The following is a 72,089-nucleotide window of genomic DNA, read 5'->3' on the forward strand; positions in this document are numbered from 1 at the left end:
TTTAAATAGCAAAGTCTCATAGCCAAGTGTGGAACTGATTTCAATTCCTTAGGACACAAGATGATCTATCATCAATATCTGTAGTTTATTTAAATAATGAAAACAAAGAAATGTTTAGGGTTTTGTTGACTTTATTTTATTGGCAGCTGTTAACATGCAAAGTAAAAACACCAGGTTAATTCCAACCAGCACAAGAGATAATGTGTAAGAAGTACTCATGTTTTTGCCTGTCCTAAATAAAGAAAAACATTATTTAATAATTAAAACAAAAAATAACTATTTTGAGCAGTTGCCCCTGAGGCCTGATGATAGAAAGAGTATACTGCATAATGCCCACATATAGTACATCGCCCAACTGTATTTTTAAGGACATTGCAGAGTGAATTTTTAATCCGCCAAGAATGGCTTTAGTATATTCAGTCTGCTTAGTACTCTTCTCTACCCATATGCTTCATGGTAGCTAGATTGCAGCCATGAAGTTTGACCTACAAACAGGGCCGGACTGGGAAAAAAATTAGGCCCAGGGAATTTTTCAATCACATCGGCCCTCTGAGAAGGGGACGGGGCCAGAGAGGGTGTGTTTTGTCATCACTAATGACAAGAACACCCCTTCTCAATGTGAGCATGTTGGTTCAATGTGCAGAGCCCTGCTGAAGAGCTCTAGCATAAGAAAAAGACCCTGTATTTGTTCTGCGCAGCGCAAGCAAATTTAATAACATGCTTACTCTGTGTTAGCTTTTAACTTGTCTCTGGTGTCTCCATAAGTTGGATACCAGAGGACAGGTGTGATCTCACCTGTCGGCCTTGGCCCATGGCCATCGCAGCCCACCAGGCATTTGCCCGGTATGCCCGATGGCCAGTCCCTGCCTACAAAGGTTGCAGTAAAGTTTGGAAGGAGTGGACCAGGGGCTGCAATTTTTTTTTTTTTTAAATTCTTTATTTTTGTTGTGCATGTTGTTTCATAGCATCGACATACGCCACAGCAGCGTGTTCATACATGTATTCAAGTTATACAGTGGCGTGATGGGTTGCACATTTTTATACAGTTATAACAATAACAAGCTTGGCTACGCAATGGAGTCGTTAGGACAAGGTGAGATACTATACGCTTAACAGTGCTAGGATAGGAACTTTAGTTATGCTGCCATAATAGTAATATGGTATTACGATTAACATTGACATAGATTCAGGTTGCAGTATGAATGTTTACAGGCTTCGAGCATAAACTCAGTAGTTGGTTTGGTTGTCTAAGCTTGAGAGAGGGACATGCATGATATACAGTGGCATCTGGTCTAAATGGTCATACAGTTGTCCTATATTAGATTACATGTCACTCTGAGTATGGGTACAGACACTAGTAAGGCCTATATAGATGCTAAACAGTAGATCACACTAGTGAGATTAAGATAGAAACACGTGAGCAATGACAGTCTCTGGTGGTCCTGCGCTGAAAGATTCATGTCATAATATGTCAACGGCTCACGTCCCGTTACCCATGTGTATCGTAGAAATCACACTGTCTCTCATGCTCCTCTTCATCGTGCTGCTGAGCAGGTTATAAAGCAGGGCTTGCTGAGTCCTTCGATCTTGCGGCTCACCCGCCTCCAGCCCGGTGTTGTTGTGAGTGGAGGATTGGTTGGAGGGCCGGTCCGGTGTATTCCACTGTGCCAGCCCCGGGCTCTGTTCGAGCGGCCGCCTGTGCCCTCGGTTCCGGTTCCACTTCTGGCCGGTAACGGGTTGCCTGGCTGATGGAGTGTGCGTGGGCTTAGGGCTGCGGTTAGAGGGACATCCTCAAGGGGCTCAAGGCGCAGGAAGGCTGCTGTGGAGACCGGATCCAGATCCAGGGTATGTGAGCCGGGTAAGCCAGGAGGTTGCTGCGGTGTGTAGCTGGGCTATGGTTTTATCTTGCTGCCCACCAGCGGTTTGTGTCCTCGCGCCTGGCTGAGGCCTTCAGGTCGCCATATTGGAGGCACAGAGTACCTGCGTACGTACTCTGCTTGCTGGTCGGGGAGCCTGTCGTGCCACCCTGGCTCTCCTCTGTGGGGGCCGGGATAACCCCCCCGGCCCAAGGGGGGGGGACCGGGGCCTGTGAGGTGTGTTACAGGACCGTGGTAGGGCGACCAGGTTACCGCCGGGCAGCGGCCGTCTGCCCCGCGTCTACCCCGAGTAGGCCGCAGGCCCCGAAGTCCCGTACCTCTGGGGCCCCGAAACTCCCGATCTCGGGGTCCACGGTGGTGCCCACCTCTATCCTGCACACTTCTGCGGGCTATTCCGCCTGATTTGCAGCGGTAAGCCCATGTTTTCCGTCGGTTGTAGGTGATAGTTGCTGGAGCCTCTGGGCCATGCGACCGGTCAGCATGGCGGTCAGGCCCCGCCCCCCAGGGGCTGCAATTTTTAGTCTCTCTGCAGAGATAGAAAGTGACAGAATAGATCTCTGACAGAGAACTATGTTTCTTGGCAGAATGAAAACCAACAACTTAGCAAAGGGAAACTGTGATGCTTTTTTGGCAATATTGCATATGAGTGCACATAATTAAGAGGGAGGGTGTTAATGCTGCCAAAATTACTAAATATAAATTAATTCAAATTGAGAAAAAAGAAGAAGAAGAAGCGACTTATCAAGAAATATTTTTTTCCGCAGGTGTTTTTGCTTCTGACCGTTGGTAAACTGTGAACTTATTTCCATATACCTATTTGTTTATCTTCCCACCATTAAAGATTCACAAACAGTGTGGTTTGTAGGGTTTCTAAGAAGAATACAGGCAGCCACAGCTGTGGAATACAGCTGTAGGGTATGGTTTGAATGGAAATGTTATAGGTTGTTTGTGCATATAATTTAAGGTATTTTCTTTTTGGCCATGCTAGATAGAATGGAATGGAAAGAGGTGCTAAACAGCGAACATATGGAGAGGTTTCAATAGCTTAGGATCTATGTTTACAGAAGTCTTCATTGCACAAATTTTGCATTAAAGATGAGCGATGTTGAGTGTAAAAGTTGTAATGGGACTTTCATTATCTTCTTCAAAGATGGTTGCAGAAAAAAAAAAAGAAAATGTATATACCTGGGATACCCGAACTGCTCATTACTAACCTATATCTGCTTCCTTCTCTTTTTGCCAATTGCTATTTCATCTGTGTTATATTTTTTGTATTATAATTCTATCTTGTATATTTAGCTCATAGATTGAATGATTTAGTCCTAGTATCTGTGTCACCGGGCCTACATCTCTTCTTCGTCCACTCTATGGGCCATTAATTCCTAGTACATGCCCCTTTCCAAACTGCACCTATATCACCCTGTAATCTCTTCTCTTTTATAGCTTCAGTCACGCGCACACACACACACACACACACCAACACCAAGTAACAAGCACCCTCTGGGAATGTACAAAGGGGTAGAGTATATAAGGGTTACATAATTTGTAACAGTAATTTGAGCCAGATACTGAAGGGTACAGTAAACTGATGTAAGGTTTAGCAACAGGGTGTGGTGTCAGAGAATCGGTGGGCAATGAAGATAAAACTTGTAGCGGTGAGTTTACGGATTGTAGTGAGGCAATATGCAGTTTAGAGATTGATATGGAGTGAGTTGCATAAATCAAGGTTGGGAATGATAACAGTACAAATATGTACCTTTGTCACGGCTTGTACTAGAAAGCAGGAAATACTAGAAAATATAAAAAAAATCTGAAAATTACAGTATTTGGAGAAAGACTGGATTTGGGAAGGGAAAAATTAATCAAACTTAAGATGTTTTGTTAATGGGTGTTTTATTGCCCTGCATTGAAAATAACAATGAGTGGTAGATTTTCAAATGTGGAAAAATAAGAAGGTCCATTTTGAAATTATCATGTTTTTAAAAAAATAGTCCATCATCTAGAAGAAATGCAAGTAGTGATATGTTGGATTGAATTAACAGGTTCCTTTACATTTAGCAGTCATTATTAACAAGGCTGTAGTTGAGTTTTTGCTAGTGAGATGGGGATAGAAACAACTGTTTTAGAAGGTTTGAAGCAAAGGGGTAGAGGATATGAGATGGCTGTTAGATGCTGGGTCATAATTAGTGATGTCGCGAACATAAAATTTTCGGTTCGCGAATGGCGAACGCGAACTTCCGCAAATGTTCGCGAACGGGCGAACCGGGCGAACCGGGCGAACCGCCATAGACTTCAATGGGCAGGCGAATTTTAAAACCCACAGGGACTCTCTCTGGCCACAATAATGATGGAAAAGTTGTTTCAAGGGGACTAACACCTGAACTGTGGCATGCCAGAGGGGGATCCATGGAAAAACACCCATGGAAAATTACATAGTTGATGCAGAGTCTGGTTTTAATCCATCAAGGGCATAAATCACCTAACATTCCTAAATTGTTTGGAATAACGTGCTTTAAAACATCAGGTATGATGTTGTATCGATCAGGTAGTGTAAGGGTTATGCCGCTTCACAGTGACAGACCAAACTCCCCGTTTAACGCACCGCAAACAACCGCAAACAGTCCATTTGCACAACCGCAAACTCCCCATTTGCACAAAGTTGAATACCAAGCTAGCCATGTCCCGTTCCTTGTCCTCACTGATGTCATTGAAGGTCTCTCTTCCTCCACCCAGGAAGCGGGAGATGGAAAAAGATGCTTGGTCGGTCCTCCTACTTCAAATTTGGGGCACTGCGCGTGCAATCTAATGTGCCACCAGATAGGAGTGGTGTGTTAAGTAGTACTATTCTTATCAGTATAATCCCTGTTACGTCCCCTATCAGGGGACGTGTATATAAGGCATTGATTTTAGGAAGCGGGAGATGGAAAAAGATGCTTGGTCGGTCCTCCTACTTCAAATTTGGGGCACTGCGCGTGCAATCTAATGTGCCACCAGATAGGAGTGGTGTGTTAAGTAGTCCCCCTCATCAGGCCTCTTTTAGTCGAATGTATCACGCACTGTCAGTCCCTTCGGGATCCATCCCTCATTCATCTTAATAAAGGTGAGGTAATCTAGACTTTTTTGACCTAGGCGACTTCTCTTCTCAGTGACAATACCTCCTGCTGCACTGAAGGTCCTTTCTGACAGGACACTTGAAGCGGGGCAGGCCAGAAGTTCTATCGCAAATTGGGATAGCTCAGGCCACAGGTCAAGCCTGCACACTCAGTAGTCGAGGTGTTCATCGCTCCTGTGTCAATATCTGAAGTTAAGGCGAGGTAGTCTGCTACCTGTCGGTCGAGTCGTTCTCTGAGGGTGGACCCCGAAGGGCTGTGGCGATGCGTAGGACTTATAAAGTTCCGCATGTCCTCCATCAACAACATGTCTGTAAAGCGTCCTGTCCTTGCCGGCGTGGTCATGGGAGGAGGAGGATTACTTTCACCTCTTCCCCTGTTACATTCCCGTTGTGCTGTGACATCACCCTTATACGCTGTGTAAAGCATACTTTTTAATTGATTTTGGAACTGCTGCATCCTTTCCACCTTACCGTAATTCGGTAACATTTCAGGCACTTTCTGCTTATACCGGGGGTCTAGTAGCGTGGACACCCAGTACAGGTCGTTTTCCTTCAGCCTTTTTATACGAGGGTCCCTCAACAGGCACGACAGCATGAAAGACCCCATTTGCACAAGGTTGGATGCCGAGCTACTCATGTCCTGTTCCTCGTCCTCAGTGATCTCTCTGAAGGTATGTTCTTCCCCCCAGCCACGTACAACACCACGGGTACCATATAGGTGACAACGAGCACCCTGGGATGCCTGTTGTGGTTGGTCTTCCTCCTCCTCCTCAAAGCCACATTCCTCCTCTGACTCCTCTTCCTCACAATCCTCTTCCAGCGTTGCCGCAGGTCCAGCAAGCGATGCTGATAAGGCTGTTTCTGGTGGTGATGGTGACCACAACTCTTCCTCTTCATGCTCATCTACGGCCTGGTCCAGCACTCTTCGCAGGGCACGCTCCAGGAAGAAAACAAATGGTATGATGTCGCTGATGGTGCCTTCGGTGCGACTGACTAGGTTTGTCACCTCCTCAAAAGGATGCATGAGCCTACAGGCATTGCGCATGAGCGTCCAGTAACGTGGCAAAAAAATTCCCAGCTCCGCAGAGGCTGTCCTAGCACCACGGTCATACAAATACTCGTTAACGGCTTTTTCTTGTTGGAGCAGGCGGTCGAACATTAGGAGTGTTAAATTCCAACGTGTCGGGCTGTCGCAAATCAAGCGCCTCACTGGCATGTTGTTTCGCCGCTGGATATCGGAAAAGTGCACCATGGCCGTGTAGGAACGCCTGAAATGGCCACACACCTTCCTGGCCTGCTTAAGGACATCCTGTAAGCCTGGGTACTTATGCACAAAGCGTTGTATGATCAGATTACACACATGTGCCATGCACGGCACATGTGTCAACTTGCCTAAATGCAATGCCGCCAACAAATTTCTTCCGTTGTCACAAACCACTTTGCCGATCTCCAGTTGGTGCGGAGTCAGCCACTGATCCACCTGTGCGTTCAGGGCGGACAGGAGTGCTGGTCCGGTGTGACTCTCTGCTTTCAGGCAAGTCAACCCCAAGACGGCGTGACACTGCCGTATCCGGGATGTGGAACAGTACCTGGGGTGCTCGGGGGGGTGCCATTGATGTGGAGCAAGACGCAGCAGCAGAAGAGGACACAGCCGAGGAGGTTATGGAAGAGGATGGAGTAGGAGGAGTAGAGGAGGTGGCAGCAGGCCTGCCTGCAAGTCGTGGCGGTGTCACCAACTCCTCTGCAGAGCCACGCATTCCATGCTTGGCAGCCGTCAGCAGGTTTACCCAATGCGCAGTGTAGGTGATATACCTGCCCTGACCATGCTTTTCAGACCAGGTATCAGTGGTCAGATGGACCCTTGCCCCAACACTGTGTGCCAGACATGCCATTACTTCCTTTTGCACAGTACAGGTTGGGGATTGCCTTTTGTGCAAAGAAATTTCGTCCGGGTACCTTCCACTGCGGTGTCCCAATAGCTAAAAAATTTTTGAACGCCTCAGACTCCACCAGCGTGTATGGTAAAAGATGGCGGGCTAAGAGTTCAGTCAAGCCAGCTGTGAGACGCCGCACAAGGGGGTGACTTTGTGACATTGGCTTCTTACGCTCAAACATGTCCTTGACAGACACCTGACTGTGGGCAGATGAGCAGGAACTGCTCAAGGCGAGAGACGGAGGGGCGGATGGTTGAGAGGGGGCAAGGAGGACCGCAGTGGTTAACATGGCTGAAGATTCTGGATCAGGAGGAGGATGACGACTTTGAGTTTGTGTGCTGCTTGTACTCATGTGTTGATCCCATAGGCGTTTGTGATGTGCGATCATGTGCCTTCGCAAAGCAGTTGTACCTAGGTGGGTGTTGGACTTCCCACGACTCAGTTTCTTTTGGCACAGGTTGCAAATGGCATCGCTGTTGTCAGAGGCAGACACACACAAAAAAGCCACACTGCTGAGCTCTGCAATGACGGCATTCTGGTGGTGGCAACAGCATGCGTTGATTGGCGTGCTGTCTGGCTGACCCCGGGTGCCGATGCATGCTGTCTGACTGTGCCACTAGCTCCTTGCGACGACCAACCCCTGCTTCCAACTCGTCTCCTCCTCCTCCTCTCTGTCTCCCCATCTGAACTTTCCCCCTGTTCTTCTTCTCTTCTAGCGGGCACCCACGTGACATCCACGGACGCATCGTCATCATCAACTGCTTCACTTGTATCTGACAACTCAGCAAAGGAAGCAGCAGTGGGTACAACATCATCATCATCACACCGTACGTGTGTAATGCTGCCTGACTGAGACATATCCCTGTTATCTACATCCTCTGGCAATAATGGTTGCGCATCACTCATTTCTTCCAACTGATGTGTAAATAACTCCTCTGACATACCAAGTGAAGCGGCTGTGGTGCTAGTGTTGGTGGTGGCGGCAGGCGGGCGAGTGGTAACTTGAGAGGTGCTCGAAGCTAAGCTGGAGGAGGATGGTGCGTCGAGGTTCCGAGCGGAAGCTGTAGAAGATTGGGTGTCCTGTGTTAGCCAGTCAACTATGTCCTCAGAACGTTTCAAGTTCAGGGTACGTGGCCTCTGAACACTGGGCATTATTCTAGGGCCAAAGGGAATCACAGAACCACGACCACGACGGCCCCTGCGGGGTGACCTGCCTCTGTCTGTCATTTTTTTTTCGATTAGTGGTACTATGCATGCAAGCTACTGTGACAACAGATATGAGTGGCACTGATGTGACACTGTGCCCTGGCAGGCCCTGAAACGCACACTCGTGAAGGAAACTGACTGCTATTATATTACAGTCCAAAAAGTTTTGTATTTTTTAAATGCAAGCTATTGTGACACCAGATATGAGTGAGTGGTGGCACTGGGCAGGCCCTGTAACGCACACTAGTGAAGGAAACTGACTGCTATTATATTACAGTCAAAAAAGTTTAGTTTTTTTTAAATGCAAGCTATTGGGACACCAGATATGAGTGGTGGCACTGGGCAAGTGGGCACAGTATACGCTGTGAGCCTGACACACACGCTGGCAGACAACTAACTGCTATTCAATCTATTACAGTTAAAAATAATATTTTTTTTTAAAATGTACATTACTGTTACACCAGATATGAGTTGCACTGGTGTGACACTGTGCCCTGGCAGGCCCTGAAATGCACACTCGTGAAGGAAACTGACTGCTATTATATTACAGTCCAAAAAGTTTTGTTTTTTTTAAATGCAAGCTATTGTGACACCAGTGAGTGAGTGGTGGCCCTGGGCAGGCCCTGAAACGCACACTAGTGAAGGAAACTGACTGCTATTATATTACAGTCAAAAAAGTTTAGTTTTTTTTTAAATGCAAGCTATTGGGACACCAGATATGAGTGGTGGCATTGGGCAAGTGGGCACAGTATACGCTGTGAGCCTGACACACACGCTGGCAGACAACTAACTGCTATTCAATCTTTTACAGTCAAAATTGTATCTTTTTAAAAAAATGTACACTACTGTTACACAAGATATGAGTTGCACTGGTGTGACACTGTGCCCTGGCAGGCCCTGAAACGCACACTAGTGAAGGAAACTGCCTGCTATTATATTACAGTCAAAAAAGTTTAGTTTTTTTTTAAATGCAAGCTATAGGGACACCAGATATGAGTGGTGGCACTGGGCAAGTGGACACAGTATACGCTGTGAGCCTGACACACACGCTGGCAGACAACTAACTGCTATTCAATCTACTACAGTCAATATTGTATTTTTTTTTAAATGTACACTACTGTTACACCAGATATGAGTTGCACTGGTGTGACACTATGCCCTGGCAGGCCCTGAAATGCACACTCGTGAAGGAAACTGACTGCTATTATATTACAGTCCAAAAAGTTTTGGGTTTTTTTAAATGCAAGCTATTGTGACACCAGTGAGTGAGTGGTGGCACTGGGCAGGCCCTGAAACGCACACTAGTGAAGGAAACTGACTGCTATTATATTACAGTCCAAAAAGTTTTTTTTTGTTAAATGCAAGCTATTGTGACACCAGATATGAAATGGTGGCACTGGGCAAGTGGGCACAGTATACGCTGTGAGCCTGACACACACGCTGGCAGACAACTAACTGCTATTCAATCTATTACAGTCAAAAAATATATATTTTTTTTTTAAATGTACACTACTGTAACACCAGATATGAGTTGCACTGGTGTGACACTGTGCCCTGGCAGGCCCTGAAATGCACACTCGTGCAAGCTATTGTGACACCAGTGAGTGAGTGGTGGCACTGGGCAAGTGGGCACAGTATATGCTGTGAGCCTGACACACAGGCTGGCAGGCAGGCAACTGCAATTACATTACACACAAAAAAAATGGAGTCATTGCCAAATTGCCTAATTGCCTAAAAGTAACTGACCTTAGTCGACCGCCCACAGACAAATGTTGATAGTGTTGCATGTTACATGTTATATAGAAATGTTATACAGAGTACGCTATGTAGGGTACATCGTATAACAGTACGCCATATAAGGTTTATTATATAAAATACTGTAAAGCTATTGTGATTCATTGCAGATGATGTATGACCCCACCCCCTCACCCTCCCCCTTTCTTTATTCTGTATCCCTACCCTTTTTATCTTCCTGAAAATAAAAATCTTAAATTTCAAAAAAAAAAAAAAAAAAAAGCAGACTGATGTTCTAGCCCTAAAAATGGCTTTTTGGGGTGCTGTCCTTACAGCAGAGATCAGATGAGTCCTTCAGGACTGTAGTGGACACTGAATACACTAGCCTAGCTATCAATTTCCCTATCAAATCAGCAGCAGCTACACTGTCCCTACTCTCACTAAGAATGCAGCTTCACAATGAATGTAAAATGGATGCTGTCCAGGAGGTGGGAGGGTCTGGGAGGGAGGGTCTGCTGCTGATTGGCTGGAATGTGTCTGCTGACTGTGAGGTACAGGGTCAAAGTTTACTCAATGATGACGAATAGGGGGCGGACCAAACAGCGCATGTGTTCGCCATCTGAGGCGAACGCGAACAAGCGATGTTCGCCAGGAACTATTCGCTGGCGAACAGTTCGGACATCACTAGTCATAGTGCAGAAATCTCCTGTCCACAGACTGGAGAGAGGGAAATTAGAATAGAAAAAGAAACCGAGGTAAATATAGAGTTGTTATAGGGAGGAAGAAAGCTAATAAATTGTTTAGTTTATCAATCTTGTCAGAAGCGTGGCTTGCTAATTCACCAAGTGTGAAGTTAGTGTTGGGGTTGCAACAGAAGTAAGGAAGGAAGGAAAATTAGAATATTATGTGGAATCTACAGGCGCTATTTTATCATATAGTGTATGTATAAATATGATAAATTGCTCACCTTCTTTAGGAACCCATAAAATACTGGCCCCAAGTTTTTACACATTTTGCCATTAGGGAATGGAAAAAATCCCCCTTCTGTTTCCAAAGTGCAGAATGCCAGGCCAAGAAGACTTGTATCAATAATGGTAAGTATATACTTTAATATAATCTAAAATAATTTAAAAACAAATTGCTAACAAAATAACATATGCCAGCATATTCTGCAGTGATTTACAATTAAAGAATGGCAAAGAGGTGAAAGAGACCCTGCACAAACAAGCTCACAATCTATTAGGATTTGAGGTAGGCAGATGTATATCAGGATTTGCCCAGGGACACTATTTGGTAAGGTGATCTGACAGAAAAATTCTAAAGAAGCATTGTTGCTTCTTTACTCCATTCATTGTCTAAAGCTATTCATTTTCCCAAATATTTTATAAAAGCTGAACAGATAAGTGAAAACTAAAAATTGTGTAAATTTACATAATTTTTATTTTTACATTTGTCTGCACAAAATTGCTGTGTTATGATATGTTTACATGCTAGCTACCCATGCTATGCTAATACTTTTAAAATCAACAAGTGATCTGTAGAGATAGAGGTTAGCATGGAAATGTAGGCGATGCTTTGTATTCCTTTTTTTATATATATATAATATATTGTTTTCTATTTAAAATATAAAGCATATTGAACATGTGAAAGTGGATTCAGCTCAATAGTGGGGCAGTGTAATTTCAGTGGGATACATATATTAATAATGCATGAGAGGGCAAGAAATGTTCAATTTAACGGTTTTGCAGAACATAGTGGTACTGTGAATTATTAATCAAACATCTACCTTTCCAGAGCATTATGGTAAATGTCTGTCTTATAGAAATATTTCAGTAATGTTAACTCTTTCATTGGATAAGGCAAACTAAATGTCCAACCATCTTAGTTATACCATATGCTGCACGGGGGACTGTGGCTAGTTATAGTTAATATAGAGGTTCTGTTATTTGTAATTTGAAGACCAGTGGAAATAGTCATATATATACAACATACACTCTCTGTGCACTCTCACTGCTTTCCAATATTAAACGTAACTGTCCAACCTTAAAGGGAAACTATAGCACTAGGAATACAAAGGGTTAAAACCCCTTTTGTCACTTACCTGACATGCGTGGCGAACGCTGTGAGCACATTCAGACCAACCCATAGGAAAGCATGGACTCAATACTTTCCTATGGAGCTTTAGCTGACGCTAAATGTTCTCATGCAAAGTGTGAGGACGTCCAGCAACAGTTAGGTGACCTAAAGTCGCCTAATGACCCGGAAGTGCCTCTAGTGGCTGTCTGGTAGATAGCTACTAGCGGTGGAGTTTACCTCACAAGGTAATTATCGCAGTTCATTAATAACTGCAATAATTACAGTCACAGGGTTAAACTGACAGGAGTACTGCACCCAGAACACTTCAATAAGCTGAAGTGGTCTGTGTGCCTGTAGTGTCCCTTCAAATATATATCTATATATCTGGTCATATTGGGAAAATTATTATTATTATTATTATTGATATTTTTATAGCAACAACTAATTGTGCAGCGCTTTACAATATTATGAAAGGGGGAAATTTTACAATAAATTATACAATTACACAGTGACACTGGAGCAATTGGTAGATGAGGACCCTGCTCAAACGAGCTAACAGTCTAGAGGAGGTGGGGAATAAAAACACAACAGGGCAGCAAGGGTGAGATCCTGCAAACATGGTGGAAAAGTATCAGAACTGGAGGTGAGAGTGGAGTGTGGCTCTTTAGGAGAGCAAGAGACAGATATGGATAGGTATAGATAACTTACCCTGGTAGTCCATAATCATTTTGCAACAGTTATAATTTGAGAAACTTCTTAAACAATTTAAGACATGGGGAGAGTCTGATGGGAATAGGCAGGCTGTTCCAAAGGAGTAAGATAACTGGGGATCTTGGCAATATCAGTCCAGTCAAGCCAGGACCTAATAGTTTTGCACGTTCAGAGTTTCCCCAAGTAAATGTGCTGATATTGTGAAGTTGGAATATCTAGAAGCAATAAAAGCTCAGCGACGATGTGATAGGCCACTAAAGCACACAGAATAGGCTTGGCAAGTTTACATCTACGCAAAAGTGAGAAGGCACACACCAATAATTAGGGCAATCCAATTGTCACTAGTCCTGAGAGGCTCCAAACCTCCCCAGCTACAATAAATAAATAAAAATACTGGGTTCATTGATATAGATCTACAGACAGATCTATTGAACCATATAACACAACATTTTGGTTCTAATCAGAGCCTTTCTAAGCCTGACTGTCTTGCAAAGTCCCTGATTAGAGTGGAAACATTCAGCTATATGGTTAATAAATATAAGTATATACATATATATATAGTTAAAAATAGATATGTCTTGATTTTGCACTGGTAAGTTTGGTAAATAAAAGGGAGACATAACCATGTTAATAAATTAGCAGTTATTGGCGCCATGTCTTCAGCCCTATCGAAAACATCTATATATATATTATCTCTTTACAGCTCTGTGACTTAACAGGAGGCTATGATAATGCGCACAAATCCTTTTTACCTGCGACAAATTAAGCAAATTCCTGTTATTTTACACTCAAACAAATAGATCCATCTCCAATTTACGTGCCAGCTCGATTCATTTGGACAAATGACTGATTTGTTCATTGCAGGTAAAAAGAATTAGTGCACAAGTCTAATGAAAATCATTTTTTTTTTAATTATTCTAATTAGAGTATATTAATTGATGAATAATTATTAGTGAATAAAGGGGTGTATAACTACAATCAATCATTTTAATTTTCATAGCCTCCTTCTAATTGGTACGCCTTCCAACCACATGCATACAATGGCTTACTTTCACTTTGCATTGCAAAGAAATGCTTAATTAATTTTAATTACAGGCCACTTCACTCAGGGACAGTTTTGAGCTCATTGTTCACATGCAGACATTTTTACATCACGGTGGAAAATTTACATTTTTTAAATATTACAAAATAAATGAAAATTAAATCTGCAAAATAGGTTATGCCACAAATATTTCTGTACATGATGAATAAATGTTAAATTACATTTGTGTAAATGTACATAAATAAATTTTGAGGTAAGCCTTAACAACAATCCATACATAAAATGTATGTTATATACTTTGTTCATGTACTGTTATAGATAGATAGATAGATAGATAGATAGATAGATAGATAGATAGATAGATAGATAGATAGATAGATAGATAGATAGATAATAACTGAGCAGATTTTTGTTTTCCAGCTTAACTGATTTTAATATAAATTGTCCATTCAACATAACACAGTGTTTAGAACTAATTTGTATTATTGACTTTTATCTTAAAATATATTTTAATACATATATATAAATAAGAGAAAACCATATTCATTAACTGGTAAGTTGTGCTGAGATAAAAATTGGCATGAAAATGTTATGCAAAATATGGATATTAGAAATGTATCCCCAATTCTACTAAATCTTTTTCTAAAGGAACTATTTTTGATCATCATTTTCAAGTCCCTTGTAAACTCCCTGTGATTGTTATTTAGTGAATCCACCCCATCTTTTTCAAATCATAAAATGCAGGCTGGATGTGTAGGGTACAATGTGTTTTGGTTATTGGGTTCAATGTGGTTGCAGTGACAACTAGTGGTTGGAATTGGTAAACCAGTACAATAGCATCTTCGTTCACATGACCATCCATCGCAAGTTAATATTAGGAACATTATAAGATATAAAAAAAATAACTTTTAACCTGCAATAAGTACTGTATTTAAACACTTATTGAACCAATCTGATGTTTTCAAAATGAATTGAAGATCAGTTTACTAAGCAGTGAGTTACAGTGATTCGGCAATCAATGTGTACAATCTGTTTGTTAAAATATTTCAAACTTGGCCAAGTTAGCTAGATATACAAACATTATAGGGTTTTGATCTTGATTTTGCAACACAGTTGTCATATAATAAATAATAAATGAACTGCATTGTGCATTACGAGCACATAATACAAATGCACATTTTAGTGTAAATGTGATAAAGACCCATAGTGTGTTGTGTTTATGCATAACATTCTTTTCAAGGATTTATACATATAAAAAATAATTTAAAAAAAATAAATAAAAACTCAAGTATTTATCGGTCCTTTTGCAGAAATATATGCATAAAAACTACACCTTATCTTATGTCTCGTAACTTTTGATGTATATTCTAGGCAATTAGAATAAAAATACAAGTGTCATTTTTGTAACATACATATTTATTTGTGACATGAAATAAATGTAATAAAGGTTAAATGCACTGTTTATTGGTACCTTTTTGGGAATATGGATTCCTAAAATGCCAGCAGAAAGTCAATGCCCACTGTAGTACATTAGAACAGACCAAGAGGAAGCAATACAGAGGAATATGTGTAGCTAAATGCACAGTTCTCCTGGGTGTCTGATGCTTTACCAGCAAAACCAAATTGAAGGTAAGTCGTTGCGTGACGGATGGGTAGGTAATTCAGCAACTGCAGGGGCCAAAAGAACTAACTGCACTAAATCTCTACCCCCTATCCGTATATGACTTGTGAAAGCACTAGTGTATATATTTATATAATGCACTTTATTAGTTATGCACATTTGCTCATTTTTTTCATATCTAAAAGTGTCTCATGCAATTATTTAGGATTAGTAAGATTTTTTAAATATTTGTTTTCCTCATGCAATTCTGATGGTAAAATACATATAATTCGAGAATTTTGCACTAGGAATGACAATCTCCACATGTGACATCAGTAACAATAACTATATGTAATTGTGCCATGGTGCCTGTACTGGATGTATGGTTCTACTGTGAGTTCTTACTAGCCACCACAATATGATGTTTTCAAAATATACCTTAAATGTAAAATGCTTAGGACAAGGTAATGTTTGAACAATAATTATTCTATTTTGGACACAGTAAAAGTATATAGAGATATAAAGTCTTAATGTGCATTACTGAATGTACTGTCATAAATACAATATATAGTGATATGTCCCCATCCCCTCTGTGGATGAAATTGAATTAATAGTGACATGAAAAATAACAGTTGATAGCAGAGAGTGTGAATCCTATCAATCCCAGACAGTCCAGGACATGTATGTATGTATGTCTCAGCCCTGCCTTGAGACCAATTAAACCTAGACCTAACCATTACCTTATTTCTTTTTTTTTTTTTAGCCCTTACCTCACCTTAATTCTAAACCTAAGCTCTAAACCCTAACCCAAAAATATTTAGAAATGTCAAATTTGCATAATAATTAAACATGTATTAAGGTAAAAAATGCCATCTGAAGGCTCTGGAGACATTAACCAATCTTAACAGTTCTAAGAGGTTTTAGAAATTCTTGCAGTTTTAATGACTTTCTTTTAGTGCTGTCACTCCCATTAGAAGTCACAGAAAAACGTGATTCATATAATGTAAATGATGGGAGCACACAAAGACAGCTTGGAGGTTTTAATATTGCTTTATAGGAGAAGAGGGGAATACAAGGCTTGGTAAAATTGAAATTTAGTATCCTATCACCATTGTTAAAAAATATTGCACTAAAATGGAAATATATTTTTTTCTCTAAATTACATCTGCTAACAAGATAGTTCTGCTTAAATCTTTATTCCAAGTGTTACATTCAGTGGTTCTAGATGTGAGATATGTGCATTATGTGGCTAACACTATTGAAGCCCTTTATTAGAAATGAAAATTCTATCTAAACGTTATCTTTCAGTTTATTATACCACGAGCGTTAAATACCAGGTATAATAATACGAATTTGATACATTCCATACCCTGTTTCACTGGGGAGCTAAATTGTGTATTGCAAATGTTTAGGACTACGATTCCCATAATGCTCAGCCAGCATGAAGGATGGATGCGCATGAAGACAACTGTAGTTCAGAAAATCAGTAGGGGGATCTGAAATAGCATGATTCAAATTAAGTTTAGGAATATTAAAATACATTTTGCTCAGATAAATATTCACTGAGTTGTATTTGCTTGTGCTGTTACCTAAATTATAAACTCGCCACTAATCCCTGTTTTGTAGCCAGACCCCACGAACTATTCATTTGAGCCAGTTTCTTTCATTTCATTGATGACCCTACTTTTATTATATAATGTAACTGAGCAATTTTCCCTTACATGCATACCAATTCTAATATGAATTATTAAGCATAAAAAATATAACATATCACTTCGTATTAATTATTAAACGAAGCAATCTGACAGATTGGATATGAATACTGAAATTATGCAATTAACTAGTTGATCAACAAATTATATTGAGAATTCGTTAGATCTATATGTTTCTAAAATGAACAGCTATGTTTAACAAAATGTTTAAAATCATTTTATTTTGAATCATTTGCATAAAAGAACGTGTTATTTTGCTTAAAATCATCTTTATTTGATGTCACTATTTTCAGCATACGTGCTCTGCACACTGCGTACATGAACAGATTTTATTTAATAATAGTACATTAATGTTTGACTTTATATATAAGAAACATTTTTCGATTGCCTCCCCCACTGTAATAATAATATGCTAAGAGAGAGAAAACAGGTTGTTTGCAAATCATATTTTAAATGTTCCCTCTATGGAGTGATAAGTTCTCTAATGCACATTCCATTGTATCCAGTAATTGGGATATTCACAAGATAAACGGTGTTTAAATATTGTTTGCCAAGTATTTTATAGTTGTGTTACTATCAGCTATAGGTATCATATTATAATATGGATAGATAGATAGATAGATAGATAGATAGATGGATGGATGGATAGATATGCGATGTAAAGATAGAGGAACGTGTTGTATAGGTAATGTTTCTGAATATATATTTGGCAATGCATGTCCTAACTGTACACTGGTAGTTATCTAACTAACTCTGTCTGTCTGCCTGTCTGCCTGTCTCTCTCTCTGTCTATCTATCAACAGCATATTTTACACGAGAAAACATGTATAGGATTTTGGACTTTAATATATAATTTAAATTACAAAGTATACATATAGACATAAATATATATATTTTTTATATTACAGTGTCTATTTTTATAATACATACATGTACAATGTATACACTACATTAAAAAACATACGAAATATAAGAAAGTGTTGTTGTTCCTTTGGTCATATTGATGAATAATAAATAATAATAATAATAATAATAATAATAATAATAATAATAATAATAATAATAATAATAATAATAATAATGTGTCTTTTTCCAGTACATTATGTGATACAGTCACAGTATACCAACCGGAGCTCCTCAGACAGTGTCTGTTCTCGTTAGTGTCTCTTCCTGTACATTAATAGTGTGTCCATACTGTGTCATTGTCTGTATAAAATAACATTGTGCTATTGGTGTGGGGATTATTATTACACTATGTCCCATGCAGGGAGGTGCTGGCAGGAGGATTGCTGGCTGTATTGGCGCAGTGGATATTTGATAGAGCAGTGGTTCTGATTAATGATATGTAGTCCATAACCTCAAGCACCTCACACAGAATCAATGCTAACCCTTCAAAATCAAGGAATCCAAGGCAGGGCAGCGTCATCATTTGGATTGATTCATTTCCTGGACATTCTGAAGTAGTTGGGTTTGATATTAAGTAGCACATATAATTACTGAAGGCTTCTTACAGCTCTGCAGATCTGCCCAGTAGCTGTGAGTGAGTGGGTGGCTGGGTGTGGTGGGAGGTGGTGGTGATAGTGGAAGTGGGGGGAACCTGTAAGACACACCACATCCCTCTAGCTCCTGCACTGTTTTTTTCTTCTCTTTTGATAGCAGATGTAGATTGGACATCCCAAGTGCCACTCACAGTCCCTCCCCCGCCCCCACTTCCCTATGACAGCTCTGGTGTAAATAGTGTGTGACACAGTCTGGCTCTTACACTTTTCATAAAACCAGACCTGCGGTCTAGAAGCTGTTGAAGTAGCTGCATCTCCCATTGCCAGCAGAAGGTCAGGGGACCAGTGGAGCTCTGTGACACCATCCCATGGCTTGTGACCTGGACTAGAAGCTCCCCAGTCTCCCTCGGTCCCAGTGAGAGCAGCGAAGGACAGAGCAATTGGCACGATCTCTTCTTCTGGATTGTCCACAACTTTTCAGATCTTGGTGCAGACAGCAGCCACAAAGGAGCCCCCTCGCCCACCAACAGCAGCAGCTCTCTCCCTCCCTATCAAACCATTTTAGCTGACAAAGCAGCCCCAGGAAGCACCAGGAAATTAAGGCAGATGTGTGAAAACTTCTGTATGCTTTACGTTTATTTTTCTCAGCTTCTATATATCTGAACCTGTTTCGGTATTTTGAGGGGTTTTTATGTGTATGAGAAAAATAACCTGCATACTCTCTCAAACCTGACGATGGCATACACCTATTAAAAAAAACCTGCCTGGTAACCTACCTCTGCACCTTCAGGAGAGGAGCTGCTGGCTGGGTCCTGCAGGAGCTTCTGCCCTACTTCCCCTCTGAAACGACTCTAGAAGGACCTTGTTTCTTGTCTGCACAGTAACTAGACTTGAAGCTCCTCAAACCGTGCAGCTTTCCATCTTTAGATATAAATATATTGTTTGCCTGTGTACATGGTAACATAGGGTGCTGAAACTTCACAGTGCATCATCACAAGGCTCTGTGTGTCTTCTCTCCCCCTCCTCCTCCACCACCACCACCACCCCTGCAATTCTCAGCAGACAGTGACTTCCTGAGAGGCTGATCTTCTCACACGACTTTTGTTTCTTTTTTCTTCTCTTCTGAGATCAGATTAGTGATAAGAAAACCAGTGCCCTGACATTACCCACTGCCCTAATACAGAGCCCCTCGGCCCTGCCTGCTCTTGGTTGTTGGGTAGAACTTGCTCTGACTCCTAGAAGAGTCTCTCCTTACAGTCTAGATTTCGGTGTCTTCCTCTCTCTAACCCCCTGCTGTTGTAATGCGTATTCCCGTAGACCCGAGCACCAGCAGGCGCTTCACCCCTCCATCCACCTCCTTTTCCTGCGGTAAAATGGGAGACAACAACGGGACCATCAGCTCTTCTGCCCCGGGGAGGACCAGGTCGGAGATCCGGACGGTGGTGGATGTTCTGGCTGACCATGCAGGGGAGCTTGTAAGGACCGACAGTCCAAACTTCTTGTGCTCAGTGCTACCTTCACACTGGAGATGTAACAAGACCCTGCCTGTTGCCTTCAAGGTAAATTGGGATGGGATGGAGTGGGGTGGGGTGGGATGGGAGAGACACTGCAGGTGGAAGAAGTTATCTTTTGTTCTCCAGAATTTGCAACATTCTAGAGCAGCAAAGAATGGAACAATGTATTATTCAGTAAAACATTGTTTCCATTCTTGACACATTTTTATCATAAGTACATCATATATATGTATATGATATATTTATGATAAACTTTTGTCAAATATTTTATTTTCTAATTTATATATATATATATATATATATATATATATATATATATATATATATATATATATATATATATATATAATCTGTATACTAAAGTGTATTTTATTTAGCTGTGAAAATAATACAGTTAGTATTTAACAATTTGCGTGTAATGATACTAAACAGACTAGATGGTGATTTTGGTACATTTAAAGTCTCATTGTGACATTGCTGTGTCATTGTATCATTGTAGATAGCCCATCGACATTTATAAAAGCGCTATTGTATGGCTTTATCAGATAATACCCATATTCTATCGAAATGAATCCAGTAAATGATTCAGTACTAATTGGTCGTAATAAGCTTGCTTTCTCGTATTATAAGAGTTCCTGTTCGTGAATAGAACATGTTAGTGTGATAATTCAAGTTCAGGAATCTTAATATGACTAATGTTATAACTACCAGATAATATCAATTAAAACCACAGAGTTTATATTTTTTTTAAAATGCTTATAGGCTGAAATAAAAGCACACAATCTAATTGAAAATTAAAAATGAAACATATATCTTAATACACATATATACACGTCTTATCCAGAGTAGTATGTTTGGCATGATTACATGGTTTTGGTATAATTGGTATACCACTTCAGAGATCAGTGACTTAACCTCAATGTCACTCCTCCTTCCCTTCTTCAAATTACCATGTGTCATAAACAGAAAAAAATATATTTTACCATAACATTTTTAACAGCAAAATTTTCATATTTAAAGAAATAGTATTTTGATCCAATCAGTTAATGCTATCCCAAATTATATTAATCCCATTGAGACCTAAAAGGTAACTGAATAAAAAAAAAACAGATATGGGCTAATTTAAAAAAAAAAAATTAAAAAACATAAACATCTAAATTTAAACAGGTTAACTTATAGCCATCTGTCAATCTTACTCACCATAGATATTTTTTTTTTCTTTGAAGTTAAAGGATGTTGTGTCACTAAATACACTCTGATGAGATTAAACAAAATCATATGCCAGAATAATATTTAGATAATTTTGATAATATACTGCTTAAATTAAATCCTAATTTTAAACCACTGTAACATATGTGTTGATTATTATGCTCACTGATGAACTAGGAAATGTAGAAAAAAAAATCAAAAACACAATACATAATCTTACATAACTATAAGATTTAGATTCAAAAATTTATGAACATGGGAAAATAATTTTGCAAGCTAAATGGATCTTGATTCCTATTAATGTAAGAAAAAAATATAGTATAGATAATAAAAAAAAACCTATTGAATGTACAGATGTCTGCTTTACATATTTTTAATAAAATAAAATTAAATTAGCATACACGCTATTTAATATATAGGTGTATACATAAATCATAGTTGGCTTGGCAGTTACAATTTTTTAAAATATGAACTCTGTGGTCAGAGTAGGCAGAACATAAGTACACACATCTGAGGAAAAAAAAATCAGGTTGGGGAAAATACACCACTTCCAGAGGAATCACAGACCAATACATTTGTATTAACATAGGTAGCTTGTTAAAGGAGCAGATTTGAGGTCAGAATAAGCAGGGTTCTAGAGAGAGTTTAAAAACACCCCATCCCACTTCAAAGTCACTCAACTGCAGGGTCAAGCTGCACATACAATGAGTCTATTTAGTTCTCAGTTTTTACCAATTTGAGATAATAATTTAACTGTAACCTAAATTTATATTCTGTACCAAACCAATAGTTCAAAAATAAAAATACAATCCTTATATTAGCATTCTAAAAAATAATTAAAAGTCCACTTCTTAATGCTGAAATTTATACAGATATTTTTATAGCAATTTAAAGGGACCACCTTTGAGTTGCATATTGAGGTCGTAATAGCCTGTAGCAACACAGACTAGGTTGCAGAACATATTTCATAACTAAATATATATGGGTTGGAAGAATTCAGCTTTGACCATCTTTGTCCAGAAAAGTGTAGGGTACATTAAAGCTATTAGACATATTAGCAATTTTCTTATATTTGAATTATTGTGAAATATTGAGAAATTTCTCTATGCAAGGTGACCTTGAATGCAGTGTTACGATTTGTACAAATGATTAGTGTTTTAGGACAGTTATATTTCAATTAAAGACACCCTTGCTTTTTCAGATTCTAATACAGAAAGTTAGTTTGTAGCAAGGTAAATGTTATCTGCACATCTTGCATGCAATGCTGTATTCAGTATAACAGCTATCTACTTCAATAAAGAATCTGAGATTGCACCATCCACATCCCGGTGTATGGTATTGGCTTTCTTAATGGGACTAGAATAATGTATCAACAAAATTTATCAACATGAGAAAAGACATTGCTATTACCGATTTTAATAGGACAGGATTTTTTATGTTTTTTATAGGACATTTGATACAACAATTTTATATTAAATCAAAAGCAGATAACTTGATTTCATTAAACACTTTGGAGAAAGGCCCTAAAATAACATTTGATATACATACTTTTTAGTATTGCATTAATTATGGTCATCTCCTTAGTATAAATATATATTAGGCCTTAGGACAATTTTGTTAAATATGGAAACATATAATTATGTAGGAAATGATAGTTGTATAATCAGTCATCGTATGATATATGTTGAGTATATTATATATATGAGTAAACGTAAATTTTAATAAATGAACATCTTAGCATTTGGAAAACCTCAAAAGCTTTTAACTCGTAGTCCTCTTAAATAGGTCCAAAAGGCAGAATGTCAGAGCAGAGTCTGCAATGTTTATGCGCTATTCGGGTACAAGAATAGATGGATTAATGGATGGAAAGATACTTTATCATCTCAGCAACAACATTTCTAATTCTATTTTGTAATACAAAAAGAAGCAATACTTTATCAGTTACTCTAGTAAATATAATTTCCAACTTTCATTAGAGAAAAGAGAAGACAAACAAGAGAATAGTAGATAAAAATACTGACCAAAAAAACACATAATAATTACAGTGTAAAAAAGTGTATAAAAAAAGTCTGTTTGAACAATACTAGAATAAAGTCAAGAGGCGTGAAAAAAATAAAAGAAACAAATATCAAATGTTGATAAACTGGATATGAAAATCAGATATTGTATTATATATTAGATATTAGATATGATGGTTTCAACAAATGTTATATACAGTAGAATAACCTGTTTCATACAGGAAGCCAAGGCCAATGGCTCCTGAAACATTTGTAATGTATACAATACAGTAAATCATTTTATATATTGAAATCTAGCTGGTGGAAAAGAAGTTGTTTATGTATTTATGTTTCCTCTGTATTTCAATATTGCAAGGAGCACATTCTAGAGCAACTGAGTGCAGATAACTTCTGACACCCATTATCATTTCCAATAAAAGAAGAATTGTAGGTTGGATTTCGGAAAATTAATTTTTGAGAAAATGGGTTACCAGATGGCCTACTGCCATATACTCTGAGGAGATGGGATAGCTATCTTCACTCTTAGATTTATGGATTAAACAATGGGTGTATTGAATTAAGGATCGAATCACATCTTGGTTTCTCCTGTGCCCAGGTTTTGGCTTTAGGAGATGTTCCTGACGGAACGGTGGTCACAGTTATGGCTGGAAATGATGAGAACTATTCAGCTGAATTGCGCAATGCCTCCGCTGTCATGAAGAACCAAGTGGCTCGGTTCAATGATCTTCGATTTGTTGGGAGAAGCGGAAGAGGTGGGTAAAATTAAAGATAGCACGTGGAACATTCTTAATTCAATTTTAATGATTACAGATGTATAGAGTCATTTAAAATAGTTCTAGTGTTTCGAAGATAACTCTTCTTCTGCCCATTACTGCCTATCAAAACAATCCATCGAAAGCTAAACTGGAATTGCATTAATCCGCTCTACACTGCAAAACATTTTTACATTTTTTTAATAGTTTATTTCACTTTTTTTATTGTCTGCATATTCATCTTGAAGTTAAATTTTTTAACTTTTTTTTTAATTGTAAGTACTGTTTAACATGTCATTGTGGTCAAATAACAAAATATGAAGATGAAGTTGTTCACCATAGCATAATCAGTCGTGTTGTAGATGCTCAAAAAATAGGAACTTCATATTGTATGTTGGACCCATTCAGTAAACCATTCATGTTGATAAGTCCTATAAACTTTCATCCATCTGTACCTGTGTGAATCTGAGGCAGAACATTTTAGCTCTATGAAACAGTTTAATCTTTATGACACAGATGTGGCTTCCTGTACCAAAGTAAAGTATTGTGAGATGGATTTTCTTTTTCTCTTTCTTTTGTTATTCTTTGCCCTTTTGAGAATTGTTTTAGTGTGCTGCATCCCCAAAGTATAAACATCTATATACATCTAGGGGAGGTGCATTGTCTAGGCCAGGGATAGACAACCTTCGGCTCTGCAGATGTTTTGGACTACACCTCCCATGATGCTTTGCCAGCATTATGTGTGTAAGAGCATTATGGGGATGTAGGCCACAACATCTGGAGAGCCGAAGGTTGTCTTTCCCTGGTCTAGGCCCTTAGTGTCACCCATCCCTCCCCCCAATTCACATATGCACACTAGGTCCTCAGGCCCTAATCCTGTGCCACCTCCATACATAGCTGATTTGCGCATTCCTCCTTACTTGTAATAAGGCAGTAACTGAAGTAATGGCCGTTGCTGAAAATGGCTGCCACACATGATTGTAATCCCCACTGATCTTACACTGCATCTAACCTTTAACCTCTACACTAGCACACCAATGCCAATTCAGTAACATTAGGATTAAACCCAGTCATTATGCCAACCCTAACCTCAGCCTTAACCCCAACGCCAAACCTAACATAGTAACCTAGGCCTATAAAGTATCTGTAATATAGAAGATAAAAATGGTAAAGTATATATCGAGGGAAAATATTCTTGAGGCTCTCGATGCATTTATAAATCACTCAGCCTTTAATCTTGTGGTTTGTTATGAAATCTACAGAATCCCTCAACGGCATTATTGTCCAATAATACGTTTCATCTCTATGTATCTTTCCATGACTTGTTCATACTTACTTTACCAGCAAAGCAATATCTAGGATCCTCAGACCTGCCTACTGAACTAGATTATAAACATCCCTCATACACAGTGGTTGAAGTCAGCCATCACTCAAGCCACGTAGATTGATGGTTGACAAGGCTGGGCTTCTATGACTTAAGCTTATAATTATTGTCTCTACGCACTGCTGAACCTTCTTCTTAGCTATACATCATAGTACCAATTTTACCCTAACTTGACCTTCAAGCACTACTGAATATGGTGGTGTTATATAAATGCCAATAATACATAAAGAAATGCAACATTAAATAAAAGAAAACCAACAATATGCAGATTTTAATAAGAAGAATTCACGAGTTAAGAAACTAACAAATGACAGGTCCTCTTCAACAACTGCTGTACTGATTAAAGAAGTTGCCAACAGAATAAACAAAAATTTTATCTGCTTTATTGATGAATGAATATAATTCAAATGTTTTAATTTAGCAATTTTTCAAAAAAATTGGGATTATATAACAATTTGAAGGAAATAACTTATTAATGGATGGATGATAGATGATAGATAGATAAATAGATTAGACAGACAAATAGATAGATCTCTATTTTATATTTATAATTTGTTTTATTTTTGTCTTTCAAGACCTGTAAGAATGACGCCTTTATTTTGACTATGTGTTTCATGTATTTACATACTTTGCACAGTTTATATTAACCTTTTCTTCTGCTGCTAATCTACAGTGCTTTCTACCCTGTCAGTTAAACCTGTAACACATTACGGTTATTGAGTATTTAACTCTGACTCGATCTTCTTTGGTATGATGAATACCATAAGCCTACAGCATTGATCATTTATTTCAGACAGTAACCAGCTAGATCTTTTGTATCACAAGCAAGCTTACATTTATTTGTACTCGTACCTTAAAAAAAATAAGAAATATTTTATTTGCATCTAATAACTGTTTACTTGTTATTTTTCAATAAAACGGATTTACATTTTTTTTTTTTACATTTCCGTCATCGTGTTTGGTTTTCAAATAGATGCATATTTTCATTCCCCCACCCTCTCTGCACTTAACTGACTGCACATTGGCAAATGGAAAATGTTTCCTTTTATGAATTAAGCTTTTATTTCTGCACTTAATTATCCTGTTAGAGGGTTTTTGTTTTTTTCATGCTTCCAAAACAAATTTCCAAACCGGAATGGCGTACAATTCCAAGTCTGGTCTTTGAACTCGGTTTTAATGATGAATGTATCTGTTATTGTACAACTAAAATAAAGGATTAATGCAACTTCTAGACAGCTTCACCTGGAGTTGGAATTTTATCAATATTCAATTATCTAATAGTAACTGATTTCACACACACACATTCATTTTTCCCTCTGATGAAATGCTAAATTCTGGCACTTAAGGACTCATTTCCTAAAACCTGCATTTTGCAGAGTGCTCAGACGTCTTGATTCGGAACTGTTTTAGAGAACATTAGAAAAAAATATATATTTTAGCAAAACTGATTTTAACCCCTTAAGGACACATGACATGTGTGATATGTCATGATTCCCTTTTATTCCAGAAGTTTGGTCCTTAAGGGGTTAATACAGTGACATGACACTTTCGAGCCATTGATGGTATGCAAGAAAAATTTTAGAATTTGTGATGAGGTGGATAACTTTATCTCCTATGTTTAATATCCTTTTCTATTTATTAGTTACACAACAGCTATGTCTAATTCAGACATTTGTATGCCCTCTTTGCTGCCAAGATCTTAAAATAATAATATAAGAAATAATTTCATTTATTTGAAATATGGGATGCAGACATAGGAGAAACAGGTGTTAGTTATATATGCTGCTTTTAAGGAATACATAAAAAAAGAAATTAACAATATATAAATTTACTACTTGTTAATTTTTAAAGATATTTGTTACATTACAGGAATATTGAAGGACTAAAGATTTATAGGCATTATATGGATAGATAAATAAAACTGTAAAAATCTGCTCGTGCTTATCCATTGAAATGCAGATTTCTAAAAACATCACCAGTGTATCGACTCTATCTGGGCATAAGGCCCACAAATAGTAAGTACTTCTATGTATGCCAAGCATCTGATTGACAGAGGGATAAAGGACAGGCTACTTTTGCAACTCATGATACAAAATGAGAGCCCAACAAAGTATCACTCTATCTCTAACCTGTACGTAGGGAACAATATTCTAGCAGAGACAGTTGCCCTTGGTGACTTTGCAGCTGACTCACCATTAGACGATCCAGAACTTGCAGACTGTTAAACTTAGACAACCATTTCCTCTGCCATTATGCACATTACGCAAGTCAGCAATTAGTGTTTCCCAACTAAGTTAAATCAACTTGGGCTCCGAATTTCATGGCAAACAATGTACAGAAAGAAATCATTTAGAAAATAAACACTAATGTATGTTATATCTTTCAATTTACAGGGAAAAGTTTCACCTTGACAATCACAGTTTTCACGAGCCCTACACAGGTTGCTACATACCACAGAGCCATCAAAGTGACAGTAGATGGACCACGAGAACCAAGAAGTAAGCTTTACAAATACTTTGGCAAGTGTTTCTTATTCCTGGCAAATTAGGTTTTACAATTTACTCATTCTGTATCTTATCTTCAAAACAGGCTGCCGTCAATATCATTTTTATGACTTTGAGATTAAGACGTTTTAAAAAAATATTGGAAATATATTTCTTACTTTGTATGATTTGAAGAGTGATTTCTATTTTGTAAATCTTTTTTACAATGAGTACATAATAGACTACATTGTTTGTAATTATATTATATCCCAAGCATTCTTGAACTTATCCTCTGTATTGGTATTAATCAATTCTGCTGGTAGTCTTTTCAAAGTACTTATAACTCTTGGCCTAAAAAACAATATGCTGACAGTAATATTCCGTCCCTCAAACTTCAAATAATGCTCGTGGTTCTAGCCAAGTTCTCTCAATACAGAATGGTACCCTCAAAATTATGCATTTTTTTAATTGGAGTATATCTAAAACATATTGCATAAGCTGCAGTTCTCTTGTCTGAAGCCTATGCAAGTCTTACCCTTCAACCCCCTCCCAAACATTCTATGGCTGTCCAATCACAGACTTCACAATGCAGCTCAATTAGAAGTCTTTACAAGGCAGATGCTCTGAATAATTTATGGCCTATTGAGTTTAGCTCCATGAAGCTAAACATCAGGAAGTAATAGGATCACTTGTCTGCTTGAAAGCCAGGGGGCGTAACAAGATTAATTTATAAATGTGTCAATTTCTATTGAAATCGGCACTTGTTGTATAATGAAAAAAGGACACACTCTTCACACATAAAAATACTCTAGTCACCGAAGTGGTCATGGTGCTTGGAGTAATCCTTTAAACATTGTCCTGATATTAATCCAATCACTTTTCTAAATGTTCTTGCATTGCTATTTGTGTGTTGGTAGGCAGGCTAAAAAAAAAAAAGTCTCGACAGCTGAGAAAAATTCATTTGTCATCTTCCCCAAATCAAACAGTGGGGAAGGCTTATCAGAGCGTCCTAAAATGGTTTATTTATAGTAAATGTGGACCAACCACCATGGAAACCATTGGGCACTGCAGGCACAGTCGATTAGTGACTCCTCCAGTTTTACAATGTTGCGCCACTTTTTACAACAGAACATTTTGATAAATCTTTGCCATGCAATGTCCTGCATTTATTATATACAAGATGAATGGCTCTTTAAAGTGCTAAAGTTGTATAGTTTGATTCAAATCAACATCCAAATTCTACTTTATGGGATTACAGACTATTTTAACAGTGTGATAAAATGACATTCTTAGAATAAATTTAAAAATATATGGTGTGTAAATAAATGCCAGTGCCCATTATGTAAAACAAATAAATGAAACAAATTTAGGTTAGTTGTACTATTTTATAAATAATCCGGTAAGAGTTCAGCAACCAATATTCTTTTTATTATTTATAATTTTCATTATAGGCTTAACATTTAAATATACAAAACTCTATACTGTTTTATACAGGAAATACACCTTAGAAAAAAATAATTTAACTTGTCAAGCCACACACAGTCTCCTCGATGGGAAAAAAAAAATGAAAATATGTTTTCACATTTTCGTGTAAAGTGTTGACATACTTGAGCAAACAGGAAGAGAGAAAAAAATGTGAATTTCCTGTGAAAACATTTGAATTGCTGGTCTTCATTTGGAATGACTAGCTCTAAGAAGCAACATTGCAGCTTAAAAAATTATCTTTCCCCCAACAGCTTGAGAAAGTAGAAACTGTCAAAGAAATTCATCAGCACATTTTGGAGTTTATTATTGTCTCCAAAGTCGGATGTGTGCCGATGTTGTAAAGTAACCAGTTTTATAACTAGTAAATATAAATGTGGATCTCAATAAATAATTTTTTCCTGACCTTATGTGTCTGGACCTTATGTTCCCTGTTTTCTTTATCGAGGCTGCCCCATCTTCTCTTATCACTTATACTTGTGTGTCTTCAAGGTGGAATTTCGAGAAGGGACAGCATGTAGAATTTGGGTGTGAATAAATGTTATATTCAATATCTTGTATTTTTGATAATTCTCTATACTTTTCTATCTCCTCCCTCTATGGCTTCAATTTAATAAGCTTTCCAAATGATTCAGTACTGCTAGCAAAACTTTCCAAATGATTTATCATCCTTACAAATGATTCAACACTATAAGAAACACTTTCCAAATGACTTATCTACAGAAGTCACCATTTAAATGTATAGCAAGCGCAGACGGATCATTCAGGCATGACTGAGGGCCCAGTCCAGGGAGGAGGCCCACAAGGACTCCATTATGCCACTAGGACCAGGACCCCTAAGACCCGGCAAGCCACTATCCTCTTTCTTTCTGTAAATGATGGCCATCTTTATACCTCAAAAGTGCATGGTGGCTTACCAAGTGTGCCACCGGGACCTTCGATACAGCTGCGATCAATGCACTTCACTTCTTCCCTGTACATTATCAAGTAGAAACTCACAGAGGAGAGGGAGAGAAGAGAAAGCAGGGTAAGATCCGTAAGGAGAGGAGTGTCACAGGCCCCGCTAGGCCACCAGGAAACAGCCACTGACGCAATGGGCCAGTACCCTGGCACCCTTCCATGATAAGTAGTTTAAAAACAGTTTGACAACTTACCTGGGTCCTGATAAACATACAAACCCTAAAGACTAGATTCTAAGACATTCTACATTCCCTAAATACATACACAATCGCTACAGTACTTAGACCTGCAGAATACGTCTAGAAATCGTATTAAACCGAGGCCTATGTTCTTTACCCAATGTACCCATTGTAATAGAATAAGGTGAAAACTTAAGTATTTCTGTTTCTAATGCATTTAATTATTCATCAAGTCATGAACACATCTCAAACTTTCCTTAATTTAGGGCACGTTATTATTTTTCCATTCACGTAATTCAAGATCACTACAAATCACTATGATGTATCGTATGAGTGATCAATTAGTTGGCAACATTCTACAACTGGAGTAATCCATTGAGACTGCATCATTTCCAGATTTCTGTCTGCACTTCAAAATTAGTTGTATTGTCGTTGTAGGTGCAGAAACCATACGTTTTGAAAATAGGTCCTCAATAGCAAGTGATTTTATTCTGCATCAAAGTGCATCCCCTGATTTATGTAATTGATGCAGACACAGGACTTAGTAGCACAAACAACTAAAGTAAAAATCTTAAAACAGTGAATAAACAGAAAGTTGACTTTGCCTTAACTTTTTTTTTTTTCTTAAGTTTTATAGGCTTTTTTACATGTCCAATATCCAGCAACAGCAACAATTTGAACACAAATAATGATATGGAATGTTAGGGTCCCTTAGCCTATTTAGTGCAACTTTGATGTTTTCCCCCAACCGCCAAAAGGAATTTACAAAAGGTGATAAAACGTATCTACCTTTCGTGAATTAAAATACATAGATAACCGCAAGCCATTGTGATTTAGGGAGTCTCCTGTGTGCTCAGTGGAGGTGTAGTTTAAAGGAACATGAACATCTGTTGCCTGATTTCATTGCAGCAGACTTATATTAAATTGTCACCTAGGCTGTTAGAAAACAAAGACATTAAGCTCTAGCTGCTCTATCACACTAGACCTTAGACTTTAAAAGAACACTGTAGGTAGTTTAACATCTTATTTGTTTATTTCTCATTTATTTTATTTTATTTTTTTATACAGACGGGGGGACCTAAATAACAAGAGGCATTAGGAATACCAATATGTATTCCTAACACCACAGTGTTCCTTTAATTGGTTGCACAGCAAACCATAAACATGCCAAGTTAGCAAATGGCAGTATCCATGTACCAACATTATGCTGGAGCAACGTCTAGCATTTGGGTGCCAGTCTATCAGCACTGGGCCAATTGAAACCAAAATTGCAGTTAGGTCATATTGTGCCTGGAATCTAGAGCACCATGACCCAATACAGGTATGGCAGGCAAATCTACTTTATTATTTCCAAGTTTATCTAACAAGGTAAATGAAATGCATCCATTGCAGTTGGTTTTCTTTTCCTTTTCCTTTTCCTTAAAGTTGGAAATAGTTACATTCACGTTGTTTGACTAACAACCTGTAAGCAAGCTGCTTAATCTAGTTAAAAATAAAAAGCCTATTTATTTAAAATGTGGTTTCTTAGAATGACTCAGTACGATTTCAGAAATCAACTACTACAAAGTGCAGAGAAGAGATTCAGGACTAAGCAGTATATATAGTATAACAAATATAATAGAGTGATCATATATACACTACGGCACTAAGCATGATGCCAACTACTGTACTGGTTTATTAGGGCAAAATCCATTAATGCACTTGGAAAACAGATGTGTAGAGATGAATCATATTCACTTGGAAATTTACATCAAAGCATGTCCTAGATTGTCTTCAAAATTCCCAGCTTCCTTCCTTCTGTCGAATTTGGCATAAAGTGCTAAGAAACAGAGATATTTCATATATCTTGTGTTCATTATTCTTGCTTGTGATTATTTTACAATCTATGAAAATATTTTCCAAAAATGTTTTTACATTTTAAAGTCATTTTAAAATAATCATAATATTCTTTAGACTAATCTTTGATATTATGTTGTAGCTCAGTGGATTACATTTATTTATTTTTTATTTTAATGGATGTTGATGACAACGAGTATGTTCCATAACTATGATGGGTGAATGTAAGTGATTTCCTTTTTACTCTGATATATTACATAAAACATATATTTCAGCAGTCCGTGGGAAGGTCTGATATTTATGTACCCCCCACCAAAAAAATAGTAAAGAAAGAGTGGGTAACAGACTTTATTTTATTTATTTTTTTACTTTTTTTTTGAGTGGGGGGGAGGGAGGGGAGAGGGAAGGGGGCATAGGGGTGGGCTCCAGCACTTTGCAGGATTGGCTATGGCCCTGTATATATAGGGAGGGCCTGACAAAGAGAATCCATCTTGAAATCCCCACACACATTTCTAAGCTGGCTTGTTTCATAAATTTGAACTAGGTAAATCGCTACATATGTAACAGGAAACATTCAATACATGTAACAGGAAACTGACTGTTTTTTCGGCTGTGCCATACAGTTGGTAGCCATTGCAGATTATACAACTAACCAACAATCTCCCTTTATTGCTGTTAAATAATTTGTAAGTTTCATGTTATCCCCTCCCCCCCCCCCCCCCCCCCCCCCATACTTTAAACCATATGGATTTGTACAATGATGGCAATGATGGCAATATTATTTTTGTGTTTATGTGCTCCAGGTATGAGTTTTTTTTGTTTGTTTTGTTTTTTTATTTTATAGAGAAGCATTTATGAATTTTAAAAAGAAATATCATGCTGTAGTTATTTTATAGTCTACTTAAGCAACCTAGCCATGCCTTTTTTTTTTTTTTACATCCAAACCAAGCATTTTCTCATAGAATTCACAATAGTTAATTTAACATGTATAGCTTGGAGGAAAGACAAGATAGGGGGATATGATAGAAACATTTAAATACATAAAGGGAATCAACACAGTAAAGGAGGAGACTATATTTAAAATAAGAAAAACTACCACAACAAGAGGACATAGTCTTAAATTAGAGGGACAAAGGTTTAAAAATAATATCCGGAAGTATTACTTTACTGAGAGGGTAGTGGATGCATGGAATAGCCTTCCAGCTGAAGTGGTAGAGGTTAACACAGTAAAGAAGTTTAAGCATGCGTGGGATAGGCATAAGGCTATCCTAACTATAAGATAATGCCAGGGACTAATGAAAGTATTTAGAAAACTGGGCAGACTAGATGGGCCGAATGGTTCTTGTCTACCGCCATATTCTATATTTCTATTTTCTGTGGTATCTCACACGTCCTCTATTACTGATGCTACTTTACCCCTTCTTAAATGTTTGTCTCCAGCAAGTTAGCCAGTCCCTCTGACTTGCAAACAATGGACTGCACCTGCTATATGGTCCACATTCGCTATAGTAATAACCATTGTTTTACTTTGTAGCTCAAATTTTTTCTCCCCATGTCCTGTTCTGTTTCATGTACACGTCACACATTTTGTATCAAGACGAGAACCATCATGTCAATCGACCCCAATTTGAAAATTGTTGGATATAAATAACATGTATGTTCTTTATGGGAATCAGGGTATATTGAGATGTCATCAGTATGATTTGAGCATATAAAATGTAACATTTTCCTTATCAGGGGAGCCCATCAGGTAGATACTCAGATGTGGTAGAACTACAACTCCCATGATGTTTTGCATGCCTTTAAAATGCCAAAGCATCATGGAAGCTGTTGTTTTAAAACATCTAGGGATCTACCTTTTGGCACCCCTATCCTACATCAAATAAGGATTTCTTTACAGAAATTCACTCACTGGACAAAATCCAATTTCACGAGAATAAACCATAATGACACATATAGTGCCATTTAGGTATTGTTTCTAAACTTTATGTTATTTTGATGTGTGGCATCAAGGTAGTCTTGAGATTAGCCAGATAACACTGTAATACAGGGAATCACTAATGTCTGCCACATGTACCTTGCTCCCACACGTTTGCCATGTGATGTGCCATTTTACACTGACTGTGGAGGAATTAGGCCAAGTACAGGCTTATAGCAGAAACATTTTTAAAATAGTGTGACAATGGGGAAATTAGGAAAATCTAAACTCTGAAGTTTCCATGTTCTGTGAATGTAAGATTTATATGGGTATTATTAACTATTTTCAGAAGGCCCATTCCTACTTAGTGTGAAAGGTCCATTTGCTGGAGGGACAATCTGTAAAAATATTCCCACCGCGGTGTCCTCATGAGCAAAGTAATTTGGTGTGACCATCTCATTTCATCCTTCTGTCATACGCTTTGCCACTTCAAAGGTGGGAATAATAGTCTGTCTGTAGGCAATAAGGCAATGAGGCTGACAAAGCATCTATAACATTATTCTCTACAGACCATAATTGCAGAAGGAAAAACGAAGACATTTTACAGAAGACTTTTCTTATTGCTCAGCTACAGGATCATGATTCTTCAAAAATATGTGAGTAGATAAATAGATAGGCAGTCAGATATTGGAACATAGACAATTAGCTATTGTGTAAATAGTTTATAGATAGCTGATATACATGCAATACATAGATGCGTATGTCTATGTGGATAATGTGGATGTATAAATATATGTTTAATTCCCAAATATACATGCATACTTCTTTTGCAAATATACATCTATAATGGCAATAAAGTCTAATTTAACGTTCTAGAAAGCACCCTATGTTTTTCCTATGGCATCCTACATTTAATTCTGTGTTTAGAGTAACTATTGGTAATCTGTAACAAGCAATACAAAATCAGATTTAATGGACACGTCTAAACATCATTCTAACACAAACAGTTAGTTAGCCATTAACACGCTAACAAAATATAATGTTCTTTGTTATACTTAGCTTATTACCTTAGTTAATGTTAAGAATGTTTCTGAAGCCCATCCCGCCCCCTATGCACCATTCTCATCACAACTTACTCTTGTTCCATGAAAACAATGCATCCAATTGCATTCCGAGTACTTTTTAATTATTAGCCCCCTAATTTTTTTTTCCCTGCAACATAAATTGGGGAATCAGCACTTTAGTAGTTAATACATTACTCTTGTCCCAACTAGGTTCTTGACTCTTTCTCTCTCCCTGTCCGCTAGGTATTTTCCCAATGTGCTTCAAAACTGCAATAATCTTTACAATGGCAAAATAGTCCCTTTTTGAACCAATTTTATTAAAAAAAAATTCTTTGCTTGTTTGTCGTGTAAATAAAACTGCTGAAATCAGAATGACTTGTTTCATTGCTGCTAAATCTGAAAGTAATTTTACATTTCAGAGTTTCCATATTTCAATTTCCGATCCTTTCTGTTGAGAGTGCGGACAACCAATTTCTCTAGACCTTTCAGGGATATTTATCAACCAACTGGTTACCTACACTACCTACTTATATACAATTGTCACAACAAGTGTTTGTTTAATGCCTAACTCTCATCACCACTTATCCCTGTATGTTTAGATTTTATTTGGTCATAAATTGCCTGTAGGTTTTGTTTACCCATTTTAAAAGCACATTTCTTAGTATGCTAAATGCTTTAGTGTTTTTATATATGTGGACCAAAACATATAATATACAAAGTGGTTACCATGCACTTCAATAGAAATATAATATTTTAGCAATGTAAAGTAGACAATATTTATTTCTAATTCTTAGCGGTGAGTGGTATGTGAGTGTACAGATTCCATCGGTTGTAAAAATTATGCAACACACAATTTTCAAAGGTTTTTCTCAATAGAAATAAATAACTAATTCAACATACGTAATTCTAATTATCACATGTTAATGTATTTGTCTACAAAATAGAGTTTATTAATAATGTCTGAAAGTGACAACCCGATTTAGCTATCCCTGATCTAATCCTAGCTTTGCTTTTGAAAAAGGCTGATTTCGCAATAAGGTAACAGTTCAAAATCTAGCCTCACTCAGACTAGAGACTTTATAAAGGCCAGAGCAGGACTCTATCAATATGTCTGATATATTACCACTACATGTATATCACTATATGTTACTGCATTTTAAACTCCTCAATACATTCAAAGAAAGTAGATGCTCAACTCTCTCTATACTGCTATTGTACTGATTTGTACTGATCTGACCAGCTGACCAGCAATTGACTGACAGTCTCTGACATTGAGAATTTTTGCCCCTACTGTCTGTTTGTGGATGATTGCATGTGATGTTATTTACTTTTACTCCAATTCACTTTTGCACAACACAAAGGATTTAAATGGAGCATTATGTACCTGTATAACCACAAGTATCACTATACCTTAAAGTAACACTATAGTGTCAGGAATACAAACGTGTATTCCTGACACTATCGAGTTGAAACACCATTAAGGTATCCAGCTCCCCTTGCTCCTCACCTTTTTCCAGCACTGCGCGAGTCTCCTCGTGGCTGGCCCCACCCATCTCCCGCCCCCTTTGCTGAGATCATCAATTTTAATGATCTCAGTCAATCCAATGCTTTCCCATAGGAAATCATTGGGAGGTTAATGCACAGCAAAACACAGCTCTACGCCAATCATCACCTCATAGAGATGCATTGAATCAATGGGGGATAGGGAACATTCTTTGGGGAATGTTCAGTGTCTCCATGCAGAGTGTGGAGACGCTGAACATCAGTGCTTCTCATGAACCAGAAAGCACCCCTAGTTGGCGTCTGAGTTGGAGCTGTACAATAGGTAAACAAGATAAACACTTAATTCGAACAAAACATGATTGGCATACTGGAACAGTAGGTTAAGAGAGCCCTGAACTAAAATGAACTTTCAATGACTTCAGTATATTTCAGGGGTGCCCAAAAGATAGATCCCCAGATGTTTTAAAACTAAAACCCCCATGATGCTTTGCATGCCTTTGGAATGCCTTTAGAATGACACAGCATCATGAAAGCTATAGTTTTAAAACATACGGGGTTCTAACTTTTAGGCACCCATGGCCTATAAAGATCATTTTGGACAGATGGACAGAGGAATATGGGAACATGGACTGCGCTCTACCTTCTTTGACCTTTAATAGTTATATAAATGGCTTTGATTCAGACCAAAGCTCAAGAGAGATTAGGACAACCCTGAGTAGGAAACATATTGCAGAGGTGTCCTTTCATATCATTAAACACAAACATTTTATCTTGAAGTTAGGACTCTGGAAGGAGTGAATGCTTATTTAAACACTCAATGGTAGTTGAAGTAGCTCCAAAGATAGAAACAAAAAAGTAAATGTTAAAAGCTGCTATCTGTGAAGTGATCGCTATTCTATAGAAACACACTATCTACCTGTCCCTTTAAATATCAAGAGATAGCCAAAATGTGTAATATAGATTCTCACATGCTCATTTTTATGCATAAAAGTATAAACTTCAACATTAGCATTTATTCTCATGTGCAGGCCAGATGCGCCGTGACTGCATTTCACTTGATAATCCTGTTATGTAACGGTTCTAATTTTAGATATAAAAATGGTTTCAATTAAGGAAAACAAGGAAACCATGAGAGAGACAATGGGGGGGGGGAAAATCACATTCTTTTTTTCATTATTATTTTTTTTGTAATTCTTGCTCAGAAGTTACAAAGTTGGACAGATCTTTCTAAATGAGCTTTCAGTGTATATATAACTTTATTTATGTAGGGCCAACTAATGTGTGCAAAGATTTACAAGGCTATGATGATTCTAAGCAATTTACAGACAATGGAGTAGATACCGAAAATCAGATCATTTTAAATGAGTGGTTTATATTTCCTGCAATAGTGAATTAAGAGCTTTATTGGTCCTCAAATAAGGTTTATGATAGGCCCAAATTTAGAGGTGTGTTTGATATCTAATGAAACAGTCGTATATACAGTTTGTCCCTCTTCGTGTTTAAGGCAAAGAGGAAATGAGGAAAAGGAAATGTATTATTATGATGCCATCCATATATTTGTACATTGCTTTGTTTACACATCGTGTATTAGATATAGCACCAATTATAGAAAGAGGATATCTAAAGGTAAAGAAGGCTCTTCTCAAAGGAGCTTAAAACCTATGAGGATTTGAGGTATAAATCATCAGTTGTATTGGCCAAGGACACTTACTAACTAGGTGAACATGCCTGGGATTGTAAAATCATTTTCTGTTTCTGATATATCCAGAAGAAATAAGACTTGGTCATAGACACTGCATCAATGTATCAATGAATTGCAGTTTTTAAAAAAACTTCCCCTTTTCAGGCCTATTTAGGCAAATTTTTCTTTGGAGATGCTGGGCCAGTGATAAGACTGTTTGTCTAGAAAGTATACACTGCTACTGTCAGTCCAGGTGTACATCTAAATTAATCTTTGGGCCTTTTGGGGTTTCTAGGGCACCGCCAGAAGCTTGAAGAGCAAGGCAAGGTCTTCTCCGAACGTTTCAGCGAATTGGAACTCATGCGCCGGCAAACTCTCAGAGCTCAATCAAACCCAAATCCACGTCCAACTCTGACAAACCCAAACCACTTCAGCAACCAAGCTCAGTCTCAAATACAAGGTAAGATTTGACAAGGTGAGGAATGGGTTATGAAGGGGTGATTGAGGCTGGACAGTAGGTTACACGGGCGCTCTAGACACCTAAAGCCCTCTATCTTTGTGAAAAGCATTATGTGTGAAGATGGTGTCCTATTTTAAAATTTTGCAAAAACAGTGCAGATTTTTTTAATAGCAATTTACACTTTTAGATAACCTGCCTTCAAACTTTCGACTTATCCTGTTTGGCTAAGTGGAGCTAAAGTGGAGTTAAATTCAAGAGGCAGCAACTGCCAAGACCACCTTCCTTGCAAATATTTCTCATTGAGCTGTATTGTGAAGTCTGTGATTGGACAGTCACAGAAAGTCTGGGCGGGGTTAGAAGAGGAGGGATTGCAAAAGCAGCAGACATGAGAACTGTAGGTTTTGCAAGAGGTTTTTAGATATAACCAATGAAAAATGCATAATTAAATGCATGCAATTTTCCAATTGGGGTTATGTATTAAACAGTGATTTTTATTTATTTTGTATTTGGGTAGCTGAGCGTCCCATTAATTGTGTATGGTTAATAAGGGGTTTGTTTTTTTAAAGGCAAACCTTTTTTTGTTAGCATGTTTTTTTTATCACATTGATGTTTTAGTTTATTACCTGCCAATACCCGAGCTTCTCATACGTATTATTATACAAAATTGGTCAGTGCACCAATTCTTAAGATCACAGGTTAGTTTTCTGAAAGATCAGAGAACCATCAGTCCATTCCGAGTGGAATTTAATAAATGAATGACATTCAGAATAGAAATAATGTAATGTTTAAACATTCCAAAACACCATTCAAAAAATGTACTAACCATATTTGTGTAAAAATCTGAGACCTCACAAACTGATGAATCAGACTACAGTTGTTTTCAGTACAGTCTATAGAGTGCTCAGTGGAACCCACAAAAATCAACCAACCAGAAACACACAGAAATGAATATCTTCATGCAGGGACATTTCAAGAACGCTAAGCCACCTTGGCTAAACATTGTTTATTTTTATTTTCTATGGCAGCTGAAGTGTTAAACAGTGGTTTAAGATTTCAAACAAGGTTTTTTTTTCCTATTTCATGGGAAATGCCCCTAAGCCATAGGTTTTTGGCATGTAATTAAATAGAACAGTATTGCGGTTTTTATTGCAAAGCCAACATTGTGAAGAGCCAAGCACGTGAATGAGTGTGATTGTGTGTGTATACTTTGAAAAATGTGCCCATTGCTACTGCAGCAGCAGCAAACAAAAATGTTTTATTAAATTCTTCCATAATGTACTTGAGCCCCACGGTGGGAGTAAAGCACTTAAAAAAATGGCAATATCTAGTTATCATATTGTTACAATGGATCTCTGAGGACCAATCCATTAAGATCATAATGTTCCCTTAAATCGTGAGTAAGCAGGATAGACACCCGAAGGGAATTATGTATTTGAGTGTTCACAAGTGTTTATGTACACCAGTGTGCTCAGGGTATGTAGCATATATGTGTGTTTATGAATTGGATTTAAGCAATAGGTATACCTGCAGACAATCTGTCAGTGGATGTTAAAAGGGAAGTAGATGCTGCCTGCCATTACATTAAGTTTGTAAATAAAAATAAATCAGGTCCAGGAACTCTGGATCTCTCAAACAGTAGCTTTATTAGAACAAGAAAAGCGGCAACGTTTCGTCCTACGCAGAGGCCTTTGTCAAGCTATCACCCTTGTGCAGCCAACCCTATTTATAGGATTTAAACACATTAACAATCAATTAACAAATTACGTGTTAAAAAAAAACAAATTAGCAAACAGTTATATTGCATTTACATATTACAAAAGAATATCACTTACATATTTCAAATCCATCCATCATACTCAAATAAAATAAAACAGGAAAATGATAATAAAGAAAAAAGAAAACAGCGTACCTTCTCACATCTGTATAAAGTTGAGATCAGCAATTAGACGTTTGGATCCAGAACATCCATAAAAGGAAAAGAGAGACTAAAGTCTGATTGCCAACTACTGGGGAAACATCCAAGCTGCCAATCTTGGGTGGAGTTAATTACTGAGCCTACGGTGGGCAGGTTGCACAAAATATTAATCCCATGTTGGCTAAAGTATTATTGGCAGAACGATTCACCAAACATAGGCTAGGCTTCATATATTACTGACAGAAGACAGCATGGGACCCAAAACGTATGCGCAAGCCACAGGGATAAGAGGAGTGTCTGTGTCACAGTGCAAACCCAGAACAAAGTGTCACAGCAAAAAGCCACCACAACTCACAACAAAACAAAGAGATGTAAGCGCTGATAATAACTGGCACCGGTATATAGTACATTAAATTTGTTTATAAAATCCTTTGCAACACTTATTGTTAAATACAAATTTATTCATTATCACCAAACGTTATCAAATTAAATCTGAATGGCAAAATGGAGGCTAATGTAGCTGATTTGGAGAAATTATCAACTCAGCTGTAGTCACAAATTTGCTAACATTTTGTGCTTAATGATAAACCCAGAAAAAAAACTATTTTGAAAAAACCCTATAATTTATAAGGTCAGTGTTTTTTTTTTTTTTACTGAACCAAACGCTATCATTACATCATGAAAATTCACTCTATGCACAATAATGCTTCATAGACTTTTATATAAAATGACTCTGCCACCTTCTGAGGTATTTGCATATTTTGGATTGGTTGTGGTGGCTTGGGGGTGCAATGGAGGTGAGTTATGCTTACCTGATGCTATCCCCAGCCCCAGACTTGGATTTTCAGCTCCTGGTGCTTCATCAACCTGGAGACCATTTCAGTCCTGTACTCTAGCACATGTATAATACTGATGTCTATGGAGGATCCTGCAAGACCACAGGAGCCTCCACAGATATTCTATTGGAATGAGCAAGACAATGCCTTAATGAGGAAAGTGATGAAACAACATGGTGGTTGTCATGTCAAAGTAGTATTTTATTGTGCAACATTTGTGTCTGATGACAACACATACTGCATACTAACCCTTGAACAAGTAACAACATGAAATGCTGTTTGATTTTGTCCTCTGCCTTTCCTCACTCTGTTGGGAATTTTTGTCCTATTGTGTAATTTGTCTGCCCCTTTTGGACTTCAACTGCTATCCTCCTCATTGAGATTCTGGCTTAGGATGGTGGGTGCTAGAACATTAATTAACTAATGTAATAGGATAGAGAGGCAAACGCTTATATATAGCTTATACAAAATATAACTGCAATCAACCTCATTCATTGATAGGCTGGGCCTTATTAGAGTTTTAGTCGACAATAGTCTTATAGTAAATCATCATTTTAATTAATACTTAAACAGCCCCTGAACTAAAATACACCCAAAACTATGTATTCTTTTATATAAATCCATAAATAAAAAAATTAAAAAACACCAGTCTCTAACAACGAAATAAGTGCCAGGCTAAAATATGGTGGATCTCCATTAGCTACAGAGGCCAGTTTCTAAAAAATAAAAATAAAACAGTACATAAAAAGGCTTCCAAAAATTTGTATTCTTTTTTGCAATTAATAATTATAATTATATAACATAGAATATGTTTTTTGGATATAGTTACTTTTTTAATAGGGCGTTGTAATGAAGCATCTGTGACAAAGAGAGGTGCAAAAAACAGTGGGTGTTGGTCAAGATTCCCACATTTACAAACACATGCACTTTATTTATATGAGTATGTGTATTTTAGTCTATTAACAAATGAGACGGCCATTTGCAGATTGGGATGTCCTTGTAGGCCAAAATATCAGAGTCTGAATCCTTAAGAATTTTGGTCTATATTTTACTGTTTGGTTGTCAATTCAACTACAAATAGTGAAATTTATGATGCAGAAAATAAATCCTATGAACAGGTAGCAGATAAACTGCAAGAAAGACATGAGATAAGCATCTTCAGTTTATATGCTGTTCTATGTTCTCTTACCACTACTCAAAGACCACCAACAGTATAGCATTTAGGAACCATCCAGAGGAATCTAATTGGGAATCACAAATATATTACCATAAAGCTCAGGAAGAGAGGTTTTCTACAACTTTCTGCCTGCATGTTAGTTTATATAAATATTCTAATCTAATTTACATATATACATATAACATTATTACATTTATGTATATATATATCTATAAGGATTGGCAGAATTTTGTTACTGTCTCTTGCCTTACTTTATGTGTATGGGTTATTATAACAAAAGCAGGGGGGCCCTTAAAAGGTGAAAATGAGTTAGGGCAGACTGGGTGAGGAAGAGATTGATCGTTGCACTGATAACACAATAATTGTAGGGGAGACGAGTACCCATATTTATAGGGTGTCCAAGGAACTCCAGTTATTATTATTATTTACATTTTTGCATTAAACCCTGTAACATTTCTTGTGGGTAGTGAATATGTTGATCTATATGACCGCAATACTGGGAGATGTAAGCATTTTTCAGTTTGGTACAGTTTAGCATTTTGTTTCTACTGATTGGCATATTGTGACACATAAATGTCTACATTACCAAAAAGTCCCTGGAACTAAGATTATCATGGAATAAACCAATCCTTCTGAAAAAATACTTAAATACTTAAGTGTGTTTCATTGGCAGCTATGTGATCATGATCTTTTGGCCCCCAAATGTTTCAGATGTATTTACATAAGTAGGGCTTCTTGTGGCGAAATGAAAGCCCTATGCTATAAGTAAAAAGGACGGCTGAACAATATACAGTCTCTGTACAGTAATTGTGTCTGACATCTAGTAGCAAACTAAGAGTTTCCAGTTCCCCACAAGAATCTAACCAGAAGAGATACAATGCATGCCGTTATTTTAGCACTGATATCTGGTGTCAGCCAAAACTGGAAGTTTCCAGTGTCCTAAATATAAGTTTGTAGCAAAAAAATTATATATCTGATTTAACTGTTTTTTTTTATTTATTTATATATTTTTTTTTGCAGTGCATATAGACGGTACAAACAGGCCTGAGGTGCCTTAACCCCTTAAGGACACATGACATGTCTGACATGTCATGATTCCCTTTTATTCCAGAAGTTTGGTCCTTAAGGGGTTAAAAGCAGACCCCAGACATTTCCTCGCTTAACATGCGGGACATAAAGTTATCATGCACAGTTTTTATAGTATAGAATAAATGTTTGTAGTAAACAGGCTTAAGCAGTACAGTGCTAGTCTATATTTGATTCAGGTAATGCTGGTTTGCAATGCTAATTACATAGGCAGGCTAGTGTTATTATAACGTAAAATGACATACAAGCTATGCACATTTTTGTAGATATAACTGTAGGTTAGGACTATAATAATGAACAGGATATCTAATTTGCTCGCAGTTATCGTGCAGGTATGTTTAGGCTTCATATTCTGCTCTTTGCATGCTATGACACAGGACTATTGTTAAACATGTGTATAACAGTAGATGAGTGATCAGCAATGGCTATGTATACTCGCTACAGAGAATCAGGATTGTAAGGTAATGATTACTCCTGTTGGTGGAGTGTCACAAAGAGAAAGCTATCTGTATCCCTGAACACATTTGTGGCATTTAGCTCGCCCCTAATCTAGTATGCTTAAGGGTTTAACTAATTGAGGCAATTTTATACTGGGGGCAGTTTACCCAGAGAGTATATGAGGCAGTCCACTAAGATTGGCCTGGGTTCGGTACCATGGTAGATTGTGCCCGATATTTGTCCACATTTAGCCAATGCCCACGTGTGGGAAGTTCACGGTGGTTGCCGGGTGGTCCCTGGGTGTTGTCTGGTTGCGAATTCTTTGTGCGTTGTTCTGCTGCTCGCAGCTGGTGCTGTATGGTGTAGGGCTTGGACCAGCAGTGGCGGCTTGGCGGGAGCGTGGTGAGTCCTCCCTCCAGCCCCAGGCCGGTAAGAAGGCCGACATCTTCTGTCCACGGACCCGGTGTTCACGTGGGGCCGGGTCCCTCCCCCAATAGGAGTGGCGTGGGGTCGCGGCAGTCAGCCGCTGGCTGCGGCGGTGGGCCCTCCGTCCGCGTGGGCGATGTCCCAGGGTCGCCCCCATAGTGGCCTTCGGCCTGGGTAGGCCTGTAGTAGGAGAGACGGGCGTGTGCGGTGCTGCTTGGCCCGAGGCGGTCTCCCGCTCCTTCCGGCTCTCTCCCCTCCAATCCTCCACCCCCGGTCGTGCTAGTAAGATTATGCGGGGGTTCAGCAGAGCTTCCCAGAATTGCTGGAAGTGCATGTCTATTCTCTGCATGAGGTGGTCTGCTGCGTTAGAGATCAGTGCCGATTGCTCGGTGGCAGTCTCATTGTGCCAGGGCGCCGTCGCCATTTTGTTGAGGGCGACCGGGTCCCGGTTTTGCTTAGTTGCTTTGTGCTCTGGCAATCGATTGGATTAGTCCTGTGTGGACCGGGATAACCCCCGCTGGTCGGGGGGGGGGGAGGGTGATTTGCGTTGGCCTCAGCGCCAGCTCGTCAGCCCAAGGATTGGCTATTTCCTCGTGGCTCAGCCACGTGTAGGCCTCGAGCCTCCAGTGGGGTAATCCTGCATCGTGTGCTTTCGAGAAAGGCACCATCTGGTGCAGCTTCCTTTCCTCGTTGTTTGTTGTGGGGTTACCGGTCTGTGTGCATAATTTGGTAGCTAGGGCCCCCGGTTTTGGTCACCAGACGTGGGAGCTTGTGTCAAACACGTCTGTGCTGCTTGGCTGCTAGGCTCCGCCTTAACTGTTTTTTTAACAGGATAGACATTACCGAGTGTTTACTCAATAAACACATGTCAAGTTAAAATATAGAAAATATCCAAATCATGGTGAGTTGCAACTACTGTGGTTTTACTTGTGCTCCTTTAAGTGTCAATGCAGCCTTGTGGTTTATTGTGGGTCATCACTCGCTTAGAGCAGTGAACATGTTAATCAATTCAACTCATTTTGCCATTCAGCAAAGCATTCTGGGACCACAACAGGGCCAGACCAGCCTTTGGTTAGAATCCAGCTGAATAGAGGAACAGAAATTCTGTAATATTTCTTTTCCTCTGGAGGTTTGGAAGGGTACAGAAAATAAACATAGTGTTACAACAACAGTCTGCTGGCATTTCACATTATTACGATATTTAACCCCTCATACTCTGGCCACCTGTGCTATGCTTAATCTCTTAATGTATTTTAAAAATTAAGCTATTAGCTAGTAAATGTGTTTTATTGAATTGTAGAGAAAGCAACCCACTGGCAAATATTTATTTCACAATAATACATGTATAATAATAGTGCTATAGTAGATATAATAGAATTTTTATTTTATATAAATAGAATTTATATGATTAAGCGCTATCAATTTATAAATTTACATAAACTGACAGGAAAACTGTTCATCTCGAAATCACACTCTATAATATTAATTAATATATTCAAGTAATTGTGTTTAGGAATGAGAAGACATAAATCTTTATGTTGGAATATTTTAAATACTGCATTAATCTATTTTCGTAAAGAGAGAGGCAAGTATAGAATTATTCAAACAAACTTTTTAGGGTTTTTGAGAGAGAAAAGAAGCATTAAATATGTATCCCAAGACAATCTTTCAGTGTGCTACCTAAACCATTCCATAACCCATGTCATGCATGCTTTTTTTTCAAAGCTTTTAGTGGTTAAGAGAATTAATGTGACTACTTTTTGGTGTCCAGAGATGATGGAATGTTAATCTGCCCCTGAAAATTGTATTACACCGAATAAGGAACTTTTAAACAATGATATAACCCTATCGTAACATATCCTTATATATGCTATGTTCTTTATGAAGATATTTATAAATCAATGTATTTGTGTAAGATTGTGGTACATGTTTTTAAACACGACAGATGTAACACAGTAATTCACATCCCCAACGTGCTCTCCTTACTCTTCAAATGCTTTCTCTTTTTTTGCTCTAAAGTTTGCTCACAACACTTTCTGTTTGTAAGGAGCATGCCTCTCGTATTCTTGTTTTCTTCCATGTTTCAGCTGCAAAGTTTTCTTACAGCTGTACTATTGAAAAATGATCTTCTACTTACTAGAATAAAACAATTCTTGATATATTTGTGTTGCTTTTGGAAGAAGAACTTGATAAAAATTAAAATATAAAACAAAACAAAGAATAATGGAAATAAATGTTCACATATCATGTTAGATATGGAATAAAGTACATGTTTCTGTCATCTAAAAAACAGCAACCAAGCAGATTAATATGCTCCAGATAAAATTATGTTTATGTATTAGTTGTATCTATCGTGAGCAGAATGAAATAGTCCTTGATGAGAGATTATTTTGATAAAAAAACTTCCAATCAATTCAGCAACTATATAAAACCTGAACCTTTCAATAAAGTCAAATGTTCATGTTTTATTATTGCCTAGTAAGATTATATTTTAACATAAATATTATATTTGGTTTGTGGCAGTTTTCTATAATCATATCTCTGTTGCTCTGCTGTACCTAATATACAACTGTATGTTTCCACAAATTGCTAAATTCTCTAAATCATCCCATGGGCCTAGATTTAATGAGCTTTCCAAATTATAATGTTTTTTTTTTTATTATTATTGATTATTATATATTATTTTCAAATGATTCAATACCATTAGAAAACCTTTCCAAATGATTTATCTATAAAAATTCCAATAGTCTTTAATGTTGACTTCTGTAGATAAATCATTTGTAAGGGTTTTCTAACAGTTTTCAATCATCTGGAAACCTTATTAAATATAGGCTATAGTGGACAATGTATGCATGCTGTGTGTGTGTATGTGTAAACTACTCCCTTATTACCTTAGATCAAGGGTGCCCAAAATGGAGATCTCCTGATGTAATAGAACTGCAACTCCCATGATGCTTTGCATACCCTTAGAATAACAAAGCATCATGGAAGCTCTAGTTTTACATTTTGGGCTCCTCTGCATTAGATATTAAGATTGGTAGCATATAAATAAAACATGCAAATAAGCAGAATAATTATTAAAGATTTTTTTTATTTTTTCGGTGTCAAAACAATTACCTCTTATTAGTTGTCACAGTAATAGGTATGACTGCCCATTTTACCTTTAATATGTCATAACCAGCTGATACATTGGAATTATGCTGCTCTTTTTTAGTTGTACGTGATATGGCTACCTTTCCGCTTGACCTGACAATCTTTTTTTTTTTATCTTCTCACTTCTGCTGGGAGGCAGTGAAATGAATCCACCACATCTACACTAAAAATACAGATTCCCCACACATACAATATTTCCCCTTTTCTCCCTCTTCTACATGTTGTTTGTAGTTCAGTCTTCCCCAGCTCCTTTCTTCTAATTGTAGTTGAATTCCCAATTAATGAAAACTGTTCTATCATTATATCATCTCATCCTTGCATCATGATCATTCTATGTGAACCTAACTTAAACAGAGGGTTAACTAACTTAAGCCTTTATAAGTATACACCTAAAATAATAGATCAAGGTAGTGAGCATTAACAAATGTAAGCCAGGTACATGGACAGCAGCATTGACCTCTACATGGCTCTTAATTTATATACACATTGCGATTTACCTCGTTCCCAACCCCAAACATTGATATTTCCGTAGATAGATCAGGTCAGATTTGGAAGCCCGTGGTCCCTGTGCTGGGGCTCACAATGGCTAAATTCTTATGGCTAAATGGGCTCATTCACTTGATGCAGCAGCTGGTGTGATTTTGAGAAGAAAATAAACATTTCCTTGAAATATTTTGATTGGCAAAGTTGAGGCGGTGCAATACAGCACTCCTTCCAGCAGGCTATACTGTGCAGGGGAATGCAAGACTGGCTGAGGTACCTTGCTGCATATTGTATGTATGTTATATTAATAGACGGTGTGCAGTATATGTGTAGGGGATGTATATGTATCTGTCTATGTATAAATAGAAGGAATTGGATTTATTTTTCATCTAGCCTGTGATTAGTTTGACAGCTGGATTAAGACATTGTTCACTAAACAGTGATGGGGCTTATTTAGTAAACTGAGAAAGGCACAGTAATCCCAATGGAACACACATTTTATGCCACAGCAGCTGAATTAAAAAAAGTATCAATATATATATATAGCAAATAGAAGCCTTGATCTAATATTATTGGTCTCATTTAAAAAAAATAAAAATGTGTTCTTTATTTTGATTGTGCATAGATGGCACAGACAGGCTTGCAATGCCACAATAGCTAGTGCAAGCTATTCAATCAGCATAGATTACCAAGTATATGGCATTTGATATCTCCGCACATGTTGTGAGGTGAAGAAAAAAAAGAAAAAACGAGTTGCTTATTACATGAGTAGTGCACTTTTGGTTAAGAATAAGGAATAGGAAAAAAGTTAGACAGTGTGGCATGAGAAAGATATTTAGATAATTGACATAAAAGAGAGGGATACATGCATGACTAGTATAAATCCCCGGGCCCTGTAAAACCCTAAGTCAGTCAAAGTGTAAGAAGTCACAAGAATGATTACGAGTTAGCCCATTGGGAGGCAACCCCAGTTCCCACACAAAAACAACCGAATCCCCACCGGCTGCAGGATGTAGTCCTAATACTCAGCTGTAGGTCTGCTGGTACACAGCCAGACTGCCAGCCAGGCCATGTCAGACAGCCATAACTCAATTCAGTACCGCAGGGTGGGGCGATGAGGGAAAACAACACAGCTTTGGGGGTTGTGCAGCCTTATGGTCTCAGATGCTCCCTGTCGTGGGACCTCGGTGTCAATTGTTAGTGTACAAGTAACGGTTTCCAGCTTTGCCTGCAGAGGGCGCAAGAGCCCTGAGTGAGGCCGCTCTCTCCATGGAGTGCCTGGATTGCAGAGCAGACTTTGCCACCATCTTAGTAGGTAAAGGAGTCCTCCAATGATGTCAGAACCTGATAGGGGGGCCACAGGGTGGACCCGGCCCAGACGTGGGGAAGCAGGGCCGGCACTTAGTAAATAAAGGGGTATGGCCCATGGCTGACAGGCAGGATAGCAGGGCAGCCGTCCACCATACTCACTGCCTGAGCAGGCCTTGGTCACTGGAACCTTTGCCCCAAGGGGACAAAGCGCAGGTTTCGGGCTCAGAGTCAGGACCAGCACCTCCCACTGATGTGTGCCATCACTCCTCAGCCCCTGATGCCGGACTGGACCGTTTAAATGGGTCAAAAGGCTGATAGATTGAAGGAGCTGGTCTTACATGTTACCAACCAGCATGGCGGCCCGCCCCCGCCCCTATTGGTCTCAATTTATTAAACTTTCCAAATGATTCAATACTGTTAGAAAAACGTATTTATCTACAGAAGTCACCTTTAAAACCTGTGGAAATTTTTGTAGATGAATCATTTGGAAGTTTTTCTAAATGTATTGAATCACCCGGAAAGCTTATTAAATCGAGGCCAGAGTTGGATAAGCTTTTTAACTAATTTAATATTTTTGGATAAACTTTTTAAATAATTTCATCTTACAACAATATTTAAAATTTTGTATTATTTTTGTAAAACATTTTTTTCAATTCTTTATTTTTGTAGTGCAGATGAGAACATACAGCTTGTAATGCCCCAATAGCATTAAACAAGAGAGTCAGGGTACATAGCTTACATGTTATAAGGCAGTGAGTTTAACATGCACTAGATTTTTTAAGACGGTATAATAACAGGTTTATAAAAGGAGACATGCTAGGTTAGGTAATATACACAAGGAGCATAACATAATACTTAATACATAATACTACGCTGTGTTAGTTATAAACAGGTTATACTCACAAGAATAGTAGTAGTCATATCGGTTGCTAAACAAGAGTGCACCACCCAGGCATATAACAAGTAGGATAAGTTAGGAACTGAGGTGTGAGTTAAAAGTAGAGTAACATACTGTGGATATTTGTTAATATATGTAAGTGAGTTGGGTGGTTAGGAGACCTATCTATAAGGCATTACAGATGATGTGTTAATCCTGCATGATTCAGGCTAGCGGTCAGGCTATACCTTTAAGATTTTAATCTGTGGTAAGTCACATGTAATCTGAGCATTTACTGAGCAATTACTTGTATTATCTAGCATTAAAGCAAGAGAGTCATGAGTACTTAATAATGCGTCTGACTACCGGCTGTATGATTAGGCTATCTGCCTTCAGGTGTTCAGTGTCAAAACTTGTCCCCTACACAGTCCTCATTACTCAGCCGATGCCAGCTCTGGAGGCTTCACAGGTGCGCTGGTAGTAAGGGCAGGGAGAACTTCTCAGCAGAGACCCGTCTCCAATGAGCCGTGAGGGTGTTCTCCGCCCGTGTCTCGGTGTCCAGTCTAGCTGTGCATGCAAGTGAAGGCACTATGCAGGATGACCGCGGTAAACATTTATTGCAGTGTGGCAACATTAATTAGACAGATTATCTGAATTGTACTGGGTAAAACACCAAGGGATCAAGTTCCCCCATTTGTCTCAGCCTGAGGTCTTTGATGTCAACTTAATTAATATCATCAAGCTATTACAATAACAAGTGATTTGCTTGTTAGCATGAAGGAGCTTATGGGGTACAGTGCGGTACATGTGCATGACTGGAATGTTAACGCATATTTGTGAGTTTTTTTTAATTTTTTATTTAAAATATAGATTGAACATATTAATTTGTAGGGAAATGTACCTGTTGATAATTAATTAATAACTTCCTCTTTTTAATTTCAGCAACTGATCTTTTCTCTGATCCAAGACAATTTGATCGTTCATTTCCTACTCTTCCATCGCTTACAGAGTCCAGATTTCAAGATGCTCGCATGCATTATCAAGGAGCTATGTCCTCTGCCTTCTCCTACACAGCATCACCTTCAACAACTGGAATTGGAGGCATTAGCATGACTGGCATGCCAACCGCTACTCGATTCCATCACACCTACCTTCCACCCCCCTACCCTGGCTCTTCTCAAAACCAAAGTGGACCATTCCAGACAAACGCATCTCCGTATCATTTATACTACGGCACATCATCGGGTTCTTACCAATTCTCTATGGTAGCAGGAGAGCGCTCTCCATCAAGAATACTCTCCTCTTGTACCAGCATATCAGCTGGGAATAATTTAATGAACCACAACTTGGCCAACCAAAGTGATGGAGTTGATGCTGATGGTAGCCATAGCAATTCCCCTACAACCATGACCACAAGTGGTAGAATGGATGAGTCTGTCTGGAGGCCTTACTAAAACATTTATGTGAACATTCTAAGGCTACAAAAAATAGTCATTCTGCAACAGACTTCTCCACTGATGAGTCTCTACTAATGGACATTTTATGTATTATAAGGGACTGACCAGAGAATGGTTTATTGAGCAAAGACTTGAATAAAGCAGTGCTTCTAATGAATGTTTGAGAACATTACTTCAGTATGGTTAGTCCATGCTATTATTTCTTTCCTATGTATGCATTACCATCTCACTGTGAACATTGCATTACATTAGGGCAGAAATGTAAGAATCGAGTGTTGCATAACTCACAATATGTGATTGAATAGAAAATGTAACCACATGTATATTTCTTGTATATATGCTAATGAGTCTTTTGTTTACAGCTAAATAGTATGCAACAGTAAGCTAGATGCGCTCAGAAACCAAATGATTTATCAGTATTAGTGGACCCCAGTACAGGTAGGATTACACTGTTATTTCCAGGGGCCCTAAAATTGCACAGTATATCTCAATGGCAGCTCTGTATATATTAGCTGGATTGAACCTTGCGGTTTGCTACATAATGCATTATCGGAATATTAGATCTTGATTTTATTGATGAAGTTGAGCACGCAACGACAGGTACAAGGGAACTGCAGGAAATCTATAACTGTTACATGTGTTAAACTGCAGCCCATGTGATTTGAATATTTAATTTATAATTATGTTACTTTTTACCCAGACTGAGTAAAGAATATATTTTGTCTGTATATTTATTTTTTTAATATTTCTGTGTAGACTCCTGGTGATAATGAACGCTATACCCCCTTCTCCACCCCCTAACCCCTTCAATAGTTGCAAGCATTCAGAATATAATTATATGCAGAATAAATGTAACATACTTTTTTCAAAGAACAGGGAATTGTGATGAATTGATCGAACTAATGAAAGAATTACAATATTTAGGACAGCATTACAAAGCTGGAAAATCCTACAAATCAACCACTTTTTAAATTTGGTCTAAGTTTTACAACTCTCCTGTCAGTTCACTGCAATCCCCTGCTTAATAAATAAACCCCTCAGTCACTATAGCAGATCCAGCTTTGTCATATAGCTAATTATGCCCATGAGGTCTATAGCATTTGCTCCATATGCTCTACAATGTGTGCAGGTTCAGATATTTGTTCTGTTGCACTAATTCCAAACAAGTTCCATTTTGTGTATATACAAGTATTTTTTTTAGAACCCTATCATGAAAATTTTAATTTTAGAACAATAGACAATGGCAAATTCACTCATTGTGTTTTGGGTAATTGGTCACATTTTGTATAGATTATATGCATCATATCTGGCAAGGTAAAACCTTGTTGTTTTGGAAAATTATGTTCCGTCCATCTACACAGATATTCAGTTAATAATTCTCCAATTCTCACATAACAAAATGGTATGCCTACAGTAAACGTGGGTTCAGATGGGGCAAATTAAGAAGTTACGATTTTGTCCTGAGTTCCAAGATGTGACTCAGCATTCCCTATAACCCCTTATTTTCTTGTCGATCTCGAGTCTGCTAGTGTAGTCTCAAATTAGTGGCTGTGTCTATTAGTGGTGATATTGCAGACATAGGACATCTTAGTAAGTGGTCTGGGTGCAGTGGTCCTCTCAATTTAGCCATTCAAGGTAAAACATTGCCATTTAGCAGACTAGCTAGTAAAAATCGATCACAAGGCATTGCATCACCTACAGAAAAGCATTGATTTAATTATTTTATTTAAGTAAAAAGCTTTATTTATTTTTTGTGGAACACATGGGGTGGAGGATCTATATAACTAGGGACAGGAACACTGAAGCATTAGGAATACAGGTTTGTATTTCTACCGCTTTAGCGTTCCTTTTAAGTACTCCTAATGCAGTGACATGCAGTGGAACAAGGAAGAAATATCTACAAATTCTGGCACAGATCTCCCGTTTCCCTACTTGAGCCAACAGCATTGAACCAGAGATGTATAAAATGTGTTATATAAGAGAAAGGAATTACCTGCACCCGCTGAGCGGAAAATTAGATATACAGTATGTATTTTATTTTGGTAATGAAAATGGGAATAATCATAGAATACAAGCATGTTGACAATGCATATTTTTTCCAGAAGTACTGAGTCTGGCCACGTACTGTCAACCTGCATTGCCTTGATTCTTGTCTCTGTATTTTCTAGTCACATACCTAATATATGAAGCCAGAGTATTCCTTAATGTTTCTAACATGTTATCTCATGCCATGCCTACTGGAAGGTTGATAATGATTAATGCATCCATCTACCTTGCTATAGACATTCACATACGCTCATAGCCATGGAATTAATAGCCTGTAAAATCTAAAGCATGGGTCCCTAATTATAGGTATCTTGTTTCTTTGAAAAAAGAGCATGTATATACTGGGTTTTAATGAATAGATTCCCTATATTGCAGTGTGATGTGTATTCTTGAATCAGTCTTTTTTCACCAATATAGAAATTCAGAATTCCTAAATAATTTAATGAGAAAGATAATTTATGAGAAAACAAAAATATTAAAATATTAAAAAAAAAAATCAACTGCATTTTTGTGTTAACAATTCAAAATCAATTTTTTTTTTATTATGGACACATATGGGGCACGAATAAAAGTTATGCCTTTTAAAAGGATTTTTGGATTTTTACTAAAATTGGGAGACCTAGTCTTTCCAAGACCAGGAAAATTCAAAAATTGTAACATGACCCCAATATATTGTTGGATTTTTTAGGAGACTGTTCTGCACTTGTTATTCAAATCATACCGATTTTTTTAAATTTACAAACAAAATTAATTAGGTCTTGTCTCATAGCCACTGTAATTAATTTAATTAATTTACTTGCTAAAATTTCTCAGGACTTTTTGCATTTAAAAAAATGGAAATTTATATATTGAAGATACTAACGTTCCCATGACCCAGAAACGGGAGTCGTTAATACATAATTGACAACTTCAAAGATTAGTTTGTTTTCTTGTAGGCAGAATTTTGATTCCTCTAATGTTTAATATTACTAATAGGCAAGACTTTAGATTGTCAAAACACTGTATATATCATAATATTCCTTCACCTTCACTGAAATAAAATCAAGTTCATGCCTTAATAAATGTATGGTACCAACAATCTCAATGTAATATATTGCAGTGTTGTGTTTAGAAGTCAGCCTAAAGAAATTCTTGTATTTTAAAAAAAAATGTATTAAATATTTGCTTTGCACTATTTCTGCTTATTTTAAATATGCATTGTATTTGTAAGGAATTAAGAGGTTGACTATTTTAATTTATGTATTAATGCATTAAATAATATTTTTGAAATATTTTAAATACAATTATGAAAGAAAAGCCATAACATGTTAAATGCAGAGCCAATTGTATTCTTTGAATAAGTGGCACCAATTTAATGAAGGTACTATGACTGCAAAAAAAAATAAAAAATAAAGATGTTTTTCAAAATATGTTACAAATCATTTGAACTAATGGTGACTATCTGGAGTGCAGCCTTTAATTAATAAATACAGGGTCGTATTAAATAAAGGTTTTATTGAAGCCTGATTATAAAATTGCTTCCACTTGCCAGCATGCCATAAAAATTAGAATAATGGAAAATTCTGGGAAGGAAATTGAAAGCTGCATAAATATTAAAACAATATCTGCAGTAAGGTGACAGGGGGTAAGAATACAAAATCCTGACACTGCTTAAAGGGCCACGCAAATCAACTTTAACATTATTAAGTGGCTTTAGTACATAGATAATGTTCCTGCAGTCTAACTACTCACGTCTCTGCCACTTGGGAGTTAAATCACTTTATTTTTGCAGCCTAGCCACACCAGCCCAGGCCAGACTTGCACAGCTTTCCTAAACACTTCCTGAAAAAGCACTACAATGTTGTTAGTTTATATTATTGCACAGTGTGTTTAATTTATAATTTCTTATCTGCAACACTGCTAATTGTGTGCCAGAGCCCGCAGCAGCTTCCTGTGTGTGATTAAAGTTCGATTAACAGAGCAGGAGACAAGCACTTCTGAAGTAAACACACTGTGCAGTAAAAATGAAAATAGAATTCACATAAACTGTGTTAGTCACAGGCAGTGGAGATGTGGCTAGGGTGTTGTGATTTGGGGTATATGAGCTCGGTATGCAGAGAAAGGACAAAGCAAACCTACTTAATATAAAATCTTTCAGAAACCAGTCACTGAGAGTTGGAAAGTCTAGGGACATGGCCAGGACCAGGACCAGGAAAACAAACAAAGGTCTTAATAGGATAATCCAGGCAGGACCAGAACACAGGTAGTCTTTAGCAGGTTAATCTAGTAGGCAAAGGTTAACCAGGCAATTGGGGACAGAATCAGGCAAGCAGACATTTAACCAGAGATCCAGGCAAGATCAGGCAGGCAAGCGTTAACCATGGGAGGATGAGTCAGGCAGGGTTTACATCTTTGAATGTTTGAGAAACTTTTGGACCTCCTTATCGTGTTGCATATTGATTTCAGGAATTGTATTAAGGAGTCTCCTCTGTAAACTATTTCTCCAGCAATGGTGAAATGAGGTGTACACAGTAGCAGACCCCACTGGATAACAGGGTCATGGAGGTAGAATCATGGTAAACCAATGATCACAAGAGACAAATAAGAGGGAACCAAATCAAAACACAGGGTTTTGGTATGTCCTTTTCCAAATGAGACTGTTAGGGGAATACTCTCTTTAACCAATGGACTAGACTTTGAAAGACATCAGCCATTGGCAGGGTTCTATGGGAAGGGCCTGCCTCTCTCAGCGTGCCATGACACAGGGCTACATAAAGTGTAATTTAAGTTATCAAAGTAATTTAAGTCCTAAATGGCAAATAATTGAACAGTGAGACTGCATTTGGTGAGACTAGACGTTTCCCATCTCCCGTTTTAGTTTTGTGTTTCGTTCAAACTGTCACAAAACAACTGCATGGCATATTCAGACTGGGGTTTTACCACTGATTTACAGAGGCAAAATTATATTTGAGGCAAATATATATTTGAATTAACAACCCTTTTAAAAATGACATCACTTTACTAGCTTTTGTCTGCCCAGTCCCCTAATTTATCCAAACCCCACAGCTAGAGAAGAACATCTATATACATTAAACATCTTTAGTCCAGATACAGACAGATTAGTTTTACAAAATATTCCAAAATTTTTAAATGGATTCAATATCTTTAATTTATTTAATTTCTCTCTCTATCCTATTTAGAAATAATAAAAAGTGTGAAAATATTTCAACTTATTTTTATCTTGTAGATAGCCTTCAGAACATTTCCATGAAAAAAAAATATTTAAAGAATTTCTTCCTATTGGAATTTACCAAAGAAAATACATATTCATATGGTAAATTGGTCCAAGGTAGAGTACTCCAAAAGAGTTTTTTTTTTTCTTCCAGTCCCGCCTCCTAGAATCAAGTGTAAGAGTTATTTTTTTTTTTTTCAAATGTATGAAAACCTACATCTGCTTGCATTTGATCCAATGGAATTATTAATTCTGCTGCTATTGCTTTGCTGAACTTAGACTTTTTGATCATTGAAAAACACAGGTTTAGCTGTACGATATGATTTGGTCTACTCCCAGCACTTTTGTTGCTATATATTTATTATTTTTGGTATAAGAGACAAAATATATGTTACGCTTGTTTTTTAAACAAATTAAAATTCACATTTTGTAAATCATTTAAAACATTATTCATAGGAAAGCTTTGCCGTAATTATATCAACATTAGACGTAGTACCAGGTCTATGAACTATCTGGTTACAAGACACAAAATGTGACTTGCAAGATACTCTACATTGGAAGGTGGATGTATGCATGGCATATACAATATGGTTTCTATCAGATGGAATATCAATCAAGAAAAAAAAGAAAAGGCAAAATTGTGCTTTAGACGAAAACATATCGGTACACTAGCTGTTCCATCATAATGCATCTGGAGACCATATGAAGGAAGTAATACTGGGGAAAACCTGAAGAGCATTAAGGGAAGGAAGGAAGCGGAAAAGCATATAAATTAAATAACAGAAGGAATGGAGATTAACGCCAGCAATCTTATTTACAATCATCAGTGAGATGTCTGCTGTTCTTGTTGCGGAGTAAGTAACATCACCCCTGTAAGCATTGCTTTGCGTGTGTCTTTAAAATCCATAACTATGACAAATATTCCAAGATCTGATGCTAGTTCACCCCCAAGCACATTTATACCACCCAACACCATGCATGGTTTTGCCAGTTGTTTTCTAAAGATATTTGGTCAAATTAGAGACCTAACCATTTGCACTTTTCCCTTTTAGACTGAATAACATCTCGCAAAAGAATACATAATTCATATATTTTCAAAACTCAGATTAGAGTAGAGACTGCAATTATTGTATTATTCTACTATACTACAACCCATTGCAAAGTAATATTCAGTAGTGTATACTTTTACCAGATTTTATTTTTTGAGAGGGATTGAGAAGTCATTTGGTCAAATTAGAGACCTATTGTACTTTTGACAGATTGGTTTATCACCATTTCATTTGCACGCTATAAGAGGTGTACAAAGGCTTAGGTAAGAGAATTTTGAAAAACAATGTAGTATCTGAGTCAATTTTATTTCAGTTTGGCCATTGCAGCAAATTTGAAGCTTAGTTTGAATTTACTTAGACTTTCTTATAATACTCACTATAGTGGAAAACCCTAACTGTGTCTACTATGATTAGTTCTACAGTTTAGTCCCTCTCCCTACTGATGGCTGAAGAAAGGCTAATCAACTAATCATATCTAGATTTTTTGGTAGTTTTTTTAATGTGAGAGTGTAGACTCTCAGACATATTTAGTTTCTCTATGAGAATGTCTTTATGCATTATGACATTCCTAGATGTCCTAAAAGGCAACGTTGGTATTGTTCTGTCTTCTAGGATTGAATGTGGGCAACAGGAGGTGGGTTCAGACCTTTCTAAAGTGGTTGTTGTATCGTTGAACAGAGCATGTTGGCTTATTTGGTCAGGGCTTGTGTATATGGGAAAACGGGCAGAGACCAACAAGCTATAGCACAAAGTCAAACGCTATGGGTAGAGTATAGTGCCCCAAAATCTTTAAACTTTATAATTATTATTATTATTATTAATATTATTATGATATTTATATAGCACCATCAAATTCCGCAGCTACCACTGGTGTTACATCAAAAAAACAACAATACAGGTTTAGGGAGGTGCAAAACATAATAAATAATAAACAAGTGTATACTTATATTAGGTGAATCTTTGTTTCAACCTAAAGATAAAAACAAGGGGGGCGGGGCCTGACCGCCATGCAGACAAGTCGCACATGAAGCGAGCTCCTGCACAGGGACAACAAACAAGTTGAAAAAACAACTTCTCACCCGAGAAACCGGGCTCCGATCCGACTGGAGTCACTCTGCAACCCTGAGAGACACCCTGAGAGACACCCTGGTAGTCGTCCCGCTACTCGACAGGTGGTCAGAACCCGAAGCTTCCCTTTGGACCTGCACGCAAGCACAGCGGAGGACTTACGGCCGGTCTCCCTGCAGCCAGCAGTGCGGCACATAGGAGGTGGAAGGAGCTCCGGTACCCCCCCCTTTTTTGCCAGTGAGGGATATCACGGAAACCGCATACAGGCTAAAGCTTCCCACTAACGCCCCACACGTATTTAACGCCCCACACGCAACCTTAACTCCGAGGCCTACCTGGGTGCACCACTCAAAATGGCGGACGCCATGAATGCTTCCCCAAGGGTCCCGCGGGACATCGGCGAGGGCCATTCCAATCCCCACGGGAAAAGCAGATTGCGGCAGCAGACGACACGCTTACCGGCGCCCCCACCCGCGGGGAAACCGCGACACCAAGGCCCGGCCAAGATGGCGGTTCAGCAGCAACCCGAATCAAAAGCAGCACACACCAGGCCAAGGGCTGGGTCCCTGGACACTTTTGATCAGCTCTGTGTGAGCTTCTGGACACTACTCTGTCAACAGGGGCTAACCCACGACCAAGCAGTGAGAACGGTAGCCCCCTGTATCCGCCCCACAACCCGGCGCCGCCACTACAGGCCCCTGCCACGAGCCCGCAAAGCCGCCACCCGGCAGGGCGAACGGCGGCAACTAAGCACACATTCCCACGTCTTTATGAATGGGATTACCGGGCAGCCACAAAACCCCAGCAAGGCACCAGAACACAGCATCGCCGGCCAGCAAGCCAACACTCTGCAATCCAAGGCTCAAGAGTCCTACCAAGCCACGGCGCAGCAGACTACCAGAAGAATCCACGCCGGAGAGGGGCCCATAACCTTGCCAATCACAGGGACTGTCCATCTCAAGTGGCCCGTGTGTGGGGTCGGCTGATCGAGGACAGGTGCTGGTACCACCGTAAGGGGCAAGGAGGACACTCCTGTTCAAAGATGGAACTCAAACTGTTAAAATTCATTTTCTTTTCTCTTTTTTTTTTAATAGCCTGAGGCCTTCCCCTGCACACCACACGACAGCCAACATTAGCATAGGGCCTACCGCTTTACCACTCACTGACACAGACATACCCTTTAACCACCAGCGGAAGGTGGAAGTGTATTCGACACCATGTTGGGTTAGCCTGAGCTTACTTATTACTGCATGTAAGCCTAGCGGAGCTATTGTCATACAATTTGTTGAACTTTCCCGGCTCAGATGTGTATTATATTGCTGTGTAGTGATTTCTAGTGCATCAACTGAAATACCCTGCATACATAGGGGGAGAATTGCCCAGACTGTATTGGTGAAGGGCGAAGGGGCCTGCTACTGCCTAGCCTGCACACACAGATGTACGCTGTCACAGCACACTGCCCTCATAGCAGGTGGACAGTATGACAGAGAAAGCAACGTGTGGTCCCATAAGGAGAACGCACCCTATCAAAGTCATAGCGCAATACCACCTGACATCATCACCTAGTCTGAATTAAACCACCACTACACGTTTAAGGCGATCTACACTTGATCAATCGAAAGCACCTTCCTGTCTGTCCCCACTATATTAAGGCTCGGGGTACACATGCATCACACATAGCAAAGCAAACAATGACATGCGATTACCGCCCACCATAGCATAACTTACACCCACACCTGTTGTGTTTCAAGCGATCTTCTACCTGTTCAACCATATACAAGTTTTCTCATGAGTAAAAGTCTCAACGAAGTATATGAGAGTGTATGCATGTCACTAGTGTATATTATTTTATTTTTCTATTATTATTTTTTATAACATGCTCTGACTTATATCGGTGTATTAGACCGTAAGCGGCATATGTCTGTACATGTCTCAACTACTGGCCCTTATCTTTTTATTTCTTTTATAATTTCTCCCTATAAGCGAGGATATGCAATAGAAATGTTCATCATAATCTACTTTTACAAAGCGAAGATGTAACTCATATAATTAATGCGAAGAACCTACGTATGACTAGCCTGCTTTACTAATATAAAAAATGTGTATGTCCCATCAAAATGCTATATAACGGTTACCAAATCTATATGTACAAAATGTTGGATTATGCTGTTGTGGCATTGCTGACAAGCGGTTGTTCTTCATGCACAGTAAAAATAAAGAATTTAAAAAAAAAAAAGATAAAAACAAATGCATAGCATAATACTGTAACACTTGAAGATAGAGTAAATCGGAGGTAATGGGTCACTCACGATCTGCAGAGCCTTAGAAAGCAGGCTCTAACTGTAGAAGCATGTGAATAATGAGCTTATTCAAGCTGTCTCCACTGGTATCTGGTAATCAGGTGTTATCCTTCTCTCTTCTGTAGCCCTTGTTCCTTATTTGTGTTATTTTTCCTTCTCGCTTTTCCATTCTGTTTCCTAATTACATAATTTGAAAAGCTTACACAACACTATTAAATTGAGGTCATAATGTGATGATTTTTGGTTAATTAATGATAGAGGCTGCTTTTTTATAGACAAAAGATATTTTGGTATCTATATTTATTAATCGAAAGCATTTAGATGTTAGATGTTGAGTTCTGTATATTGACACCAAAAGTTAACTAAAAATGGTCTCTCTTGATTTCCTGCAAAGTTATCTCCCTAGTGAAACTTGGATAATATATGTTATTGCTGTATGTGGCTACAGAACTGCACAAATATAACAAATATAACAAAATGTAATCTTCTTCCGGCTTTGTAAAATAAAGATGTGCATACCTGTGTCAAAATGCCAATTTCCACTATTCCCTGGTGAACGTCAGATCTGTTTGATAATGTTCTTGGTAATAATTTGCATGTGACCTAAGCAAAAAAGAAAAAAAATCAGTTTCCCTGTGACATGAAATGACATAGTTATGAGTTGGTTATGAGCACTGAAGTTGGGAAACTTCAAAGCTTCAGAAGAGGAATGTTTTGAAAACAATTAAACTGTTGCATTTGAATGCCATTAAAGGATGAGAAAGGCCAATGGTTTTAATTAAGGAAGCTGAAACAGTCCCCAATTGAGGTTAGAAATATTCATGATGTGAAAAAACATGATATTAAAATAGACATCAGAAGTGAAACCCCACTGAGCCTTAACATGCATAGACAAAACACTTTATCTAGTACTTCATACATAGAAAATGACAGTTGTTTATGAAAATACTGCTTTCAATTTGAATAGTATGTAAAAAAGCAATAATTACTGTACAAATGTAAATGTGAACTGGAAATCCGGATATGATTATCTACATAAAATGCTGTAGGACCATTAACTAATGTGGAGATAATTCAAAGAACAAAGAAAAAAACTTTTTATATATATATATACCCACCTTTAATGGAGCTTTGTCAGATTTTCATCATGCTCACCTCCTTTGTAGCGGATGGAGAGCTACCATTAGTCCACGTTAGTGGGCAGCAACCTTTCTCTAAAGGACTACCTCTGTGTAGGAAGCCTCAAATGGCTTTCCTATGCCTAGACACGGCCTGTCTCAGGCATGTACTACGGAAGAGAGACATAGATTGTAGGCATAGACTCTATGCCAATAATCTGTCTTCATGGAGGAATGGGGAGCAGGATTTTAGAGGCAATATTTAAAGAAATCTATACATTTGCTAGTCATCTGGTTAGCAAAATGTATAGATGAAATGTGAAGAGGAATTCATTTCTGGTAAGTATAAATCCCTAAAAACCATGACAGCTACACTTAAATTGACTTAACTTCTGTAGAGGTCACAGAGAGTAGAAAGTAACAATACTGAAAGGCCAAGCTGGGCCAGTGGGTTCCTAAACACAAGGGCAAAGCAGGATGAAAACCAACAAAAGCCTGGGGTCAAGCTAGAACCATGAAAGGCAAGTTTCTATTGGAAGAAGAGGTTTCTACAGTAGGCTATGGTGTGTCAGTCTTAAATCTGCAAAATGTCAAGGTTTGTCTGAGCACATGCTGACTTGCACCTATAAAGTGACATGAGGTGTATTGACTATAGAATGACCCAGACTGTGAGTGTCAAGCATCAGAAGTGACACAAGTTAGAAATAATTTCTAACCCATTGGGCTTACAAATTATGTAAGTAAAGATGTAAGGTCTAAGAGAAATAATAGATTACTTAACAGTGAAGTGTACTCACTCCCTCCCAGCACAGCAGTCACAGGAACCACAGATCTGACAGAGGCCCGGCCCCGTGCGCTGATCAGGGTTATCCACTGGGTGTGACACTTATGCAAGAATAGAGATAGACTGTCTTTCCCAGGGGTTAGGGTCCATAACCAAGTCTGTGTTCGTTTCATAGCTATGTCCTGAGGGTCCTGTAGCAATCGCCCTCTAAATGCTGGTTAATTATTATAGATGAGAGAATAGACTATTATATGTAGTCAAACAATAACTCTTAATTAACAACAATTCTTAATTCCAGGACCCCTAGGGTATCAACAGGGAATACAAATAATGAGAAATATGAGTGTTCTAGCTGTTATATGAGGTACATGAAAGTAAACATTTTAGAATTGAAAATTATATTAAAGTTATTTCATACTTATGTAACTCAACAAGGAAAACAGAACCTAAAAGAAATACATAATTATTTGTTTTGTTTTTTTACACGTTAAATTACATATTTTAATCTAACAATACTTCTAATTTAATTTCATATTATTAGTTTTTTTTCCTGCATCCTATGCATGAGTCCACTCCATATTTAGTGAATTCCTATATATTACAGCAACTCCTCAATCTTCCGTTATAATCTCTATTCTGTATTTTGACCCCATCCTCTTTCCAATCACAAGTAAAAGAGTGTTTACCATGTGCACTATTTTGATGCACAAAATTAACTTAAAGTGTCTGTTTCATCCAAGAATTCACTTTTTAATGGTTTGCTCAAACACATGGGGAATAGATGTTAAAAGGGAGTCTGCAAATACTATAACGGCAGGGGAGACATCCTTGCAATGGCACGGGCAGGGTTTAGGGTGACCAATGCTAAAACAAATTATGTATGAGGCTACATAATTATTACTATTATTTCAAGAAATCGTGAATTTGCTTTTTGTCTTATTAAAACTGAGTACAATTGTGGTCTTTTATAACCTAAAGCCTTACTCTCAAACAGTGTAAAATATGTTTTACTTATAAGGAGCAATGGCATATTAGAAACCCCTGCATAGTATGTATAGTATAACATAACTGCACTACTGCATATGGTACTAATGCTAACATAGACATCGTTATGTACATTTTGTTAGCATTTTTAAATCGTTAACTGCTAGAAATGCCATCACGTTCTTTACTAATACGCATAAACTGGATATTTTAAAATTTTTACTTAACTTTTAATTTTTTTTCATAACCACTATGTGTAGCAAAAATATATATTTTGGCTACATACTAATATTTCAGATCTGGTCTGACATAGTGCAATGATAACGATACAAACTATTAGAATGTAAGCTATTTTATATCTATATATGTGCGACTAATAAGTGGATGAGCTTCTGTACAAGTTTTCCATTATTTATAATACTGGGGAATGATTTATTCAATTGTAGCCAACTTCAGAAATTAAAATTGGACATTTTTAGGAGCGTGGGCTGAGAAAAAAAACCTCCTGTACAATGTAAAAAAAAATGTTAGCTGAGGCCCTCATATAGTTTTATTCTTCAGTATTAAGCTTTCGATTACATTTAAATTATATGAGAATTCAAACCATAAGAAAATAATTAAACACACTGTTAAAAAAAATTCTTCTCCCACCAATGCATGTCCTGCTTTAACCATGGTTATTCTTTGATGTTTTTGTATGATAATTACTTGAGTTCATCTTAAGCAATATTTGAGATTTTGACCCATGCCATGTGTCCTTACACTACATCGTCTGTGTATGCTGATTTCCCTCTGTGGTAAAAGATAACAGAGTAACCTTCCTGGGAGGTGTGCCCAAAGCAGAAGTAGAATCCCTACTTACAGTTTGCAATTTCCTATCCAAGGCAGCTAACAATAGTTCCTCATACAGAAGTATACAGAAATTAAGGACTGTGCCACATACTGCTGAGTAATTCTTTATTTTCACTTTAAGCTCATTTTATATCTTATCCTATGCCCCTTGTGTCTACAAAACATTCACATATGAATACATATATATATATTTACATTTTGCTATAAAACTCCTTTTGGATATGCTAAAAAAGTTGAAATACAATATCTATTATATAAAAACAAAACTGTAATAATATGAAGATCCTTTAATCTAATTTGGAGTACCTTTAGAAAGCAATTGCAGAAACTGTGAGGCTTTTGGGGGAAAACACTGCCAGCTTTACCCTTCTAAATGTGGCAACTCCTCTTACAAGTCCATTTAAGCTTTGTCAAGTTCCTTGGGGAATTTAAATGGCCAGCATACTACTAGAAATGTTTACATTTTTTCTGGACTCGGATGGAGACAATTAAGGGCATATGCCGTTCTGTTCCTTAGCTGCTTCTCTATAGCTGTGACAATGTGCAATTGGTTTGGGTCATAAGGTTTTTTCACTTCTTGCATGGTTCCTTTAAGGGAGCCTTTATATGCAGGTAACTGCTCTCTTGTACACCTTTAAGAGTAGTGTGATTATACCCTACCGATAGGTATCTGTAGGCAAATATATAGCTTACCTGTACTATATTTTTATATCTATACCATTTACCGTTGCTCTTTTCCCCTGTCCTCCTTTACCTTTAAGAGTGTTGCTTCCCCCTTTTAAAGTTGCCTCTCCCGGGTATGTAGGTGCACTATCTACCTTATGGTGTAGGTAGTTATAGGGACCTGTTTTAGGTAGCTAGTCCCCTGCATACCTTTAAGAGTAGGGGACTAGTTTCCTACCTATAAGTATGTGTGGGCTAATATAGCTTACCTTTGCATTAGCTATCATTTATATTTTACGTTTGCTTCTAGGGATTTCCACCTGTTTTATGGTGCACAGAGATAGCCAAGGACTTGTTTTAACTAGCTATTGCCCTGTATACCTTTAAGAGTAGTGGGATTATTCCCCACCCCTAAGTATATGTAGGTAGTTCAGGGAGTAGCTATTTCATCACAGACAACCAAGAGAAGTGGTATTTTTCTCCAGTCAGGGGTACTTTTAGGTTAATATAGTTTTCATTTGCATTACTAGTTAATATACAGCTATATAGGTTTATATGTGCATCCTCTGCCCTTGGTGCATCAAGGTAGTCATAGGGACTTCTTCAGGGAAGTAGGTACTCCCCATCCATTGGTATCTGTAACTGAATAAAGCTTACCTGTAATATTAGCTGTACATTTATATTCTACATTGCTTTTCCCCATCCTGAGTTCAGTGAGTGGTTGGGAGGGTGAACCAATTGGGGTTTTAGTCTTGTTATCTGATATTGTAGGTCCTAAGACTTCTGCTATAAGGTTTTGCCTCCGTTCCTTTATCCCACCGGCTGCCTCCATTTACCTCTCACGATTGTCAGTCAACCTATATATGCAGATTCTTCTTCATGTCTATTTGTTTTATTTTTAGTTTAATATACCTTTAACCCCTTAAGGACCAAACTTCTGGAATAAAAGGGAATCCTGACATGTCACACATGTCATGTGTCCTTAAGGGGTTAATAAAGTTATTTTAAATCTGTTTTATTTTTATCCTGCAGCACTTTTAGCAGTATGGGTTTATTTACCTTAATAGCTTCAATTATACTATTAGTACAGTGAATATACGACATGTGCTCCATTCCCTAACCATAAAATATACAGAAAAAACAATTTGTCTACCGTTATCGAGTTAATATATTTAATTATTATACATGTGAATACTGACCATAGATACATTAATTAGCAGTTGATTTGAGGTGCTCATACACTAGTTAAAGCTAAGTGGGAGATATTGTAAACTTGTTTTTGCTTGCCAATTACTTTAGATAATAAATGTTTAAGTCTTATATATCACCTTAATTCTGCAGTTTTCAAGAAATAAAGGAAGGAGATGCAGCAAGGGAAAACATGCATTTTTCAAGATTTATCATAAAAAACATTGTTACAAATTCTGTAAACCTGTTTATTTCAATATTTTTAAAAAATCAGTCTTTCAAAAGAAAGTATAAGTGTCAATATTGAACAAATCAACTGAATTTAATATTCTAAATTAAAGAATTTCTTGTTCATTACAAAAATTATGTTTTCTATCCAACATTTCTCTTTTGATTTGCTTGATTCTAAATAATTTAGAAATAAAATTGAAATGAACTAAAAATGGTGTTTCTCATTTTAAGCAAAGTCCTACTTTAAATAATGAAAATAAATAAAAGTGAGAAAGATTGGCTTCAAAAACAGAAGAGGGAACCTTTTGAATCCTACACAGGAACTTATTCTTTTGGGACCTAAGATTAACACTTCACTTTAATAGGAACATGCTCTAAAAAGCACGAAAACGGTTGAAGGAAAATACTGGGATTTAAAAAGCAGAAGAAAAGGTAACAAATAATATTTTTCATAGTCCTTTTTCTTATTTGTTTAAAAGGGGCATAAGGAACCTTTTCTGAAGGATGTCAGCTTGGAAATGCCAACATAACACAGTAACCCTTTGTCCTTCTATAAATGGAGACAGTGTGTGTCAACTATGTTTTAGTCCTTGGATTTCGCTGTAATAGTTTTAATTAAGTTTACTGTAAAAACACAAGTGCATTAGCCAGTATCAGAGAACTGTAGGCCTGTTAATCCATATATATTTTTTCAGATTGTAATATACTTGATAGAATCAACATTTACACATGTAGATTAACTAGAGACTTCATCAGAAAAATGCTTCTTCTTCAAGCTTGGTTAAAACGTTTGGAAATACAAACAATTGGATTTATTGAAACACAGTTGTTTTTTAACGTTGACCTACAAATATATGTTGAAATAAATTAGTGTTTTGTTGTCTCCTTGAGTATAGCTTCTGGTTTAAAATAAATGATATTTTCAGCAACAATATAAAAAAAATTCTGTTCATCAGAAAATAGAACGATTCTCCTTCTCCTAACAAGACAACATATTGTTACCCTCTGGGCGGTCTTTATATAAGACATCCCTTTTTGGGGTTTTTTCTTCCTTTTTTCTCCTTCTCCTAATCCCCCCAATGGTTTAAATGAACAAATAAAAGCCTATGTGGGTCAATATGACCCCCATATTAGTAAAATGTAGGTTAAAAGTTTCCTCATGCCCCTACCCTCTATGCCACAGTTATGAGCATGACTACTAAACAGCAAGCAACCAGTAGCTATTGTTGCCCATTCACTAGACCTACTAATAAACACAGAGCCCATAGAAGAGTTATAAATAAATAAGAAAATGGGAGGGACATAATGTCCACCTCATTCCACCACCCAAGAGTAGCAGACAGGGGCTCTCACTATAATAATGTGTGAGGGACAGGGGTGTATTTAGCCCAAGGCAAACTAGGCCTTTGCCTTGGGCGGCACTATTTAGGGGGCGGCAAAAAATGCCCTAATGCGTCCCCTGTGATTCCCCCTGTCATGGGTGGGGTGAAAGAGCTGACCTTCCAGCCAGCTAACAGAGACCTCACTTACCCCCCTCCCTGACGGGCGGCTTCCCATCCGAGGTGGCGAGGGAGCTGTGATCTCTCTGCTCCCTCGCGCGCCGTTTACTGATGCCGTGGGAGCCGGGATATTATGTCATATCCCGGCTCCCAGCATCAGTAGACAGCCTGCGAGGGAGCAGAGAGATCACAGCTCCCTCGCCACCTCGGATGGGAAGCCGCCCTCATCACAGCAGCCCCACTGGACCCATGCGATCCACGCCAGCTCTCCAGGCAGGGAGGCTGGGTGGAATTTTTTTTTAATTACATTATTAAGTTGTGTGTGTGTGTGTGTGTGTCTGTCAGGGTGGCGGTCTGGTGCCCGGGACCCACACACTGTCCGGGCAGCGGTGCGTGGACCGGGACCCAGTATGCCTGATGTTCAGAGTAGGAGTAACAGTGTGGAGGTGGATTAGCAGTGTCTGGTGCAGGGTAACCGCACACCCCCTGGTGTTGAGCACCAGCGTTTGTGCAGCCACATACCAAGCTTCAGCGGATACCAGGAACTAGGATCTTGGAAATTAGGCAGACCTCCCAGGAGCTGAACAGGGAGGCTCTGCAGCAAGATTGTATCCAATACTAGAAACAAGGCATGACTAGAGGATAGGCACCAAACATGAAAACAAGACAGAACTAATAGAACCCAGAACCAGAGAAAGATAGTAAGTTAACCCAGAACATATACACAAGACATGAGGAAAACATGAACATAACATGGGCATGACTGGACAGGACTGTACATGGACTGGGTATACAAACTAAAACAAGACAAGATAACATGGGCAAAACAAGAGGAGAAATAACTAAGCACTATATATGGAAATCATGGGGATTTAGTCACATTATATGATCATACATTGCATAATCCTGCCAACAACGCCAATGTACCCCATATCTGGCAGGCCCTACTCTGCCTAATGTCTGCTAAAACAACCAAAGAAGACATATATAGCACTTACCTGCAAAAAAGGGCAGAAGCCTTCAGCAGCTGCCTGCAGGACACTGAAACAAAAAGGAATGATGGAAAACAAACGGGTGTGGCAAATAAAACAAACATTTAAATGAATCCAAGAGACTGGGAAATCCAGGGACAGAATATAAGAATGAACCCAGAAACCCAGCATAAAGAAAACCAGACATGGAATAGAAAACCAAAAAAAACAAGGCCAGACATCTCCACAGAACAGAGCAGGATGTGACAGTGTCTGAGTGTGTTTATATCTGTGAGTATATGTGTGTAAATGTGAGTGTGTGTGTGTGTGTGTGTGTCTGTGAGTGTGTGTCTGTGAGTGTGTGTGTCTGTGAGTGTATGTGTCTTTGAGTGTGTGTGTGTATGTGTCTTTGAGTGTGTGTGTGTGTGTGTGTGTGTGTGTGTATGTATGTCTTTGAGTGTGTGTGTGTGTGTGTGTGTGTGTGTATGTGTCTTTGAGTGTGTGTGTATGTCTTTAAATGTGTGTGTGTGTGTGTGTGTGTGTGTGTGTGTCTGTGAGTGTATATGTCTAGGTAGGTGTGTGTCTGTGAGTGTCTGAGTGTCTGTTAGTTCATGTGTGTGTCTGTTAATACATGTGTGTTTGTGTGTGTCAAATCAGTGAGAGTCTCTGATTGCGTGACTATCAGTGTGTCTGACAATGAGTGTCAGTGTGTGTCTGTCAGTGTGTGTGTGTGTGTTTGTCAATGAATGAGTGTGTCAGTAAATGTGTGTGTGTCAAATCAGTGAGTCTGTGTTTGTCATTGAGTGTATGTGTGTGACTGTAAGTGTGTATCTGCCAATGTGTGTCTGTCAATAAATGTGTTTTAAATCAGTGTGTCTGACTGTCAGTGACGTCTGTGTGTCTGTCATTGTGTGTGTGACTGTCAGTGTGTGTCTGTCAGTGAATATCTGTGTCAGAGTGTATGCTTAAAGGGACACTATAGGAGCCCAGACCCCTTCAGCTCAGTGAAGTGGTCAGAGTGCAGTGTCCCAATCTCTTTAACCCTGCAAGTGTAATTATTGCAGTTTCTGTGTGAGGAAACTGCAATAATTACCTTGAGGGGTTAACTCCACCTCTAGTGACTGTCTACCAGACAGCCTCCAGAGGGACTTCAGGGTGGTTAGGCGACCAAAAGTCGCCTAACTGATGCAGGACGTCCTCATGCTGTGCATGAGGACATCAGGCGTCTGCTAAATCCCTATAGGAAAGAACTGATACAATGTTTTCCTATGGGGAAGCCTAATGCAAGCGCAGAGGAGTAGCTTGACCCAGCGCCGAGGGACATCGGCACTGGATTCAGGTACGTGACAAAGGGGGGCACTATAATAATCTATAGAGCCAGGAAAACAACTTTGTTTCCCTGGCACTATAGTTTCCCTTTAAAAGTAGTAGGAAAAAGGTGTAGTTTAAAGAGGAAGAGGTGTGGCCTTGTAGAGGAAGGGGTGGGGCAAATTTAGATTAGGGGGGTGCCCAGGTTAAGTCATGCCTAGGGCAGTGCAAAACTAAAATACACCACTGGTGAGGGAACCACGTTTTCCCCCCCAAACCCTTCCAATGAGCTGTACATGGAGGCTCTAATTATAATACATTATCTTATTGCAAGAAGGGATCTGGAAGCTCCCCCTTAAAAATGAACACACAACGGATAGATGAAGTGTATGAATACATTTTTGTACATGATCAATTTGTTTTCAGTGATTTCAGTCAAATTGCAATTGCCCGAAATTCAGACAAATTTGCATTTGTCCAAAAATGAATGCCCAAGTCAACTTACCACCAACATTACTTTCTAAATACTAGTGTGTCTATGAAGATTGTTGTGCAAGTAACTCTGCAATCAAGTTCTTTACCTATGGTAATACTGGTTTACCCAAAACATACAAAGGAGCCTTAACTGCATAGTTGTGGACCTCTCTTCCCCATCTGCTAACATCATGTACAATGGAACATACTACACTAAAGACTTGGGCGCCACCAAAAT

At 38.1% G+C, this 72,089-nt stretch overlaps 1 protein-coding gene across 2 annotated transcripts; it reads left to right on the plus strand.

Annotated features, from left to right (window-relative positions):
• The first annotated feature begins 19,426 nt into the window (after positions 1 to 19,426).
• Positions 19,427 to 52,793, plus strand: RUNX3 (RUNX family transcription factor 3). 2 transcript variants are annotated; one of them, XM_063444560.1, is made up of 6 exons: positions 19,427 to 20,062; positions 23,840 to 23,996; positions 27,774 to 27,878; positions 34,808 to 34,894; positions 38,782 to 38,946; positions 51,591 to 52,793. In XM_063444560.1, exons 1-6 carry the CDS (start codon positions 19,805 to 19,807, stop codon positions 52,100 to 52,102), a joined length of 1,284 nt encoding a protein of 427 aa, XP_063300630.1. In that variant the 5' UTR covers positions 19,427 to 19,804; the 3' UTR covers positions 52,103 to 52,793. The 2 variants fall into 2 exon arrangements, with proteins under 2 accessions (XP_063300630.1, XP_063300631.1); XM_063444561.1 differs by lacking the exon at positions 34,808 to 34,894.
• The last annotated feature ends 19,296 nt before the right edge of the window (positions 52,794 to 72,089 follow it).

This window comes from Pelobates fuscus, chromosome 1, assembly GCF_036172605.1.
Source record: "Pelobates fuscus isolate aPelFus1 chromosome 1, aPelFus1.pri, whole genome shotgun sequence".
NCBI lineage: Eukaryota > Metazoa > Chordata > Amphibia > Anura > Pelobatidae > Pelobates > Pelobates fuscus.

Excerpts from the sequence above, each read along its gene's own strand:
- RUNX3 (XM_063444560.1), top strand. The coding sequence starts at position 19,805 with ATGCGTATTCCCGTAGACCCGAGCACCAGCAGGCGCTTCACCCCTCCA. Across the intron at positions 27,879-34,807 it reads TGGACCACGAGAACCAAGAA|ACCATAATTGCAGAAGGAAA; the intron begins GTAAGCTTTACA and ends TATTCTCTACAG. Across the intron at positions 38,947-51,590 it reads AGCTCAGTCTCAAATACAAG|CAACTGATCTTTTCTCTGAT; the intron begins GTAAGATTTGAC and ends TTTTAATTTCAG.